Consider the following 72,089-nt stretch of genomic DNA (forward strand, 5'->3'; position numbering starts at 1 on the left):
GTGACCTTAATGAGAGAGACTGACTCCAGCTTAGCTTGCAAGAACTAAGAGACACTGTGTGGCCATGTGGCCTTAATGAGAGAGACTGACTCCAGCTTAGCTTGCAAGAACTAAGAGACACAGTGTGACCATGTGACCTTAATGAGAGAGACTGACTCAAGCTTAGCTTGCAAGAACTAAGAGACACTGTGTGGCCATGTGGCCTTAATGAGAGAGACTGACTCAAGCTTAGCTTGCAAGAACTAAGAGACACAGTGTGGCCATGTGGCCTTAATGAGAGACTCACTCCAGCTTAGCTTGCAAGAACTAAGAGACACAGTGTGGCCATGTGGCCTTAATGAGAGAGACTCACTCCAGCTTAGCTTGCAAGAACTAAGAGACACTGTGTGGCCATGTGGCCTTAATGAGAGAGACTCACTCCAGCTTAGCTTGCAAGAACTAAGAGACACTGTGTGGCCATGTGGCCTTAATGAGAGAGACTGACTCCAGCTTAGCTTGCAAGAACTAAGAGACACAGTGTGACCATGTGACCTTAATGAGAGAGACTGACTCAAGCTTAGCTTGCAAGAACTAAGAGACACTGTGTGGCCATGTGGCCTTAATGAGAGAGACTGACTCAAGCTTAGCTTGCAAGAACTAAGAGACACAGTGTGGCCATGTGGCCTTAATGAGAGACTCACTCCAGCTTAGCTTGCAAGAACTAAGATACACAGTGTGGCCATGTGGCCTTAATGAGAGAGACTCACTCCAGCTTAGCTTGCAAGAACTAAGAGACAGTGTGGCCATGTGGCCTTAATGAGAGAGACTCACTCCAGCTTCGCTTGCAAGAACTAAGAGACACTGTGTGGCCATGTGGCCTTAATGAGAAAGACTCACTCCAGCTTAGCTTGCAAGAACTAAGAGATTCAGTATGGCCATGTGGCCTTAATGAGAGAGACTGACTCCAACTTAACTTGCAAGAACTAAGATACACTGTGTGGCCATGTGGCCTTAATGAGAGAGACTCACTCCAGCTTAGCTTGCAAGAACTAAGAGACACAGTGTGGCCATGTGGCCTTAATGAGAGAGATTGACTCCAGCTTAGCTTGCAAGAACTAAGAGACACAGTGTGGCCATGTGGCCTTAATGAGAGAGACTGACTCCAGCTTAGCTTGCAAGAACTAAGAGACACAGTGTGACCATGTGACCTTAATGAGAGAGACTGACTCCAGCTTAGCTTGCAAGAACTAAGAGACACTGTGTGGCCATGTGGCCTTAATGAGAGAGACTGACTCCAGCTTAGCTTGCAAGAACTAAGAGACACTGTGTGGCCATGTGGCCTTAATGAGAGAGACTGACTCAAGCTTAGCTTGCAAGAACTAAGAGACACAGTGTGGCCATGTGGCCTTAATGAGAGACTCACTCCAGCTTAGCTTGCAAGAACTAAGAGACACAGTGTGGCCATGTGGCCTTAATGAGAGAGACTCACTCCAGCTTAGCTTGCAAGAACTAAGAGACACTGTGTGGCCATGTGGCCTTAATGAGAGAGACTCACTCCAGCTTAGCTTGCAAGAACTAAGAGACAGTGTGGCCATGTGGCAATAATGAGAGAGACTGACTCCAGCTTAGCTTGCAAGAACTAAGAGACACAGTGTGGCCATGTGGCCTTAATGAGAGAGACTGATTCCAGCTTAGCTTGCAAGAACTAAGAGACACAGTGTGGCCATGTGGCCTTAATGAGAGAGACTCACTCCAGCTTAGCTTGCAAGAACTAAGAGACACTGTGTGGCCATGTGGCCTTAATGAGAAAGACTCACTCCAGCTTAGCTTGCAAGAACTAAGAGATTCAGTATGGCCATGTGGCCTTAATGAGAGAGACTGACTCCAACTTAACTTGCAAGAACTAAGATACACTGTGTGGCCATGTGGCCTTAATGAGAGAGACTGACTCCAGCTTAGCTTGCAAGAACTAAGAGACACAGTGTGGCCATGTGGCCTTAATGAAAGAGATTGACTCCAGCTTAGCTTGCAAGAACTAAGAGACACAGTGTGGCCATGTGGCCTTAATGAGAGAGACTGACTCCAGCTTAGCTTGCAAGAACTAAGAGACACAGTGTGACCATGTGACCTTAATGAGAGAGACTGACTCCAGCTTAGCTTGCAAGAACTAAGAGACACTGTGTGGCCATGTGGCCTTAATGAGAGAGACTGACTCCAGCTTAGCTTGCAAGAACTAAGAGACACAGTGTGACCATGTGACCTTAATGAGAGAGACTGACTCAAGCTTAGCTTGCAAGAACTAAGAGACACTGTGTGGCCATGTGGCCTTAATGAGAGAGACTGACTCAAGCTTAGCTTGCAAGAACTAAGAGACACAGTGTGGCCATGTGGCCTTAATGAGAGACTCACTCCAGCTTAGCTTGCAAGAACTAAGAGACACAGTGTGGCCATGTGGCCTTAATGAGAGAGACTCACTCCAGCTTAGCTTGCAAGAACTAAGAGACACTGTGTGGCCATGTGGCCTTAATGAGAGAGACTCACTCCAGCTTAGCTTGCAAGAACTAAGAGACACAGTGTGGCCATGTGGCCTTAATGAGAGACTCACTCCAGCGTAGCTTGCAAGAACTAAGAGACAGTGTGGCCATGTGGCCTTAATGAGAGAGACTCACTCCAGCTTAGCTTGCAAGAACTATAAGACACTGTGTGGCCATGTGGCCTTAATGAGAAAGACTCACTCCAGCTTAGCTTGCAAGAACTAAGAGATTCAGTATGGCCATGTGGCCTTAATGAGAGAGACTGACTCCAACTTAACTTGCAAGAACTAAGATACACTGTGTGGCCATGTGGCCTTAATGAGACTCACTCCAGCTTAGCTTGCAAGAACTAAGAGACACAGTGTGGCCATGTGGCCTTAATGAGAGAGATTGACTCCAGCTTAGCTTGCAAGAACTAAGAGACACAGTGTGGCCATGTGGCCTTAATGAGAGAGACTGACTCCAGCTTAGCTTGCAAGAACTAAGAGACACAGTGTGACCATGTGACCTTAATGAGAGAGACTGACTCCAGCTTAGCTTGCAAGAACTAAGAGACACTGTGTGGCCATGTGGCCTTAATGAGAGAGACTGACTCCAGCTTAGCTTGCAAGAACTAAGAGACACAGTGTGACCATGTGACCTTAATGAGAGAGACTGACTCAAGCTTAGCTTGCAAGAACTAAGAGACACTGTGTGGCCATGTGGCCTTAATGAGAGAGACTGACTCAAGCTTAGCTTGCAAGAACTAAGAGACACAGTGTGGCCATGTGGCCTTAATGAGAGACTCACTCCAGCTTAGCTTGCAAGAACTAAGAGACACAGTGTGGCCATGTGGCCTTAATGAGAGAGACTCACTCCAGCTTAGCTTGCAAGAACTAAGAGACACTGTGTGGCCATGTGGCCTGAATGAGAGAGACTCACTCCAGCTTAGCTTGCAAGAACTAAGAGACACTGTGTGGCCATGTGGCCTTAATGAGAGAGACTGACTCCAGCTTAGCTTGCAAGAACTAAGAGACACAGTGTGACCATGTGACCTTAATGAGAGAGACTGACTCAAGCTTAGCTTGCAAGAACTAAGAGACACTGTGTGGCCATGTGGCCTTAATGAGAGAGACTGACTCCAGCTTAGCTTGCAAGAACTAAGAGACACAGTGTGACCATGTGACCTTAATGAGAGAGACTGACTCAAGCTTAGCTTGCAAGAACTAAGAGACACTGTGTGGCCATGTGGCCTTAATGAGAGAGACTGACTCAAGCTTAGCTTGCAAGAACTAAGAGACACAGTGTGGCCATGTGGCCTTAATGAGAGACTCACTCCAGCTTAGCTTGCAAGAACTAAGAGACACAGTGTGGCCATGTGGCCTTAATGAGAGAGACTCACTCCAGCTTAGCTTGCAAGAACTAAGAGACACTGTGTGGCCATGTGGCCTTAATGAGAGAGACTCACTCCAGCTTAGCTTGCAAGAACTAAGAGACAGTGTGGCCATGTGGCAATAATGAGAGAGACTGACTCCAGCTTAGCTTGCAAGAACTAAGAGACACAGTGTGGCCATGTGGCCTTAATGAGAGAGACTGATTCCAGCTTAGCTTGCAAGAACTAAGAGATACAGTGTGGCCATGTGGCCTTAATGAGAGAGACTCACTCCAGCTTAGCTTGCAAGAACTAAGAGACACTGTGTGGCCATGTGGCCTTAATGAGAAAGACTCACTCCAGCTTAGCTTGCAAGAACTAAGAGATTCAGTATGGCCATGTGGCCTTAATGAGAGAGACTGACTCCAACTTAACTTGCAAGAACTAAGATACACTGTGTGGCCATGTGGCCTTAATGAGAGAGACTGACTCCAGCTTAGCTTGCAAGAACTAAGAGACACAGTGTGGCCATGTGGCCTTAATGAGAGAGACTCACTCCAGCTTAGCTTGCAAGAACTAAGAGACACTGTGTGGCCATGTGGCCTTAATGAGAGAGACTCACTCCAGCTTAGCTTGCAAGAACTAAGAGACAGTGTGGCCATGTGGCAATAATGAGAGAGACTGACTCCAGCTTAGCTTGCAAGAACTAAGAGACACAGTGTGGCCATGTGGCCTTAATGAGAGAGACTGATTCCAGCTTAGCTTGCAAGAACTAAGAGACACAGTGTGGCCATGTGGCCTTAATGAGAGAGACTCACTCCAGCTTAGCTTGCAAGAACTAAGAGACACTGTGTGGCCATGTGGCCTTAATGAGAAAGACTCACTCCAGCTTAGCTTGCAAGAACTAAGAGATTCAGTATGGCCATGTGGCCTTAATGAGAGAGACTGACTCCAACTTAACTTGCAAGAACTAAGATACACTGTGTGGCCATGTGGCCTTAATGAGAGAGACTGACTCCAGCTTAGCTTGCAAGAACTAAGAGACACAGTGTGGCCATGTGGCCTTAATGAGAGAGATTGACTCCAGCTTAGCTTGCAAGAACTAAGAGACACAGTGTGGCCATGTGGCCTTAATGAGAGAGACTGACTCCAGCTTAGCTTGCAAGAACTAAGAGACACAGTGTGACCATGTGACCTTAATGAGAGAGACTGACTCCAGCTTAGCTTGCAAGAACTAAGAGACACAGTGTGACCATGTGACCTTAATGAGAGAGACTGACTCAAGCTTAGCTTGCAAGAACTAAGAGACACTGTGTGGCCATGTGGCCTTAATGAGAGAGACTGACTCAAGCTTAGCTTGCAAGAACTAAGAGACACAGTGTGGCCATGTGGCCTTAATGAGAGACTCACTCCAGCTTAGCTTGCAAGAACTAAGAGACACAGTGTGGCCATGTGGCCTTAATGAGAGAGACTCACTCCAGCTTAGCTTGCAAGAACTAAGAGACACTGTGTGGCCATGTGGCCTTAATGAGAGAGACTCACTCCAGCTTAGCTTGCAAGAACTAAGAGACAGTGTGGCCATGTGGCAATAATGAGAGAGACTGACTCCAGCTTAGCTTGCAAGAACTAAGAGACACAGTGTGGCCATGTGGCCTTAATGAGAGAGACTGATTCCAGCTTAGCTTGCAAGAACTAAGAGACACAGTGTGGCCATGTGGCCTTAATGAGAGAGACTCACTCCAGCTTAGCTTGCAAGAACTAAGAGACACTGTGTGGCCATGTGGCCTTAATGAGAAAGACTCACTCCAGCTTAGCTTGCAAGAACTAAGAGATTCAGTATGGCCATGTGGCCTTAATGAGAGAGACTGACTCCAACTTAACTTGCAAGAACTAAGATACACTGTGTGGCCATGTGGCCTTAATGAGAGAGACTGACTCCAGCTTAGCTTGCAAGAACTAAGAGACACAGTGTGGCCATGTGGCCTTAATGAAAGAGATTGACTCCAGCTTAGCTTGCAAGAACTAAGAGACACAGTGTGGCCATGTGGCCTTAATGAGAGAGACTGACTCCAGCTTAGCTTGCAAGAACTAAGAGACACAGTGTGACCATGTGACCTTAATGAGAGAGACTGACTCCAGCTTAGCTTGCAAGAACTAAGAGACACTGTGTGGCCATGTGGCCTTAATGAGAGAGACTGACTCCAGCTTAGCTTGCAAGAACTAAGAGACACAGTGTGACCATGTGACCTTAATGAGAGAGACTGACTCAAGCTTAGCTTGCAAGAACTAAGAGACACTGTGTGGCCATGTGGCCTTAATGAGAGAGACTGACTCAAGCTTAGCTTGCAAGAACTAAGAGACACAGTGTGGCCATGTGGCCTTAATGAGAGACTCACTCCAGCTTAGCTTGCAAGAACTAAGAGACACAGTGTGGCCATGTGGCCTTAATGAGAGAGACTCACTCCAGCTTAGCTTGCAAGAACTAAGAGACACTGTGTGGCCATGTGGCCTTAATGAGAGAGACTCACTCCAGCTTAGCTTGCAAGAACTAAGAGACACTGTGTGGCCATGTGGCCTTAATGAGAGAGACTGACTCCAGCTTAGCTTGCAAGAACTAAGAGACACAGTGTGACCATATGACCTTAATGAGAGAGACTGACTCAAGCTTAGCTTGCAAGAACTAAGAGACACTGTGTGGCCATGTGGCCTTAATGAGAGAGACTGACTCAAGCTTAGCTTGCAAGAACTAAGAGACACAGTGTGGCCATGTGGCCTTAATGAGAGACTCACTCCAGCTTAGCTTGCAAGAACTAAGAGACACAGTGTGGCCATGTGGCCTTAATGAGAGAGACTCACTCCAGCTTAGCTTGCAAGAACTAAGAGACACTGTGTGGCCATGTGGCCTTAATGAGAGAGACTCACTCCAGCTTAGCTTGCAAGAACTAAGAGACACAGTGTGGCCATGTGGCCTTAATGAGAGACTCACTCCAGCGTAGCTTGCAAGAACTAAGAGACAGTGTGGCCATGTGGCCTTAATGAGAGAGACTCACTCCAGCTTCACTTGCAAGAACTAAGAGACACTGTGTGGCCATGTGGCCTTAATGAGAAAGACTCACTCCAGCTTAGCTTGCAAGAACTAAGAGATTCAGTATGGCCATGTGGCCTTAATGAGAGAGACTGACTCCAACTTAACTTGCAAGAACTAAGATACACTGTGTGGCCATGTGGCCTTAATGAGAGAGACTCACTCCAGCTTAGCTTGCAAGAACTAAGAGACACAGTGTGGCCATGTGGCCTTAATGAGAGAGATTGACTCCAGCTTAGCTTGCAAGAACTAAGAGACACAGTGTGGCCATGTGGCCTTAATGAGAGAGACTGACTCCAGCTTAGCTTGCAAGAACTAAGAGACACAGTGTGACCATGTGACCTTAATGAGAGAGACTGACTCCAGCTTAGCTTGCAAGAACTAAGAGACACTGTGTGGCCATGTGGCCTTAATGAGAGAGACTGACTCCAGCTTAGCTTGCAAGAACTAAGAGACACAGTGTGACCATGTGACCTTAATGAGAGAGACTGACTCAAGCTTAGCTTGCAAGAACTAAGAGACACTGTGTGGCCATGTGGCCTTAATGAGAGAGACTGACTCAAGCTTAGCTTGCAAGAACTAAGAGACACAGTGTGGCCATGTGGCCTTAATGAGAGACTCACTCCAGCTTAGCTTGCAAGAACTAAGAGACACTGTGTGGCCATGTGGCCTTAATGAGAGAGACTCACTCCAGCTTAGCTTGCAAGAACTAAGAGACAGTGTGGCCATGTGGCAATAATGAGAGAGACTGACTCCAGCTTAGCTTGCAAGAACTAAGAGACACAGTGTGGCCATGTGGCCTTAATGAGAGAGACTCACTCCAGCTTAGCTTGCAAGAACTAAGAGACACTGTGTGGCCATGTGGCCTTAATGAGAAAGACTCACTCCAGCTTAGCTTGCAAGAACTAAGAGATTCAGTATGGCCATGTGGCCTTAATGAGAGAGACTGACTCCAACTTAACTTGCAAGAACTAAGATACACTGTGTGGCCATGTGGCCTTAATGAGAGAGACTGACTCCAGCTTAGCTTGCAAGAACTAAGAGACACAGTGTGGCCATGTGGCCTTAATGAGAGAGATTGACTCCAGCTTAGCTTGCAAGAACTAAGAGACACAGTGTGGCCATGTGGCCTTAATGAGAGAGACTGACTCCAGCTTAGCTTGCAAGAACTAAGAGACACAGTGTGACCATGTGACCTTAATGAGAGAGACTGACTCCAGCTTAGCTTGCAAGAACTAAGAGACACAGTGTGACCATGTGACCTTAATGAGAGAGACTGACTCAAGCTTAGCTTGCAAGAACTAAGAGACACTGTGTGGCCATGTGGCCTTAATGAGAGAGACTGACTCAAGCTTAGCTTGCAAGAACTAAGAGACACTGTGTGGCCATGTGGCCTTAATGAGAGAGACTGACTCAAGCTTAGCTTGCAAGAACTAAGAGACACAGTGTGGCCATGTGGCCTTAATGAGAGACTCACTCCAGCTTAGCTTCCAAGAACTAAGAGACACAGTGTGGCCATGTGGCCTTAATGAGAGAGACTCACTCCAGCTTAGCTTGCAAGAACTAAGAGACACTGTGTGGCCATGTGGCCTTAATGAGAGAGACTCACTCCAGCTTAGCTTGCAAGAACTAAGAGACAGTGTGGCCATGTGGCAATAATGAGAGAGACTGACTCCAGCTTAGCTTGCAAGAACTAAGAGACACAGTGTGGCCATGTGGCCTTAATGAGAGAGACTGATTCCAGCTTAGCTTGCAAGAACTAAGAGACACAGTGTGGCCATGTGGCCTTAATGAGAGAGACTCACTCCAGCTTAGCTTGCAAGAACTAAGAGACACTGTGTGGCCATGTGGCCTTAATGAGAAAGACTCACTCCAGCTTAGCTTGCAAGAACTAAGAGATTCAGTATGGCCATGTGGCCTTAATGAGAGAGACTGACTCCAACTTAACTTGCAAGAACTAAGATACACTGTGTGGCCATGTGGCCTTAATGAGAGAGACTGACTCCAGCTTAGCTTGCAAGAACTAAGAGACACAGTGTGGCCATGTGGCCTTAATGAGAGAGATTGACTCCAGCTTAGCTTGCAAGAACTAAGAGACACAGTGTGGCCATGTGGCCTTAATGAGAGAGACTGACTCCAGCTTAGCTTGCAAGAACTAAGAGACACAGTGTGACCATGTGACCTTAATGAGAGAGACTGACTCCAGCTTAGCTTGCAAGAACTAAGAGACACAGTGTGACCATGTGACCTTAATGAGAGAGACTGACTCAAGCTTAGCTTGCAAGAACTAAGAGACACTGTGTGGCCATGTGGCCTTAATGAGAGAGACTGACTCAAGCTTAGCTTGCAAGAACTAAGAGACACAGTGTGGCCATGTGGCCTTAATGAGAGAGACTCACTCCAGCTTAGCTTGCAAGAACTAAGAGACACAGTGTGGCCATGTGGCCTTAATGAAAGAGATTGACTCCAGCTTAGCTTGCAAGACCTAAGAGACACAGTGTGGCCATGAGGCAATAATGAGAGAGACTGACTCCAGCTTAGCTTGCAAGAACTAAGAGACACAGTGTGACCATGTGACCTTAATGAGAGAGACTCACTCCAGCTTAGCTTGCAAGAACTAAGAGACACTGTGTGGCCATGTGGCCTTAATGAGAAAGACTCACTCCAGCTTAGCTTGCAAGAACTAAGAGATTCAGTATGGCCATGTGGCCTTAATGAGAGAGACTGACTCCAACTTAACTTGCAAGAACTAAGATACACTGTGTGGCCATGTGGCCTTAATGAGAGAGACTGACTCCAGCTTAGCTTGCAAGAACTAAGAGACACAGTGTGGCCATGTGGCCTTAATGAGAGAGACTCACTCCAGCTTAGCTTGCAAGAACTAAGAGACACTGTGTGGCCATGTGGCCTTAATGAGAGAGACTCACTCCAGCTTAGCTTGCAAGAACTAAGAGACAGTGTGGCCATGTGGCAATAATGAGAGAGACTGACTCCAGCTTAGCTTGCAAGAACTAAGAGACACAGTGTGGCCATGTGGCCTTAATGAGAGAGACTGATTCCAGCTTAGCTTGCAAGAACTAAGAGACACAGTGTGGCCATGTGGCCTTAATGAGAGAGACTCACTCCAGCTTAGCTTGCAAGAACTAAGAGACACTGTGTGGCCATGTGGCCTTAATGAGAAAGACTCACTCCAGCTTAGCTTGCAAGAACTAAGAGATTCAGTATGGCCATGTGGCCTTAATGAGAGAGACTGATTCCAGCTTAGCTTGCAAGAACTAAGAGACACAGTGTGGCCATGTGGCCTTAATGAGAGAGACTCACTCCAGCTTAGCTTGCAAGAACTAAGAGACACTGTGTGGCCATGTGGCCTTAATGAGAAAGACTCACTCCAGCTTAGCTTGCAAGAACTAAGAGATTCAGTATGGCCATGTGGCCTTAATGAGAGAGACTGACTCCAACTTAACTTGCAAGAACTAAGATACACTGTGTGGCCATGTGGCCTTAATGAGAGAGACTGACTCCAGCTTAGCTTGCAAGAACTAAGAGACACAGTGTGGCCATGTGGCCTTAATGAGAGAGATTGACTCCAGCTTAGCTTGCAAGAACTAAGAGACACAGTGTGGCCATGTGGCCTTAATGAGAGAGACTGACTCCAGCTTAGCTTGCAAGAACTAAGAGACACAGTGTGACCATGTGACCTTAATGAGAGAGACTGACTCCAGCTTAGCTTGCAAGAACTAAGAGACACAGTGTGACCATGTGACCTTAATGAGAGAGACTGACTCAAGCTTAGCTTGCAAGAACTAAGAGACACTGTGTGGCCATGTGGCCTTAATGAGAGAGACTGACTCAAGCTTAGCTTGCAAGAACTAAGAGACACAGTGTGGCCATGTGGCCTTAATGAGAGAGACTCACTCCAGCTTAGCTTGCAAGAACTAAGAGACACAGTGTGGCCATGTGGCCTTAATGAAAGAGATTGACTCCAGCTTAGCTTGCAAGACCTAAGAGACACAGTGTGGCCATGAGGCAATAATGAGAGAGACTGACTCCAGCTTAGCTTGCAAGAACTAAGAGACACAGTGTGACCATGTGACCTTAATGAGAGAGACTCACTCCAGCTTAGCTTGCAAGAACTAAGAGACACTGTGTGGCCATGTGGCCTTAATGAGAAAGACTCACTCCAGCTTAGCTTGCAAGAACTAAGAGATTCAGTATGGCCATGTGGCCTTAATGAGAGAGACTGACTCCAACTTAACTTGCAAGAACTAAGATACACTGTGTGGCCATGTGGCCTTAATGAGAGAGACTGACTCCAGCTTAGCTTGCAAGAACTAAGAGACACAGTGTGGCCATGTGGCCTTAATGAGAGAGACTCACTCCAGCTTAGCTTGCAAGAACTAAGAGACACTGTGTGGCCATGTGGCCTTAATGAGAGAGACTCACTCCAGCTTAGCTTGCAAGAACTAAGAGACAGTGTGGCCATGTGGCAATAATGAGAGAGACTGACTCCAGCTTAGCTTGCAAGAACTAAGAGACACAGTGTGGCCATGTGGCCTTAATGAGAGAGACTGATTCCAGCTTAGCTTGCAAGAACTAAGAGACACAGTGTGGCCATGTGGCCTTAATGAGAGAGACTCACTCCAGCTTAGCTTGCAAGAACTAAGAGACACTGTGTGGCCATGTGGCCTTAATGAGAAAGACTCACTCCAGCTTAGCTTGCAAGAACTAAGAGATTCAGTATGGCCATGTGGCCTTAATGAGAGAGACTGACTCCAACTTAACTTGCAAGAACTAAGATACACTGTGTGGCCATGTGGCCTTAATAAGAGAGACTGACTCCAGCTTAGCTTGCAAGAACTAAGAGACACAGTGTGGCCATGTGGCCTTAATGAGAGAGATTGACTCCAGCTTAGCTTGCAAGAACTAAGAGACACAGTGTGGCCATGTGGCCTTAATGAGAGAGACTGACTCCAGCTTAGCTTGCAAGAACTAAGAGACACAGTGTGACCATGTGACCTTAATGAGAGAGACTGACTCCAGCTTAGCTTGCAAGAACTAAGAGACACAGTGTGACCATGTGACCTTAATGAGAGAGACTGACTCAAGCTTAGCTTGCAAGAACTAAGAGACACTGTGTGGCCATGTGGCCTTAATGAGAGAGACTGACTCAAGCTTAGCTTGCAAGAACTAAGAGACACAGTGTGGCCATGTGGCCTTAATGAGAGACTCACTCCAGCTTAGCTTGCAAGAACTAAGAGACACAGTGTGGCCATGTGGCCTTAATGAGAGAGACTCACTCCAGCTTAGCTTGCAAGAACTAAGAGACACTGTGTGGCCATGTGGCCTTAATGAGAGAGACTCACTCCAGCTTAGCTTGCAAGAACTAAGAGACAGTGTGGCCATGTGGCAATAATGAGAGAGACTGACTCCAGCTTAGCTTGCAAGAACTAAGAGACACAGTGTGGCCATGTGGCCTTAATGAGAGAGACTGATTCCAGCTTAGCTTGCAAGAACTAAGAGACACAGTGTGGCCATGTGGCCTTAATGAGAGAGACTCACTCCAGCTTAGCTTGCAAGAACTAAGAGACACTGTGTGGCCATGTGGCCTTAATGAGAAAGACTCACTCCAGCTTAGCTTGCAAGAACTAAGAGATTCAGTATGGACATGTGGCCTTAATGAGAGAGACTGACTCCAACTTAACTTGCAAGAACTAAGATACACTGTGTGGCCATGTGGCCTTAATGAGAGAGACTCACTCCAGCTTAGCTTGCAAGAACTAAGAGACACAGTGTGGCCATGTGGCCTTAATGAAAGAGATTGACTCCAGCTTAGCTTGCAAGACCTAAGAGACACAGTGTGGCCATGTGGCCTTAATGAGAGAGACTGACTCCAGCTTAGCTTGCAAGAACTAAGAGACACAGTGTGACCATGTGACCTTAATGAGAGAGACTGACTCCAGCTTAGCTTGCAAGAACTAAGAGACACTGTGTGGCCATGTGGCCTTAATGAGAGAGACTGACTCCAGCTTAGCTTGCAAGAACTAAGAGACACAGTGTGACCATGTGACCTTAATGAGAGAGACTGACTCAAGCTTAGCTTGCAAGAACTAAGAGACACTGTGTGGCCATGTGGCCTTAATGAGAGAGACTGACTCAAGCTTAGCTTGCAAGAACTAAGAGACACAGTGTGGCCATGTGGCCTTAATGAGAGACTCACTCCAGCTTAGCTTGCAAGAACTAAGAGACACAGTGTGGCCATGTGGCCTTAATGAGAGAGACTCACTCCAGCTTAGCTTGCAAGAACTAAGAGACACTGTGTGGCCATGTGGCCTTAATGAGAGAGACTCACTCCAGCTTAGCTTGCAAGAACTAAGAGACACAGTGTGGCCATGTGGCCTTAATGAGAGACTCACTCCAGCGTAGCTTGCAAGAACTAAGAGACAGTGTGGCCATGTGGCCTTAATGAGAGAGACTCACTCCAGCTTAGCTTGCAAGAACTATAAGACACTGTGTGGCCATGTGGCCTTAATGAGAAAGACTCACTCCAGCTTAGCTTGCAAGAACTAAGAGATTCAGTATGGCCATGTGGCCTTAATGAGAGAGACTGACTCCAACTTAACTTGCAAGAACTAAGATACACTGTGTGGCCATGTGGCCTTAATGAGAGAGACTCACTCCAGCTTAGCTTGCAAGAACTAAGAGACACAGTGTGGCCATGTGGCCTTAATGAGAGAGATTGACTCCAGCTTAGCTTGCAAGAACTAAGAGACACAGTGTGGCCATGTGGCCTTAATGAGAGAGACTGACTCCAGCTTAGCTTGCAAGAACTAAGAGACACAGTGTGACCATGTGACCTTAATGAGAGAGACTGACTCCAGCTTAGCTTGCAAGAACTAAGAGACACTGTGTGGCCATGTGGCCTTAATGAGAGAGACTGACTCCAGCTTAGCTTGCAAGAACTAAGAGACACAGTGTGACCATGTGACCTTAATGAGAGAGACTGACTCAAGCTTAGCTTGCAAGAACTAAGAGACACTGTGTGGCCATGTGGCCTTAATGAGAGAGACTGACTCAAGCTTAGCTTGCAAGAACTAAGAGACACAGTGTGGCCATGTGGCCTTAATGAGAGACTCACTCCAGCTTAGCTTGCAAGAACTAAGAGACACAGTGTGGCCATGTGGCCTTAATGAGAGAGACTCACTCCAGCTTAGCTTGCAAGAACTAAGAGACACTGTGTGGCCATGTGGCCTTAATGAGAGAGACTCACTCCAGCTTAGCTTGCAAGAACTAAGAGACACTGTGTGGCCATGTGGCCTTAATGAGAGAGACTGACTCCAGCTTAGCTTGCAAGAACTAAGAGACACAGTGTGACCATGTGACCTTAATGAGAGAGACTGACTCAAGCTTAGCTTGCAAGAACTAAGAGACACTGTGTGGCCATGTGGCCTTAATGAGAGAGACTGACTCAAGCTTAGCTTGCAAGAACTAAGAGACACAGTGTGGCCATGTGGCCTTAATGAGAGACTCACTCCAGCTTAGCTTGCAAGAACTAAGATACACAGTGTGGCCATGTGGCCTTAATGAGAGAGACTCACTCCAGCTTAGCTTGCAAGAACTAAGAGACAGTGTGGCCATGTGGCCTTAATGAGAGAGACTCACTCCAGCTTCGCTTGCAAGAACTAAGAGACACTGTGTGGCCATGTGGCCTTAATGAGAAAGACTCACTCCAGCTTAGCTTGCAAGAACTAAGAGATTCAGTATGGCCATGTGGCCTTAATGAGAGAGACTGACTCCAACTTAACTTGCAAGAACTAAGATACACTGTGTGGCGATGTGGCCTTAATGAGAGAGACTCACTCCAGCTTAGCTTGCAAGAACTAAGAGACACAGTGTGGCCATGTGGCCTTAATGAGAGAGATTGACTCCAGCTTAGCTTGCAAGAACTAAGAGACACAGTGTGGCCATGTGGCCTTAATGAGAGAGACTGACTCCAGCTTAGCTTGCAAGAACTAAGAGACACAGTGTGACCATGTGACCTTAATGAGAGAGACTGACTCCAGCTTAGCTTGCAAGAACTAAGAGACACTGTGTGGCCATGTGGCCTTAATGAGAGAGACTGACTCCAGCTTAGCTTGCAAGAACTAAGAGACACTGTGTGGCCATGTGGCCTTAATGAGAGAGACTGACTCAAGCTTAGCTTGCAAGAACTAAGAGACACAGTGTGGCCATGTGGCCTTAATGAGAGACTCACTCCAGCTTAGCTTGCAAGAACTAAGAGACACAGTGTGGCCATGTGGCCTTAATGAGAGAGACTCACTCCAGCTTAGCTTGCAAGAACTAAGAGACACTGTGTGGCCATGTGGCCTTAATGAGAGAGACTCACTCCAGCTTAGCTTGCAAGAACTAAGAGACAGTGTGGCCATGTGGCAATAATGAGAGAGACTGACTCCAGCTTAGCTTGCAAGAACTAAGAGACACAGTGTGGCCATGTGGCCTTAATGAGAGAGACTGATTCCAGCTTAGCTTGCAAGAACTAAGAGACACAGTGTGGCCATGTGGCCTTAATGAGAGAGACTCACTCCAGCTTAGCTTGCAAGAACTAAGAGACACTGTGTGGCCATGTGGCCTTAATGAGAAAGACTCACTCCAGCTTAGCTTGCAAGAACTAAGAGATTCAGTATGGCCATGTGGCCTTAATGAGAGAGACTGACTCCAACTTAACTTGCAAGAACTAAGATACACTGTGTGGCCATGTGGCCTTAATGAGAGAGACTGACTCCAGCTTAGCTTGCAAGAACTAAGAGACACAGTGTGGCCATGTGGCCTTAATGAAAGAGATTGACTCCAGCTTAGCTTGCAAGAACTAAGAGACACAGTTTGGCCATGTGGCCTTAATGAGAGAGACTGACTCCAGCTTAGCTTGCAAGAACTAAGAGACACAGTGTGACCATGTGACCTTAATGAGAGAGACTGACTCCAGCTTAGCTTGCAAGAACTAAGAGACACTGTGTGGCCATGTGGCCTTAATGAGAGAGACTGACTCCAGCTTAGCTTGCAAGAACTAAGAGACACAGTGTGACCATGTGACCTTAATGAGAGAGACTGACTCAAGCTTAGCTTGCAAGAACTAAGAGACACTGTGTGGCCATGTGGCCTTAATGAGAGAGACTGACTCAAGCTTAGCTTGCAAGAACTAAGAGACACAGTGTGGCCATGTGGCCTTAATGAGAGACTCACTCCAGCTTAGCTTGCAAGAACTAAGAGACACAGTGTGGCCATGTGGCCTTAATGAGAGAGACTCACTCCAGCTTAGCTTGCAAGAACTAAGAGACACTGTGTGGCCATGTGGCCTTAATGAGAGAGACTCACTCCAGCTTAGCTTGCAAGAACTAAGAGACACAGTGTGGCCATGTGGCCTTAATGAGAGACTCACTCCAGCGTAGCTTGCAAGAACTAAGAGACAGTGTGGCCATGTGGCCTTAATGAGAGAGACTCACTCCAGCTTAGCTTGCAAGAACTATAAGACACTGTGTGGCCATGTGGCCTTAATGAGAAAGACTCACTCCAGCTTAGCTTGCAAGAACTAAGAGATTCAGTATGGCCATGTGGCCTTAATGAGAGAGACTGACTCCAACTTAACTTGCAAGAACTAAGATACACTGTGTGGCCATGTGGCCTTAATGAGACTCACTCCAGCTTAGCTTGCAAGAACTAAGAGACACAGTGTGGCCATGTGGCCTTAATGAGAGAGATTGACTCCAGCTTAGCTTGCAAGAACTAAGAGACACAGTGTGGCCATGTGGCCTTAATGAGAGAGACTGACTCCAGCTTAGCTTGCAAGAACTAAGAGACACAGTGTGACCATGTGACCTTAATGAGAGACTGACTCCAGCTTAGCTTGCAAGAACTAAGAGACACTGTGTGGCCATGTGGCCTTAATGAGAGAGACTGACTCCAGCTTAGCTTGCAAGAACTAAGAGACACAGTGTGACCATGTGACCTTAATGAGAGAGACTGACTCAAGCTTAGCTTGCAAGAACTAAGAGACACTGTGTGGCCATGTGGCCTTAATGAGAGAGACTGACTCAAGCTTAGCTTGCAAGAACTAAGAGACACAGTGTGGCCATGTGGCCTTAATGAGAGACTCACTCCAGCTTAGCTTGCAAGAACTAAGAGACACAGTGTGGCCATGTGGCCTTAATGAGAGAGACTCACTCCAGCTTAGCTTGCAAGAACTAAGAGACACTGTGTGGCCATGTGGCCTGAATGAGAGAGACTCACTCCAGCTTAGCTTGCAAGAACTAAGAGACACTGTGTGGCCATGTGGCCTTAATGAGAGAGACTGACTCCAGCTTAGCTTGCAAGAACTAAGAGACACAGTGTGACCATGTGACCTTAATGAGAGAGACTGACTCAAGCTTAGCTTGCAAGAACTAAGAGACACTGTGTGGCCATGTGGCCTTAATGAGAGAGACTGACTCCAGCTTAGCTTGCAAGAACTAAGAGACACAGTGTGACCATGTGACCTTAATGAGAGAGACTGACTCAAGCTTAGCTTGCAAGAACTAAGAGACACTGTGTGGCCATGTGGCCTTAATGAGAGAGACTGACTCAAGCTTAGCTTGCAAGAACTAAGAGACACAGTGTGGCCATGTGGCCTTAATGAGAGACTCACTCCAGCTTAGCTTGCAAGAACTAAGAGACACAGTGTGGCCATGTGGCCTTAATGAGAGAGACTCACTCCAGCTTAGCTTGCAAGAACTAAGAGACACTGTGTGGCCATGTGGCCTTAATGAGAGAGACTCACTCCAGCTTAGCTTGCAAGAACTAAGAGACAGTGTGGCCATGTGGCAATAATGAGAGAGACTGACTCCAGCTTAGCTTGCAAGAACTAAGAGACACAGTGTGGCCATGTGGCCTTAATGAGAGAGACTGATTCCAGCTTAGCTTGCAAGAACTAAGAGATACAGTGTGGCCATGTGGCCTTAATGAGAGAGACTCACTCCAGCTTAGCTTGCAAGAACTAAGAGACACTGTGTGGCCATGTGGCCTTAATGAGAAAGACTCACTCCAGCTTAGCTTGCAAGAACTAAGAGATTCAGTATGGCCATGTGGCCTTAATGAGAGAGACTGACTCCAACTTAACTTGCAAGAACTAAGATACACTGTGTGGCCATGTGGCCTTAATGAGAGAGACTGACTCCAGCTTAGCTTGCAAGAACTAAGAGACACAGTGTGGCCATGTGGCCTTAATGAGAGAGACTCACTCCAGCTTAGCTTGCAAGAACTAAGAGACACTGTGTGGCCATGTGGCCTTAATGAGAGAGACTCACTCCAGCTTAGCTTGCAAGAACTAAGAGACAGTGTGGCCATGTGGCAATAATGAGAGAGACTGACTCCAGCTTAGCTTGCAAGAACTAAGAGACACAGTGTGGCCATGTGGCCTTAATGAGAGAGACTGATTCCAGCTTAGCTTGCAAGAACTAAGAGACACAGTGTGGCCATGTGGCCTTAATGAGAGAGACTCACTCCAGCTTAGCTTGCAAGAACTAAGAGACACTGTGTGGCCATGTGGCCTTAATGAGAAAGACTCACTCCAGCTTAGCTTGCAAGAACTAAGAGATTCAGTATGGCCATGTGGCCTTAATGAGAGAGACTGACTCCAACTTAACTTGCAAGAACTAAGATACACTGTGTGGCCATGTGGCCTTAATGAGAGAGACTGACTCCAGCTTAGCTTGCAAGAACTAAGAGACACAGTGTGGCCATGTGGCCTTAATGAGAGAGATTGACTCCAGCTTAGCTTGCAAGAACTAAGAGACACAGTGTGGCCATGTGGCCTTAATGAGAGAGACTGACTCCAGCTTAGCTTGCAAGAACTAAGAGACACAGTGTGACCATGTGACCTTAATGAGAGAGACTGACTCCAGCTTAGCTTGCAAGAACTAAGAGACACAGTGTGACCATGTGACCTTAATGAGAGAGACTGACTCAAGCTTAGCTTGCAAGAACTAAGAGACACTGTGTGGCCATGTGGCCTTAATGAGAGAGACTGACTCAAGCTTAGCTTGCAAGAACTAAGAGACACAGTGTGGCCATGTGGCCTTAATGAGAGACTCACTCCAGCTTAGCTTGCAAGAACTAAGAGACACAGTGTGGCCATGTGGCCTTAATGAGAGAGACTCACTCCAGCTTAGCTTGCAAGAACTAAGAGACACTGTGTGGCCATGTGGCCTTAATGAGAGAGACTCACTCCAGCTTAGCTTGCAAGAACTAAGAGACAGTGTGGCCATGTGGCAATAATGAGAGAGACTGACTCCAGCTTAGCTTGCAAGAACTAAGAGACACAGTGTGGCCATGTGGCCTTAATGAGAGAGACTGATTCCAGCTTAGCTTGCAAGAACTAAGAGACACAGTGTGGCCATGTGGCCTTAATGAGAGAGACTCACTCCAGCTTAGCTTGCAAGAACTAAGAGACACTGTGTGGCCATGTGGCCTTAATGAGAAAGACTCACTCCAGCTTAGCTTGCAAGAACTAAGAGATTCAGTATGGCCATGTGGCCTTAATGAGAGAGACTGACTCCAACTTAACTTGCAAGAACTAAGATACACTGTGTGGCCATGTGGCCTTAATGAGAGAGACTGACTCCAGCTTAGCTTGCAAGAACTAAGAGACACAGTGTGGCCATGTGGCCTTAATGAAAGAGATTGACTCCAGCTTAGCTTGCAAGAACTAAGAGACACAGTGTGGCCATGTGGCCTTAATGAGAGAGACTGACTCCAGCTTAGCTTGCAAGAACTAAGAGACACAGTGTGACCATGTGACCTTAATGAGAGAGACTGACTCCAGCTTAGCTTGCAAGAACTAAGAGACACTGTGTGGCCATGTGGCCTTAATGAGAGAGACTGACTCCAGCTTAGCTTGCAAGAACTAAGAGACACAGTGTGACCATGTGACCTTAATGAGAGAGACTGACTCAAGCTTAGCTTGCAAGAACTAAGAGACACTGTGTGGCCATGTGGCCTTAATGAGAGAGACTGACTCAAGCTTAGCTTGCAAGAACTAAGAGACACAGTGTGGCCATGTGGCCTTAATGAGAGACTCACTCCAGCTTAGCTTGCAAGAACTAAGAGACACAGTGTGGCCATGTGGCCTTAATGAGAGAGACTCACTCCAGCTTAGCTTGCAAGAACTAAGAGACACTGTGTGGCCATGTGGCCTTAATGAGAGAGACTCACTCCAGCTTAGCTTGCAAGAACTAAGAGACACTGTGTGGCCATGTGGCCTTAATGAGAGAGACTGACTCCAGCTTAGCTTGCAAGAACTAAGAGACACAGTGTGACCATGTGACCTTAATGAGAGAGACTGACTCAAGCTTAGCTTGCAAGAACTAAGAGACACTGTGTGGCCATGTGGCCTTAATGAGAGAGACTGACTCAAGCTTAGCTTGCAAGAACTAAGAGACACAGTGTGGCCATGTGGCCTTAATGAGAGACTCACTCCAGCTTAGCTTGCAAGAACTAAGAGACACAGTGTGGCCATGTGGCCTTAATGAGAGAGACTCACTCCAGCTTAGCTTGCAAGAACTAAGAGACACTGTGTGGCCATGTGGCCTTAATGAGAGAGACTCACTCCAGCTTAGCTTGCAAGAACTAAGAGACACAGTGTGGCCATGTGGCCTTAATGAGAGACTCACTCCAGCGTAGCTTGCAAGAACTAAGAGACAGTGTGGCCATGTGGCCTTAATGAGAGAGACTCACTCCAGCTTCACTTGCAAGAACTAAGAGACACTGTGTGGCCATGTGGCCTTAATGAGAAAGACTCACTCCAGCTTAGCTTGCAAGAACTAAGAGATTCAGTATGGCCATGTGGCCTTAATGAGAGAGACTGACTCCAACTTAACTTGCAAGAACTAAGATACACTGTGTGGCCATGTGGCCTTAATGAGAGAGACTGACTCCAGCTTAGCTTGCAAGAACTAAGAGACACAGTGTGGCCATGTGGCCTTAATGAGAGAGATTGACTCCAGCTTAGCTTGCAAGAACTAAGAGACACAGTGTGGCCATGTGGCCTTAATGAGAGAGACTGACTCCAGCTTAGCTTGCAAGAACTAAGAGACACAGTGTGACCATGTGACCTTAATGAGAGAGACTGACTCCAGCTTAGCTTGCAAGAACTAAGAGACACAGTGTGACCATGTGACCTTAATGAGAGAGACTGACTCAAGCTTAGCTTGCAAGAACTAAGAGACACTGTGTGGCCATGTGGCCTTAATGAGAGAGACTGACTCAAGCTTAGCTTGCAAGAACTAAGAGACACTGTGTGGCCATGTGGCCTTAATGAGAGAGACTGACTCAAGCTTAGCTTGCAAGAACTAAGAGACACAGTGTGGCCATGTGGCCTTAATGAGAGACTCACTCCAGCTTAGCTTGCAAGAACTAAGAGACACAGTGTGGCCATGTGGCCTTAATGAGAGAGACTCACTCCAGCTTAGCTTGCAAGAACTAAGAGACACTGTGTGGCCATGTGGCCTTAATGAGAGAGACTCACTCCAGCTTAGCTTGCAAGAACTAAGAGACAGTGTGGCCATGTGGCAATAATGAGAGAGACTGACTCCAGCTTAGCTTGCAAGAACTAAGAGACACAGTGTGGCCATGTGGCCTTAATGAGAGAGACTGATTCCAGCTTAGCTTGCAAGAACTAAGATACACAGTGTGGCCATGTGGCCTTAATGAGAGAGACTCACTTCAGCTTAGCTTGCAAGAACTAAGAGACACTGTGTGGCCATGTGGCCTTAATGAGAAAGACTCACTCCAGCTTAGCTTGCAAGAACTAAGAGATTCAGTATGGCCATGTGGTCTTAATGAGAGAGACTGACTCCAACTTAACTTGCAAGAACTAAGATACACTGTGTGGCCATGTGGCCTTAATGAGAGAGACTGACTCCAGCTTAGCTTGCAAGAACTAAGAGACACAGTGTGGCCATGTGGCCTTAATGAGAGAGATTGACTTCAGCTTAGCTTGCAAGAACTAAGAGACACAGTGTGGCCATGTGGCCTTAATGAGAGAGACTGACTCCAGCTTAGCTTGCAAGAACTAAGAGACACAGTGTGACCATGTGACCTTAATGAGAGAGACTGACTCAAGCTTAGCTTGCAAGAACTAAGAGACAGTGTGGCCATGTGGCCTTAATGAGAGAGACTGACTCAAGCTTAGCTTGCAAGAACTAAGAGACACAGTGTGGCCATGTGGCCTTAATGAGAGACTCACTCCAGCTTAGCTTGCAAGAACTAAGAGACACAGTGTGGCCATGTGGCCTTAATGAGAGAGACTCAATCCAGCTTAGCTTGCAAGAACTAAGAGACACTGTGTGGCCATGTGGCCTTAATGAGAGAGACTCACTCCAGCTTAGCTTGCAAGAACTAAGAGACTCAGTGTGGCCATGTGGCAATAATGAGAGAGACTGACTCCAGCTTAGCTTGCAAGAACTAAGAGACACAGTGTGGCCATGTGGCCTTAATGAGAGAGACTGATTCCAGCTTAGCTTGCAAGAACTAAGATACACAGTGTGGCCATGTGGCCTTAATGAGAGAGACTCACTTCAGCTTAGCTTGCAAGAACTAAGAGACACTGTGTGGCCATGTGGCCTTAATGAGAAAGACTCACTCCAGCTTAGCTTGCAAGAACTAAGAGATTCAGTATGGCCATGTGGCCTTAATGAGAGAGACTGACTCCAACTTAACTTGCAAGAACTAAGATACACTGTGTGGCCATGTGGCCTTAATGAGAGAGACTGACTCCAGCTTAGCTTGCAAGAACTAAGAGACACAGTGTGGCCATGTGGCCTTAATGAGAGAGATTGACTCCAGCTTAGCTTGCAAGAACTAAGAGACACAGTGTGGCCATGTGGCCTTAATGAGAGAGACTGACTCCAGCTTAGCTTGCAAGAACTAAGAGACACAGTGTGACCATGTGACCTTAATGAGAGAGACTGACTCAAGCTTAGCTTGCAAGAACTAAGAGACACTGTGTGGCCATGTGGCCTTAATGAGAGAGACTGACTCAAGCTTAGCTTGCAAGAACTAAGAGACACAGTGTGGCCATGTGGCCTTAATGAGAGACTCACTCCAGCTTAGCTTGCAAGAACTAAGAGACACAGTGTGGCCATGTGGCCTTAATGAGAGAGACTCACTCCAGCTTAGCTTGCAAGAACTAAGAGACACTGTGTGGCCATGTGGCCTTAATGAGAGAGACTCACTCCAGCTTAGCTTGCAAGAACTAAGAGACAGTGTGGCCATGTGGCAATAATGAGAGAGACTGACTCCAGCTTAGCTTGCAAGAACTAAGAGACACAGTGTGGCCATGTGGCCTTAATGAGAGAGACTGATTCCAGCTTAGCTTGCAAGAACTAAGATACACAGTGTGGCCATGTGGCCTTAATGAGAGAGACTCACTTCAGCTTAGCTTGCAAGAACTAAGAGACACTGTGTGGCCATGTGGCCTTAATGAGAAAGACTCACTCCAGCTTAGCTTGCAAGAACTAAGAGATTCAGTATGGCCATGTGGCCTTAATGAGAGAGACTGACTCCAACTTAACTTGCAAGAACTAAGATACACTGTGTGGCCATGTGGCCTTAATGAGAGAGACTGACTCCAGCTTAGCTTGCAAGAACTAAGAGACACAGTGTGGCCATGTGGCCTTAATGAGAGAGATTGACTCCAGCTTAGCTTGCAAGAACTAAGAGACACAGTGTGGCCATGTGGCCTTAATGAGAGAGACTGACTCCAGCTTAGCTTGCAAGAACTAAGAGACACAGTGTGACCATGTGACCTTAATGAGAGAGACTGACTCCAGCTTAGCTTGCAAGAACTAAGAGACACAGTGTGACCATGTGACCTTAATGAGAGAGACTGACTCAAGCTTAGCTTGCAAGAACTAAGAGACACTGTGTGGCCATGTGGCCTTAATGAGAGAGACTCACTCCAGCTTAGCTTGCAAGAACTAAGAGACAGTGTGGCCATGTGGCAATAATGAGAGAGACTGATTCCAGCTTAGCTTGCAAGAACTAAGAGACACAGTGTGGCCATGTGGCCTTAATGAGAGAGACTGATTCCAGCTTAGCTTGCAAGAACTAAGAGACACAGTGTGGCCATGTGGCCTTAATGAGAGAGACTCACTCCAGCTTAGCTTGCAAGAACTAAGAGACACTGTGTGGCCATGTGGCCTTAATGAGAAAGACTCACTCCAGCTTAGCTTGCAAGAACTAAGAGATTCAGTATGGCCATGTGGCCTTAATGAGAGACTGACTCCAACTTAACTTGCAAGAACTAAGATACACTGTGTGGCCATGTGGCCTTAATGAGAGAGACTGACTCCAGCTTAGCTTGCAAGAACTAAGAGACACAGTGTGGCCATGTGGCCTTAATGAGAGAGATTGACTCCAGCTTAGCTTGCAAGAACTAAGAGACACAGTGTGGCCATGTGGCCTTAATGAGAGAGACTGACTCCAGCTTAGCTTGCAAGAACTAAGAGACACAGTGTGGCCATGTGGCCTTAATGAGAGAGACTGATTCCAGCTTAGCTTGCAAGAACTAAGAGATACAGTGTGGCCATGTGGCCTTAATGAGAGAGACTCACTCCAGCTTAGCTTGCAAGAACTAAGAGACACTGTGTGGCCATGTGGCCTTAATGAGAAAGACTCACTCCAGCTTAGCTTGCAAGAACTAAGAGATTCAGTATGGCCATGTGGCCTTAATGAGAGAGACTGACTCCAACTTAACTTGCAAGAACTAAGATACACTGTGTGGCCATGTGGCCTTAATGAGAGAGACTGACTCCAGCTTAGCTTGCAAGAACTAAGAGACACAGTGTGGCCATGTGGCCTTAATGAGAGAGACTCACTCCAGCTTAGCTTGCAAGAACTAAGAGACACTGTGTGGCCATGTGGCCTTAATGAGAGAGACTCACTCCAGCTTAGCTTGCAAGAACTAAGAGACAGTGTGGCCATGTGGCAATAATGAGAGAGACTGACTCCAGCTTAGCTTGCAAGAACTAAGAGACACAGTGTGGCCATGTGGCCTTAATGAGAGAGACTGATTCCAGCTTAGCTTGCAAGAACTAAGAGACACAGTGTGGCCATGTGGCCTTAATGAGAGAGACTCACTCCAGCTTAGCTTGCAAGAACTAAGAGACAGTGTGGCCATGTGGCAATAATGAGAGAGACTGATTCCAGCTTAGCTTGCAAGAACTAAGAGACACAGTGTGGCCATGTGGCCTTAATGAGAGAGACTGATTCCAGCTTAGCTTGCAAGAACTAAGAGACACAGTGTGGCCATGTGGCCTTAATGAGAGAGACTCACTCCAGCTTAGCTTGCAAGAACTAAGAGACACTGTGTGGCCATGTGGCCTTAATGAGAAAGACTCACTCCAGCTTAGCTTGCAAGAACTAAGAGATTCAGTATGGCCATGTGGCCTTAATGAGAGACTGACTCCAACTTAACTTGCAAGAACTAAGATACACTGTGTGGCCATGTGGCCTTAATGAGAGAGACTGACTCCAGCTTAGCTTGCAAGAACTAAGAGACACAGTGTGGCCATGTGGCCTTAATGAGAGAGATTGACTCCAGCTTAGCTTGCAAGAACTAAGAGACACAGTGTGGCCATGTGGCCTTAATGAGAGAGACTGACTCCAGCTTAGCTTGCAAGAACTAAGAGACACAGTGTGGCCATGTGGCCTTAATGAGAGAGACTGATTCCAGCTTAGCTTGCAAGAACTAAGAGATACAGTGTGGCCATGTGGCCTTAATGAGAGAGACTCACTCCAGCTTAGCTTGCAAGAACTAAGAGACACTGTGTGGCCATGTGGCCTTAATGAGAAAGACTCACTCCAGCTTAGCTTGCAAGAACTAAGAGATTCAGTATGGCCATGTGGCCTTAATGAGAGAGACTGACTCCAACTTAACTTGCAAGAACTAAGATACACTGTGTGGCCATGTGGCCTTAATGAGAGAGACTGACTCCAGCTTAGCTTGCAAGAACTAAGAGACACAGTGTGGCCATGTGGCCTTAATGAGAGAGACTCACTCCAGCTTAGCTTGCAAGAACTAAGAGACACTGTGTGGCCATGTGGCCTTAATGAGAGAGACTCACTCCAGCTTAGCTTGCAAGAACTAAGAGACAGTGTGGCCATGTGGCAATAATGAGAGAGACTGACTCCAGCTTAGCTTGCAAGAACTAAGAGACACAGTGTGGCCATGTGGCCTTAATGAGAGAGACTGATTCCAGCTTAGCTTGCAAGAACTAAGAGACACAGTGTGGCCATGTGGCCTTAATGAGAGAGACTCACTCCAGCTTAGCTTGCAAGAACTAAGAGACACTGTGTGGCCATGTGGCCTTAATGAGAAAGACTCACTCCAGCTTAGCTTGCAAGAACTAAGAGATTCAGTATGGCCATGTGGCCTTAATGAGAGAGACTGACTCCAACTTAACTTGCAAGAACTAAGATACACTGTGTGGCCATGTGGCCTTAATGAGAGAGACTGACTCCAGCTTAGCTTGCAAGAACTAAGAGACACAGTGTGGCCATGTGGCCTTAATGAGAGAGATTGACTCCAGCTTAGCTTGCAAGAACTAAGAGACACAGTGTGGCCATGTGGCCTTAATGAGAGAGACTGACTCCAGCTTAGCTTGCAAGAACTAAGAGACACAGTGTGACCATGTGACCTTAATGAGAGAGACTGACTCCAGCTTAGCTTGCAAGAACTAAGAGACACAGTGTGACCATGTGACCTTAATGAGAGAGACTGACTCAAGCTTAGCTTGCAAGAACTAAGAGACACTGTGTGGCCATGTGGCCTTAATGAGAGAGACTGACTCAAGCTTAGCTTGCAAGAACTAAGAGACACAGTGTGGCCATGTGGCCTTAATGAGAGACTCACTCCAGCTTAGCTTGCAAGAACTAAGAGACACAGTGTGGCCATGTGGCCTTAATGAGAGAGACTCACTCCAGCTTAGCTTGCAAGAACTAAGAGACACTGTGTGGCCATGTGGCCTTAATGAGAGAGACTCACTCCAGCTTAGCTTGCAAGAACTAAGAGACAGTGTGGCCATGTGGCAATAATGAGAGAGACTGACTCCAGCTTAGCTTGCAAGAACTAAGAGACACAGTGTGGCCATGTGGCCTTAATGAGAGAGACTGATTCCAGCTTAGCTTGCAAGAACTAAGAGACACAGTGTGGCCATGTGGCCTTAATGAGAGAGACTCACTCCAGCTTAGCTTGCAAGAACTAAGAGACACTGTGTGGCCATGTGGCCTTAATGAGAAAGACTCACTCCAGCTTAGCTTGCAAGAACTAAGAGATTCAGTATGGCCATGTGGCCTTAATGAGAGAGACTGACTCCAACTTAACTTGCAAGAACTAAGATACACTGTGTGGCCATGTGGCCTTAATGAGAGAGACTGACTCCAGCTTAGCTTGCAAGAACTAAGAGACACAGTGTGGCCATGTGGCCTTAATGAAAGAGATTGACTCCAGCTTAGCTTGCAAGAACTAAGAGACACAGTGTGGCCATGTGGCCTTAATGAGAGAGACTGACTCCAGCTTAGCTTGCAAGAACTAAGAGACACAGTGTGACCATGTGACCTTAATGAGAGAGACTGACTCCAGCTTAGCTTGCAAGAACTAAGAGACACTGTGTGGCCATGTGGCCTTAATGAGAGAGACTGACTCCAGCTTAGCTTGCAAGAACTAAGAGACACAGTGTGACCATGTGACCTTAATGAGAGAGACTGACTCAAGCTTAGCTTGCAAGAACTAAGAGACACTGTGTGGCCATGTGGCCTTAATGAGAGAGACTGACTCAAGCTTAGCTTGCAAGAACTAAGAGACACAGTGTGGCCATGTGGCCTTAATGAGAGACTCACTCCAGCTTAGCTTGCAAGAACTAAGAGACACAGTGTGGCCATGTGGCCTTAATGAGAGAGACTCACTCCAGCTTAGCTTGCAAGAACTAAGAGACACTGTGTGGCCATGTGGCCTTAATGAGAGAGACTCACTCCAGCTTAGCTTGCAAGAACTAAGAGACACTGTGTGGCCATGTGGCCTTAATGAGAGAGACTGACTCCAGCTTAGCTTGCAAGAACTAAGAGACACAGTGTGGCCATGTGGCCTTAATGAGAGAGACTGATTCCAGCTTAGCTTGCAAGAACTAAGAGACACAGTGTGGCCATGTGGCCTTAATGAGAGAGACTCACTCCAGCTTAGCTTGCAAGAACTAAGAGACACTGTGTGGCCATGTGGCCTTAATGAGAAAGACTCACTCCAGCTTAGCTTGCAAGAACTAAGAGATTCAGTATGGCCATGTGGCCTTAATGAGAGAGACTGACTCCAACTTAACTTGCAAGAACTAAGATACACTGTGTGGCCATGTGGCCTTAATGAGAGAGACTGACTCCAGCTTAGCTTGCAAGAACTAAGAGACACAGTGTGGCCATGTGGCCTTAATGAAAGAGATTGACTCCAGCTTAGCTTGCAAGAACTAAGAGACACAGTGTGGCCATGTGGCCTTAATGAGAGAGACTGACTCCAGCTTAGCTTGCAAGAACTAAGAGACACAGTGTGACCATGTGACCTTAATGAGAGAGACTGACTCCAGCTTAGCTTGCAAGAACTAAGAGACACTGTGTGGCCATGTGGCCTTAATGAGAGAGACTGACTCCAGCTTAGCTTGCAAGAACTAAGAGACACAGTGTGACCATGTGACCTTAATGAGAGAGACTGACTCAAGCTTAGCTTGCAAGAACTAAGAGACACTGTGTGGCCATGTGGCCTTAATGAGAGAGACTGACTCAAGCTTAGCTTGCAAGAACTAAGAGACACAGTGTGGCCATGTGGCCTTAATGAGAGACTCACTCCAGCTTAGCTTGCAAGAACTAAGAGACACAGTGTGGCCATGTGGCCTTAATGAGAGAGACTCACTCCAGCTTAGCTTGCAAGAACTAAGAGACACTGTGTGGCCATGTGGCCTTAATGAGAGAGACTCACTCCAGCTTAGCTTGCAAGAACTAAGAGACACTGTGTGGCCATGTGGCCTTAATGAGAGAGACTGACTCCAGCTTAGCTTGCAAGAACTAAGAGACACAGTGTGACCATGTGACCTTAATGAGAGAGACTGACTCAAGCTTAGCTTGCAAGAACTAAGATACACTGTGTGGCCATGTGGCCTTAATGAGAGAGACTGACTCAAGCTTAGCTTGCAAGAACTAAGAGACACAGTGTGGCCATGTGGCCTTAATGAGAGACTCACTCCAGCTTAGCTTGCAAGAACTAAGAGACACAGTGTGGCCATGTGGCCTTAATGAGAGAGACTCACTCCAGCTTAGCTTGCAAGAACTAAGAGACACTGTGTGGCCATGTGGCCTTAATGAGAGAGACTCACTCCAGCTTAGCTTGCAAGAACTAAGAGACACAGTGTGGCCATGTGGCCTTAATGAGAGACTCACTCCAGCGTAGCTTGCAAGAACTAAGAGACAGTGTGGCCATGTGGCCTTAATGAGAGAGACTCACTCTAGCTTCACTTGCAAGAACTAAGAGACACTGTGTGGCCATGTGGCCTTAATGAGAAAGACTCACTCCAGCTTAGCTTGCAAGAACTAAGAGATTCAGTATGGCCATGTGGCCTTAATGAGAGAGACTGACTCCAACTTAACTTGCAAGAACTAAGATACACTGTGTGGCCATGTGGCCTTAATGAGAGAGACTCACTCCAGCTTAGCTTGCAAGAACTAAGAGACACAGTGTGGCCATGTGGCCTTAATGAGAGAGATTGACTCCAGCTTAGCTTGCAAGAACTAAGAGACAGTGTGGCCATGTGGCAATAATGAGAGAGACTGACTCCAGCTTAGCTTGCAAGAACTAAGAGACACAGTGTGGCCATGTGGCCTTAATGAGAGAGACTGACTCCAGCTTAGCTTGCAAGAACTAAGAGACACAGTGTGACCATGTGACCTTAATGAGAGAGACTGACTCCAGCTTAGCTTGCAAGAACTAAGAGACACTGTGTGGCCATGTGGCCTTAATGAGAGAGACTGACTCCAGCTTAGCTTGCAAGAACTAAGAGACACAGTGTGACCATGTGACCTTAATGAGAGAGACTGACTCAAGCTTAGCTTGCAAGAACTAAGAGACACTGTGTGGCCATGTGGCCTTAATGAGAGAGACTGACTCAAGCTTAGCTTGCAAGAACTAAGAGACACAGTGTGGCCATGTGGCCTTAATGAGAGACTCACTCCAGCTTAGCTTGCAAGAACTAAGAGACACAGTGTGGCCATGTGGCCTTAATGAGAGAGACTCACTCCAGCTTAGCTTGCAAGAACTAAGAGACACTGTGTGGCCATGTGGCCTTAATGAGAGAGACTCACTCCAGCTTAGCTTGCAAGAACTAAGAGACACTGTGTGGCCATGTGGCCTTAATGAGAGAGACTGACTCCAGCTTAGCTTGCAAGAACTAAGAGACACAGTGTGACCATGTGACCTTAATGAGAGAGACTGACTCAAGCTTAGCTTGCAAGAACTAAGAGACACTGTGTGGCCATGTGGCCTTAATGAGAGAGACTGACTCAAGCTTAGCTTGCAAGAACTAAGAGACACAGTGTGGCCATGTGGCCTTAATGAGAGACTCACTCCAGCTTAGCTTGCAAGAACTAAGAGACACAGTGTGGCCATGTGGCCTTAATGAGAGAGACTCACTCCAGCTTAGCTTGCAAGAACTAAGAGACACTGTGTGGCCATGTGGCCTTAATGAGAGAGACTCACTCCAGCTTAGCTTGCAAGAACTAAGAGACACAGTGTGGCCATGTGGCCTTAATGAGAGACTCACTCCAGCGTAGCTTGCAAGAACTAAGAGACAGTGTGGCCATGTGGCCTTAATGAGAGAGACTCACTCCAGCTTCACTTGCAAGAACTAAGAGACACTGTGTGGCCATGTGGCCTTAATGAGAAAGACTCACTCCAGCTTAGCTTGCAAGAACTAAGAGATTCAGTATGGCCATGTGGCCTTAATGAGAGAGACTGACTCCAACTTAACTTGCAAGAACTAAGATACACTGTGTGGCCATGTGGCCTTAATGAGAGAGACTCACTCCAGCTTAGCTTGCAAGAACTAAGAGACACAGTGTGGCCATGTGGCCTTAATGAGAGAGATTGACTCCAGCTTAGCTTGCAAGAACTAAGAGACACAGTGTGGCCATGTGGCCTTAATGAGAGAGACTGACTCCAGCTTAGCTTGCAAGAACTAAGAGACACAGTGTGACCATGTGACCTTAATGAGAGAGACTGACTCCAGCTTAGCTTGCAAGAACTAAGAGACACTGTGTGGCCATGTGGCCTTAATGAGAGAGACTGACTCCAGCTTAGCTTGCAAGAACTAAGAGACACAGTGTGACCATGTGACCTTAATGAGAGAGACTGACTCAAGCTTAGCTTGCAAGAACTAAGAGACACTGTGTGGCCATGTGGCCTTAATGAGAGAGACTGACTCAAGCTTAGCTTGCAAGAACTAAGAGACACAGTGTGGCCATGTGGCCTTAATGAGAGACTCACTCCAGCTTAGCTTGCAAGAACTAAGAGACACAGTGTGGCCATGTGGCCTTAATGAGAGAGACTCACTCCAGCTTAGCTTGCAAGAACTAAGAGACACTGTGTGGCCATGTGGCCTTAATGAGAGAGACTCACTCCAGCTTAGCTTGCAAGAACTAAGAGACAGTGTGGCCATGTGGCAATAATGAGAGAGACTGACTCCAGCTTAGATTGCAAGAACTAAGAGACACAGTGTGGCCATGTGGCCTTAATGAGAGAGACTCACTCCAGCTTAGCTTGCAAGAACTAAGAGACACTGTGTGGCCATGTGGCCTTAATGAGAAAGACTCACTCCAGCTTAGCTTGCAAGAACTAAGAGATTCAGTATGGCCATGTGGCCTTAATGAGAGAGACTGACTCCAACTTAACTTGCAAGAACTAAGATACACTGTGTGGCCATGTGGCCTTAATGAGAGAGACTGACTCCAGCTTAGCTTGCAAGAACTAAGAGACACAGTGTGGCCATGTGGCCTTAATGAGAGAGATTGACTCCAGCTTAGCTTGCAAGAACTAAGAGACACAGTGTGGCCATGTGGCCTTAATGAGAGAGACTGACTCCAGCTTAGCTTGCAAGAACTAAGAGACACAGTGTGACCATGTGACCTTAATGAGAGAGACTGACTCCAGCTTAGCTTGCAAGAACTAAGAGACACAGTGTGACCATGTGACCTTAATGAGAGAGACTGACTCAAGCTTAGCTTGCAAGAACTAAGAGACACTGTGTGGCCATGTGGCCTTAATGAGAGAGACTGACTCAAGCTTAGCTTGCAAGAACTAAGAGACACTGTGTGGCCATGTGGCCTTAATGAGAGAGACTGACTCAAGCTTAGCTTGCAAGAACTAAGAGACACAGTGTGGCCATGTGGCCTTAATGAGAGACTCACTCCAGCTTAGCTTGCAAGAACTAAGAGACACAGTGTGGCCATGTGGCCTTAATGAGAGAGACTCACTCCAGCTTAGCTTGCAAGAACTAAGAGACACTGTGTGGCCATGTGGCCTTAATGAGAGAGACTCACTCCAGCTTAGCTTGCAAGAACTAAGAGACAGTGTGGCCATGTGGCAATAATGAGAGAGACTGACTCCAGCTTAGCTTGCAAGAACTAAGAGACACAGTGTGGCCATGTGGCCTTAATGAGAGAGACTGATTCCAGCTTAGCTTGCAAGAACTAAGATACACAGTGTGGCCATGTGGCCTTAATGAGAGAGACTCACTTCAGCTTAGCTTGCAAGAACTAAGAGACACTGTGTGGCCATGTGGCCTTAATGAGAAAGACTCACTCCAGCTTAGCTTGCAAGAACTAAGAGATTCAGTATGGCCATGTGGCCTTAATGAGAGAGACTGACTCCAACTTAACTTGCAAGAACTAAGATACACTGTGTGGCCATGTGGCCTTAATGAGAGAGACTGACTCCAGCTTAGCTTGCAAGAACTAAGAGACACAGTGTGGCCATGTGGCCTTAATGAGAGAGATTGACTCCAGCTTAGCTTGCAAGAACTAAGAGACACAGTGTGGCCATGTGGCCTTAATGAGAGAGACTGACTCCAGCTTAGCTTGCAAGAACTAAGAGACACAGTGTGACCATGTGACCTTAATGAGAGAGACTGACTCAAGCTTAGCTTGCAAGAACTAAGAGACAGTGTGGCCATGTGGCCTTAATGAGAGAGACTGACTCAAGCTTAGCTTGCAAGAACTAAGAGACACAGTGTGGCCATGTGGCCTTAATGAGAGACTCACTCCAGCTTAGCTTGCAAGAACTAAGAGACACAGTGTGGCCATGTGGCCTTAATGAGAGAGACTCAATCCAGCTTAGCTTGCAAGAACTAAGAGACACTGTGTGGCCATGTGGCCTTAATGAGAGAGACTCACTCCAGCTTAGCTTGCAAGAACTAAGAGACAGTGTGGCCATGTGGCAATAATGAGAGAGACTGACTCCAGCTTAGCTTGCAAGAACTAAGAGACACAGTGTGGCCATGTGGCCTTAATGAGAGAGACTGATTCCAGCTTAGCTTGCAAGAACTAAGATACACAGTGTGGCCATGTGGCCTTAATGAGAGAGACTCACTTCAGCTTAGCTTGCAAGAACTAAGAGACACTGTGTGGCCATGTGGCCTTAATGAGAAAGACTCACTCCAGCTTAGCTTGCAAGAACTAAGAGATTCAGTATGGCCATGTGGCCTTAATGAGAGAGACTGACTCCAACTTAACTTGCAAGAACTAAGATACACTGTGTGGCCATGTGGCCTTAATGAGAGAGACTGACTCCAGCTTAGCTTGCAAGAACTAAGAGACACAGTGTGGCCATGTGGCCTTAATGAGAGAGATTGACTCCAGCTTAGCTTGCAAGAACTAAGAGACACAGTGTGGCCATGTGGCCTTAATGAGAGAGACTGACTCCAGCTTAGCTTGCAAGAACTAAGAGACACAGTGTGACCATGTGACCTTAATGAGAGAGACTGACTCAAGCTTAGCTTGCAAGAACTAAGAGACACTGTGTGGCCATGTGGCCTTAATGAGAGAGACTGACTCAAGCTTAGCTTGCAAGAACTAAGAGACACAGTGTGGCCATGTGGCCTTAATGAGAGACTCACTCCAGCTTAGCTTGCAAGAACTAAGAGACACAGTGTGGCCATGTGGCCTTAATGAGAGAGACTCACTCCAGCTTAGCTTGCAAGAACTAAGAGACACTGTGTGGCCATGTGGCCTTAATGAGAGAGACTCACTCCAGCTTAGCTTGCAAGAACTAAGAGACAGTGTGGCCATGTGGCAATAATGAGAGAGACTGACTCCAGCTTAGCTTGCAAGAACTAAGAGACACAGTGTGGCCATGTGGCCTTAATGAGAGAGACTGATTCCAGCTTAGCTTGCAAGAACTAAGATACACAGTGTGGCCATGTGGCCTTAATGAGAGAGACTCACTTCAGCTTAGCTTGCAAGAACTAAGAGACACTGTGTGGCCATGTGGCCTTAATGAGAAAGACTCACTCCAGCTTAGCTTGCAAGAACTAAGAGATTCAGTATGGCCATGTGGCCTTAATGAGAGAGACTGACTCCAACTTAACTTGCAAGAACTAAGATACACTGTGTGGCCATGTGGCCTTAATGAGAGAGACTGACTCCAGCTTAGCTTGCAAGAACTAAGAGACACAGTGTGGCCATGTGGCCTTAATGAGAGAGATTGACTCCAGCTTAGCTTGCAAGAACTAAGAGACACAGTGTGGCCATGTGGCCTTAATGAGAGAGACTGACTCCAGCTTAGCTTGCAAGAACTAAGAGACACAGTGTGACCATGTGACCTTAATGAGAGAGACTGACTCCAGCTTAGCTTGCAAGAACTAAGAGACACAGTGTGACCATGTGACCTTAATGAGAGAGACTGACTCAAGCTTAGCTTGCAAGAACTAAGAGACACTGTGTGGCCATGTGGCCTTAATGAGAGAGACTCACTCCAGCTTAGCTTGCAAGAACTAAGAGACAGTGTGGCCATGTGGCAATAATGAGAGAGACTGATTCCAGCTTAGCTTGCAAGAACTAAGAGACACAGTGTGGCCATGTGGCCTTAATGAGAGAGACTGATTCCAGCTTAGCTTGCAAGAACTAAGAGACACAGTGTGGCCATGTGGCCTTAATGAGAGAGACTCACTCCAGCTTAGCTTGCAAGAACTAAGAGACACAGTGTGGCCATGTGGCCTTAATGAGAGAGACTCACTCCAGCTTAGCTTGCAAGAACTAAGAGACACTGTGTGGCCATGTGGCCTTAATGAGAGAGACTGACTCAAGCTTAGCTTGCAAGAACTAAGAGACACAGTGTGGCCATGTGGCCTTAATGAGAGACTCACTCCAGCTTAGCTTGCAAGAACTAAGAGACACAGTGTGGCCATGTGGCCTTAATGAGAGAGACTCACTCCAGCTTAGCTTGCAAGAACTAAGATACACAGTGTGGCCATGTGGCCTTAATGAGAGAGACTCACTTCAGCTTAGCTTGCAAGAACTAAGAGACACTGTGTGGCCATGTGGCCTTAATGAGAAAGACTCACTCCAGCTTAGCTTGCAAGAACTAAGAGATTCAGTATGGCCATGTGGCCTTAATGAGAGAGACTGACTCCAACTTAACTTGCAAGAACTAAGATACACTGTGTGGCCATGTGGCCTTAATGAGAGAGACTGACTCCAGCTTAGCTTGCAAGAACTAAGAGACACAGTGTGGCCATGTGGCCTTAATGAGAGAGATTGACTCCAGCTTAGCTTGCAAGAACTAAGAGACACAGTGTGGCCATGTGGCCTTAATGAGAGAGACTGACTCCAGCTTAGCTTGCAAGAACTAAGAGACACAGTGTGACCATGTGACCTTAATGAGAGAGACTGACTCAAGCTTAGCTTGCAAGAACTAAGAGACAGTGTGGCCATGTGGCCTTAATGAGAGAGACTGACTCAAGCTTAGCTTGCAAGAACTAAGAGACACAGTGTGGCCATGTGGCCTTAATGAGAGACTCACTCCAGCTTAGCTTGCAAGAACTAAGAGACACAGTGTGGCCATGTGGCCTTAATGAGAGAGACTCAATCCAGTTTAGCTTGCAAGAACTAAGAGACACTGTGTGGCCATGTGGCCTTAATGAGAGAGACTCACTCCAGCTTAGCTTGCAAGAACTAAGAGACAGTGTGGCCATGTGGCAATAATGAGAGAGACTGACTCCAGCTTAGCTTGCAAGAACTAAGAGACACAGTGTGGCCATGTGGCCTTAATGAGAGAGACTGATTCCAGCTTAGCTTGCAAGAACTAAGATACACAGTGTGGCCATGTGGCCTTAATGAGAGAGACTCACTTCAGCTTAGCTTGCAAGAACTAAGAGACACTGTGTGGCCATGTGGCCTTAATGAGAAAGACTCACTCCAGCTTAGCTTGCAAGAACTAAGAGATTCAGTATGGCCATGTGGCCTTAATGAGAGAGACTGACTCCAACTTAACTTGCAAGAACTAAGATACACTGTGTGGCCATGTGGCCTTAATGAGAGAGACTGACTCCAGCTTAGCTTGCAAGAACTAAGAGACACAGTGTGGCCATGTGGCCTTAATGAGAGAGATTGACTCCAGCTTAGCTTGCAAGAACTAAGAGACACAGTGTGGCCATGTGGCCTTAATGAGAGAGACTGACTCCAGCTTAGCTTGCAAGAACTAAGAGACAGTGTGACCATGTGACCTTAATGAGAGAGACTGACTCAAGCTTAGCTTGCAAGAACTAAGATACACTGTGTGGCCATGTGGCCTTAATGAGAGAGACTGACTCCAGCTTAGCTTGCAAGAACTAAGAGACACAGTGTGACCATGTGACCTTAATGAGAGAGACTGACTCAAGCTTAGCTTGCAAGAACTAAGAGACACTGTGTGGCCATGTGGCCTTAATGAGAGAGACTCACTCCAGCTTAGCTTGCAAGAACTAAGAGACAGTGTGGCCATGTGGCAATAATGAGAGAGACTGATTCCAGCTTAGCTTGCAAGAACTAAGAGACACAGTGTGGCCATGTGGCCTTAATGAGAGAGACTGATTCCAGCTTAGCTTGCAAGAACTAAGAGACACAGTGTGGCCATGTGGCCTTAATGAGAGAGACTCACTCCAGCTTAGCTTGCAAGAACTAAGAGACACAGTGTGGCCATGTGGCCTTAATGAGAGAGACTCACTCCAGCTTAGCTTGCAAGAACTAAGAGACACTGTGTGGCCATGTGGCCTTAATGAGAGAGACTGACTCAAGCTTAGCTTGCAAGAACTAAGAGACACAGTGTGGCCATGTGGCCTTAATGAGAGACTCACTCCAGCTTAGCTTGCAAGAACTAAGAGACACAGTGTGGCCATGTGGCCTTAATGAGAGAGACTCACTCCAGCTTAGCTTGCAAGAACTAAGAGACACTGTGTGGCCATGTGGCCTTAATGAGAGAGACTCACTCCAGCTTAGCTTGCAAGAACTAAGAGACAGTGTGGCCATGTGGCAATAATGAGAGAGACTGACTCCAGCTTAGCTTGCAAGAACTAAGAGACACAGTGTGGCCATGTGGCCTTAATGAGAGAGACTGATTCCAGCTTAGCTTGCAAGAACTAAGATACACAGTGTGGCCATGTGGCCTTAATGAGAGAGACTCACTTCAGCTTAGCTTGCAAGAACTAAGAGACACTGTGTGGCCATGTGGCCTTAATGAGAAAGACTCACTCCAGCTTAGCTTGCAAGAACTAAGAGATTCAGTATGGCCATGTGGCCTTAATGAGAGAGACTGACTCCAACTTAACTTGCAAGAACTAAGATACACTGTGTGGCCATGTGGCCTTAATGAGAGAGACTGACTCCAGCTTAGCTTGCAAGAACTAAGAGACACAGTGTGGCCATGTGGCCTTAATGAGAGAGATTGACTCCAGCTTAGCTTGCAAGAACTAAGAGACACAGTGTGGCCATGTGGCCTTAATGAGAGAGACTGACTCCAGCTTAGCTTGCAAGAACTAAGAGACACAGTGTGACCATGTGACCTTAATGAGAGAGACTGACTCAAGCTTAGCTTGCAAGAACTAAGAGACAGTGTGGCCATGTGGCCTTAATGAGAGAGACTGACTCAAGCTTAGCTTGCAAGAACTAAGAGACACAGTGTGGCCATGTGGCCTTAATGAGAGACTCACTCCAGCTTAGCTTGCAAGAACTAAGAGACACAGTGTGGCCATGTGGCCTTAATGAGAGAGACTCAATCCAGCTTAGCTTGCAAGAACTAAGAGACACTGTGTGGCCATGTGGCCTTAATGAGAGAGACTCACTCCAGCTTAGCTTGCAAGAACTAAGAGACAGTGTGGCCATGTGGCAATAATGAGAGAGACTGACTCCAGCTTAGCTTGCAAGAACTAAGAGACACAGTGTGGCCATGTGGCCTTAATGAGAGAGACTGATTCCAGCTTAGCTTGCAAGAACTAAGATACACAGTGTGGCCATGTGGCCTTAATGAGAGAGACTCACTTCAGCTTAGCTTGCAAGAACTAAGAGACACTGTGTGGCCATGTGGCCTTAATGAGAAAGACTCACTCCAGCTTAGCTTGCAAGAACTAAGAGATTCAGTATGGCCATGTGGCCTTAATGAGAGAGACTGACTCCAACTTAACTTGCAAGAACTAAGATACACTGTGTGGCCATGTGGCCTTAATGAGAGAGACTGACTCCAGCTTAGCTTGCAAGAACTAAGAGACACAGTGTGGCCATGTGGCCTTAATGAGAGAGATTGACTCCAGCTTAGCTTGCAAGAACTAAGAGACACAGTGTGGCCATGTGGCCTTAATGAGAGAGACTGACTCCAGCTTAGCTTGCAAGAACTAAGAGACACAGTGTGACCATGTGACCTTAATGAGAGAGACTGACTCAAGCTTAGCTTGCAAGAACTAAGAGACACTGTGTGGCCATGTGGCCTTAATGAGAGAGACTGACTCAAGCTTAGCTTGCAAGAACTAAGAGACACAGTGTGGCCATGTGGCCTTAATGAGAGACTCACTCCAGCTTAGCTTGCAAGAACTAAGAGACACAGTGTGGCCATGTGGCCTTAATGAGAGAGACTCACTCCAGCTTAGCTTGCAAGAACTAAGAGACACTGTGTGGCCATGTGGCCTTAATGAGAGAGACTCACTCCAGCTTAGCTTGCAAGAACTAAGAGACAGTGTGGCCATGTGGCAATAATGAGAGAGACTGACTCCAGCTTAGCTTGCAAGAACTAAGAGACACAGTGTGGCCATGTGGCCTTAATGAGAGAGACTGATTCCAGCTTAGCTTGCAAGAACTAAGATACACAGTGTGGCCATGTGGCCTTAATGAGAGAGACTCACTTCAGCTTAGCTTGCAAGAACTAAGAGACACTGTGTGGCCATGTGGCCTTAATGAGAAAGACTCACTCCAGCTTAGCTTGCAAGAACTAAGAGATTCAGTATGGCCATGTGGCCTTAATGAGAGAGACTGACTCCAACTTAACTTGCAAGAACTAAGATACACTGTGTGGCCATGTGGCCTTAATGAGAGAGACTGACTCCAGCTTAGCTTGCAAGAACTAAGAGACACAGTGTGGCCATGTGGCCTTAATGAGAGAGATTGACTCCAGCTTAGCTTGCAAGAACTAAGAGACACAGTGTGGCCATGTGGCCTTAATGAGAGAGACTGACTCCAGCTTAGCTTGCAAGAACTAAGAGACACAGTGTGACCATGTGACCTTAATGAGAGAGACTGACTCCAGCTTAGCTTGCAAGAACTAAGAGACACAGTGTGACCATGTGACCTTAATGAGAGAGACTGACTCAAGCTTAGCTTGCAAGAACTAAGAGACACTGTGTGGCCATGTGGCCTTAATGAGAGAGACTCACTCCAGCTTAGCTTGCAAGAACTAAGAGACAGTGTGGCCATGTGGCAATAATGAGAGAGACTGATTCCAGCTTAGCTTGCAAGAACTAAGAGACACAGTGTGGCCATGTGGCCTTAATGAGAGAGACTGATTCCAGCTTAGCTTGCAAGAACTAAGAGACACAGTGTGGCCATGTGGCCTTAATGAGAGAGACTCACTCCAGCTTAGCTTGCAAGAACTAAGAGACACTGTGTGGCCATGTGGCCTTAATGAGAAAGACTCACTCCAGCTTAGCTTGCAAGAACTAAGAGATTCAGTATGGCCATGTGGCCTTAATGAGAGACTGACTCCAACTTAACTTGCAAGAACTAAGATACACTGTGTGGCCATGTGGCCTTAATGAGAGAGACTGACTCCAGCTTAGCTTGCAAGAACTAAGATACACAGTGTGGCCATGTGGCCTTAATGAGAGAGACTCACTTCAGCTTAGCTTGCAAGAACTAAGAGACACTGTGTGGCCATGTGGCCTTAATGAGAAAGACTCACTCCAGCTTAGCTTGCAAGAACTAAGAGATTCAGTATGGCCATGTGGCCTTAATGAGAGAGACTGACTCCAACTTAACTTGCAAGAACTAAGATACACTGTGTGGCCATGTGGCCTTAATGAGAGAGACTGACTCCAGCTTAGCTTGCAAGAACTAAGAGACACAGTGTGGCCATGTGGCCTTAATGAGAGAGATTGACTCCAGCTTAGCTTGCAAGAACTAAGAGACACAGTGTGGCCATGTGGCCTTAATGAGAGAGACTGACTCCAGCTTAGCTTGCAAGAACTAAGAGACACAGTGTGACCATGTGACCTTAATGAGAGAGACTGACTCCAGCTTAGCTTGCAAGAACTAAGAGACACAGTGTGACCATGTGACCTTAATGAGAGAGACTGACTCAAGCTTAGCTTGCAAGAACTAAGAGACACTGTGTGGCCATGTGGCCTTAATGAGAGAGACTCACTCCAGCTTAGCTTGCAAGAACTAAGAGACAGTGTGGCCATGTGGCAATAATGAGAGAGACTGATTCCAGCTTAGCTTGCAAGAACTAAGAGACACAGTGTGGCCATGTGGCCTTAATGAGAGAGACTGATTCCAGCTTAGCTTGCAAGAACTAAGAGACACAGTGTGGCCATGTGGCCTTAATGAGAGAGACTCACTCCAGCTTAGCTTGCAAGAACTAAGAGACACTGTGTGGCCATGTGGCCTTAATGAGAAAGACTCACTCCAGCTTAGCTTGCAAGAACTAAGAGATTCAGTATGGCCATGTGGCCTTAATGAGAGACTGACTCCAACTTAACTTGCAAGAACTAAGATACACTGTGTGGCCATGTGGCCTTAATGAGAGAGACTGACTCCAGCTTAGCTTGCAAGAACTAAGAGACACAGTGTGGCCATGTGGCCTTAATGAGAGAGATTGACTCCAGCTTAGCTTGCAAGAACTAAGAGACACAGTGTGGCCATGTGGCCTTAATGAGAGAGACTGACTCCAGCTTAGCTTGCAAGAACTAAGAGACACAGTGTGGCCATGTGGCCTTAATGAGAGAGACTGATTCCAGCTTAGCTTGCAAGAACTAAGAGATACAGTGTGGCCATGTGGCCTTAATGAGAGAGACTCACTCCAGCTTAGCTTGCAAGAACTAAGAGACACTGTGTGGCCATGTGGCCTTAATGAGAAAGACTCACTCCAGCTTAGCTTGCAAGAACTAAGAGATTCAGTATGGCCATGTGGCCTTAATGAGAGAGACTGACTCCAACTTAACTTGCAAGAACTAAGATACACTGTGTGGCCATGTGGCCTTAATGAGAGAGACTGACTCCAGCTTAGCTTGCAAGAACTAAGAGACACAGTGTGGCCATGTGGCCTTAATGAGAGAGACTCACTCCAGCTTAGCTTGCAAGAACTAAGAGACACTGTGTGGCCATGTGGCCTTAATGAGAGAGACTCACTCCAGCTTAGCTTGCAAGAACTAAGAGACAGTGTGGCCATGTGGCAATAATGAGAGAGACTGACTCCAGCTTAGCTTGCAAGAACTAAGAGACACAGTGTGGCCATGTGGCCTTAATGAGAGAGACTGATTCCAGCTTAGCTTGCAAGAACTAAGAGACACAGTGTGGCCATGTGGCCTTAATGAGAGAGACTCACTCCAGCTTAGCTTGCAAGAACTAAGAGACACTGTGTGGCCATGTGGCCTTAATGAGAAAGACTCACTCCAGCTTAGCTTGCAAGAACTAAGAGATTCAGTATGGCCATGTGGCCTTAATGAGAGAGACTGACTCCAACTTAACTTGCAAGAACTAAGATACACTGTGTGGCCATGTGGCCTTAATGAGAGAGACTGACTCCAGCTTAGCTTGCAAGAACTAAGAGACACAGTGTGGCCATGTGGCCTTAATGAGAGAGATTGACTCCAGCTTAGCTTGCAAGAACTAAGAGACACAGTGTGGCCATGTGGCCTTAATGAGAGAGACTGACTCCAGCTTAGCTTGCAAGAACTAAGAGACACAGTGTGACCATGTGACCTTAATGAGAGAGACTGACTCCAGCTTAGCTTGCAAGAACTAAGAGACACAGTGTGACCATGTGACCTTAATGAGAGAGACTGACTCAAGCTTAGCTTGCAAGAACTAAGAGACACTGTGTGGCCATGTGGCCTTAATGAGAGAGACTGACTCAAGCTTAGCTTGCAAGAACTAAGAGACACAGTGTGGCCATGTGGCCTTAATGAGAGACTCACTCCAGCTTAGCTTGCAAGAACTAAGAGACACAGTGTGGCCATGTGGCCTTAATGAGAGAGACTCACTCCAGCTTAGCTTGCAAGAACTAAGAGACACTGTGTGGCCATGTGGCCTTAATGAGAGAGACTCACTCCAGCTTAGCTTGCAAGAACTAAGAGACAGTGTGGCCATGTGGCAATAATGAGAGAGACTGACTCCAGCTTAGCTTGCAAGAACTAAGAGACACAGTGTGGCCATGTGGCCTTAATGAGAGAGACTGATTCCAGCTTAGCTTGCAAGAACTAAGAGACACAGTGTGGCCATGTGGCCTTAATGAGAGAGACTCACTCCAGCTTAGCTTGCAAGAACTAAGAGACACTGTGTGGCCATGTGGCCTTAATGAGAAAGACTCACTCCAGCTTAGCTTGCAAGAACTAAGAGATTCAGTATGGCCATGTGGCCTTAATGAGAGAGACTGACTCCAACTTAACTTGCAAGAACTAAGATACACTGTGTGGCCATGTGGCCTTAATGAGAGAGACTGACTCCAGCTTAGCTTGCAAGAACTAAGAGACACAGTGTGGCCATGTGGCCTTAATGAAAGAGATTGACTCCAGCTTAGCTTGCAAGAACTAAGAGACACAGTGTGGCCATGTGGCCTTAATGAGAGAGACTGACTCCAGCTTAGCTTGCAAGAACTAAGAGACACAGTGTGACCATGTGACCTTAATGAGAGAGACTGACTCCAGCTTAGCTTGCAAGAACTAAGAGACACTGTGTGGCCATGTGGCCTTAATGAGAGAGACTGACTCCAGCTTAGCTTGCAAGAACTAAGAGACACAGTGTGACCATGTGACCTTAATGAGAGAGACTGACTCAAGCTTAGCTTGCAAGAACTAAGAGACACTGTGTGGCCATGTGGCCTTAATGAGAGAGACTGACTCAAGCTTAGCTTGCAAGAACTAAGAGACACAGTGTGGCCATGTGGCCTTAATGAGAGACTCACTCCAGCTTAGCTTGCAAGAACTAAGAGACACAGTGTGGCCATGTGGCCTTAATGAGAGAGACTCACTCCAGCTTAGCTTGCAAGAACTAAGAGACACTGTGTGGCCATGTGGCCTTAATGAGAGAGACTCACTCCAGCTTAGCTTGCAAGAACTAAGAGACACTGTGTGGCCATGTGGCCTTAATGAGAGAGACTGACTCCAGCTTAGCTTGCAAGAACTAAGAGACACAGTGTGACCATGTGACCTTAATGAGAGAGACTGACTCAAGCTTAGCTTGCAAGAACTAAGAGACACTGTGTGGCCATGTGGCCTTAATGAGAGAGACTGACTCAAGCTTAGCTTGCAAGAACTAAGAGACACAGTGTGGCCATGTGGCCTTAATGAGAGACTCACTCCAGCTTAGCTTGCAAGAACTAAGAGACACAGTGTGGCCATGTGGCCTTAATGAGAGAGACTCACTCCAGCTTAGCTTGCAAGAACTAAGAGACACTGTGTGGCCATGTGGCCTTAATGAGAGAGACTCACTCCAGCTTAGCTTGCAAGAACTAAGAGACACAGTGTGGCCATGTGGCCTTAATGAGAGACTCACTCCAGCGTAGCTTGCAAGAACTAAGAGACAGTGTGGCCATGTGGCCTTAATGAGAGAGACTCACTCCAGCTTCACTTGCAAGAACTAAGAGACACTGTGTGGCCATGTGGCCTTAATGAGAAAGACTCACTCCAGCTTAGCTTGCAAGAACTAAGAGATTCAGTATGGCCATGTGGCCTTAATGAGAGAGACTGACTCCAACTTAACTTGCAAGAACTAAGATACACTGTGTGGCCATGTGGCCTTAATAAGAGAGACTCACTCCAGCTTAGCTTGCAAGAACTAAGAGACACAGTGTGGCCATGTGGCCTTAATGAGAGAGATTGACTCCAGCTTAGCTTGCAAGAACTAAGAGACAGTGTGGCCATGTGGCAATAATGAGAGAGACTGACTCCAGCTTAGCTTGCAAGAACTAAGAGACACAGTGTGGCCATGTGGCCTTAATGAGAGAGACTGATTCCAGCTTAGCTTGCAAGAACTAAGATACACAGTGTGGCCATGTGGCCTTAATGAGAGAGACTCACTTCAGCTTAGCTTGCAAGAACTAAGAGACACTGTGTGGCCATGTGGCCTTAATGAGAAAGACTCACTCCAGCTTAGCTTGCAAGAACTAAGAGATTCAGTATGGCCATGTGGCCTTAATGAGAGAGACTGACTCCAACTTAACTTGCAAGAACTAAGATACACTGTGTGGCCATGTGGCCTTAATGAGAGAGACTGACTCCAGCTTAGCTTGCAAGAACTAAGAGACACAGTGTGGCCATGTGGCCTTAATGAGAGAGATTGACTCCAGCTTAGCTTGCAAGAACTAAGAGACACAGTGTGGCCATGTGGCCTTAATGAGAGAGACTGACTCCAGCTTAGCTTGCAAGAACTAAGAGACACAGTGTGACCATGTGACCTTAATGAGAGAGACTGACTCCAGCTTAGCTTGCAAGAACTAAGAGACACAGTGTGACCATGTGACCTTAATGAGAGAGACTGACTCAAGCTTAGCTTGCAAGAACTAAGAGACACTGTGTGGCCATGTGGCCTTAATGAGAGAGACTCACTCCAGCTTAGCTTGCAAGAACTAAGAGACAGTGTGGCCATGTGGCAATAATGAGAGAGACTGATTCCAGCTTAGCTTGCAAGAACTAAGAGACACAGTGTGGCCATGTGGCCTTAATGAGAGAGACTGATTCCAGCTTAGCTTGCAAGAACTAAGAGACACAGTGTGGCCATGTGGCCTTAATGAGAGAGACTCACTCCAGCTTAGCTTGCAAGAACTAAGAGACACTGTGTGGCCATGTGGCCTTAATGAGAAAGACTCACTCCAGCTTAGCTTGCAAGAACTAAGAGATTCAGTATGGCCATGTGGCCTTAATGAGAGACTGACTCCAACTTAACTTGCAAGAACTAAGATACACTGTGTGGCCATGTGGCCTTAATGAGAGAGACTGACTCCAGCTTAGCTTGCAAGAACTAAGAGACACAGTGTGGCCATGTGGCCTTAATGAGAGAGATTGACTCCAGCTTAGCTTGCAAGAACTAAGAGACACAGTGTGGCCATGTGGCCTTAATGAGAGAGACTGACTCCAGCTTAGCTTGCAAGAACTAAGAGACACAGTGTGACCATGTGACCTTAATGAGAGAGACTGACTCCAGCTTAGCTTGCAAGAACTAAGAGACACTGTGTGGCCATGTGGCCTTAATGAGAGAGACTGACTCCAGCTTAGCTTGCAAGAACTAAGAGACACAGTGTGACCATGTGACCTTAATGAGAGAGACTGACTCCAGCTTAGCTTGCAAGAACTAAGAGACACAGTGTGGCCATGTGGCCTTAATGAGAGAGACTGATTCCAGCTTAGCTTGCAAGAACTAAGAGACACAGTGTGGCCATGTGGCCTTAATGAGAGAGACTCACTCCAGCTTAGCTTGCAAGAACTAAGAGACACTGTGTGGCCATGTGGCCTTAATGAGAAAGACTCACTCCAGCTTAGCTTGCAAGAACTAAGAGATTCAGTATGGCCATGTGGCCTTAATGAGAGAGACTGACTCCAACTTAACTTGCAAGAACTAAGATACACTGTGTGGCCATGTGGCCTTAATGAGAGAGACTGACTCCAGCTTAGCTTGCAAGAACTAAGAGACACAGTGTGGCCATGTGGCCTTAATGAGAGAGATTGACTCCAGCTTAGCTTGCAATAACTAAGAGACACAGTGTGGCCATGTGGCCTTAATGAGAGAGACTGACTCCAGCTTAGCTTGCAAGAACTAAGAGACACAGTGTGACCATGTGACCTTAATGAGAGAGACTGACTCCAGCTTAGCTTGCAAGAACTAAGAGACACAGTGTGACCATGTGACCTTAATGAGAGAGACTGACTCAAGCTTAGCTTGCAAGAACTAAGAGACACTGTGTGGCCATGTGGCCTTAATGAGAGAGACTGACTCAAGCTTAGCTTGCAAGAACTAAGAGACACTGTGTGGCCATGTGGCCTTAATGAGAGAGACTGACTCAAGCTTAGCTTGCAAGAACTAAGAGACACAGTGTGGCCATGTGGCCTTAATGAGAGACTCACTCCAGCTTAGCTTGCAAGAACTAAGAGACACAGTGTGGCCATGTGGCCTTAATGAGAGAGACTCACTCCAGCTTAGCTTGCAAGAACTAAGAGACACTGTGTGGCCATGTGGCCTTAATGAGAGAGACTCACTCCAGCTTAGCTTGCAAGAACTAAGAGACAGTGTGGCCATGTGGCAATAATGAGAGAGACTGACTCCAGCTTAGCTTGCAAGAACTAAGAGACACAGTGTGGCCATGTGGCCTTAATGAGAGAGACTGATTCCAGCTTAGCTTGCAAGAACTAAGAGACACAGTGTGGCCATGTGGCCTTAATGAGAGAGACTCACTCCAGCTTAGCTTGCAAGAACTAAGAGACACTGTGTGGCCATGTGGCCTTAATGAGAAAGACTCACTCCAGCTTAGCTTGCAAGAACTAAGAGATTCAGTATGGCCATGTGGCCTTAATGAGAGAGACTGACTCCAACTTAACTTGCAAGAACTAAGATACACTGTGTGGCCATGTGGCCTTAATGAGAGAGACTGACTCCAGCTTAGCTTGCAAGAACTAAGAGACACAGTGTGGCCATGTGGCCTTAATGAAAGAGATTGACTCCAGCTTAGCTTGCAAGAACTAAGAGACACAGTGTGGCCATGTGGCCTTAATGAGAGAGACTGACTCCAGCTTAGCTTGCAAGAACTAAGAGACACAGTGTGACCATGTGACCTTAATGAGAGAGACTGACTCCAGCTTAGCTTGCAAGAACTAAGAGACACTGTGTGGCCATGTGGCCTTAATGAGAGAGACTGACTCCAGCTTAGCTTGCAAGAACTAAGAGACACAGTGTGACCATGTGACCTTAATGAGAGAGACTGACTCAAGCTTAGCTTGCAAGAACTAAGAGACACTGTGTGGCCATGTGGCCTTAATGAGAGAGACTGACTCAAGCTTAGCTTGCAAGAACTAAGAGACACAGTGTGGCCATGTGGCCTTAATGAGAGACTCACTCCAGCTTAGCTTGCAAGAACTAAGAGACACAGTGTGGCCATGTGGCCTTAATGAGAGAGACTCACTCCAGCTTAGCTTGCAAGAACTAAGAGACACTGTGTGGCCATGTGGCCTTAATGAGAGAGACTCACTCCAGCTTAGCTTGCAAGAACTAAGAGACACTGTGTGGCCATGTGGCCTTAATGAGAGAGACTGACTCCAGCTTAGCTTGCAAGAACTAAGAGACACAGTGTGACCATGTGACCTTAATGAGAGAGACTGACTCAAGCTTAGCTTGCAAGAACTAAGAGACACTGTGTGGCCATGTGGCCTTAATGAGAGAGACTGACTCAAGCTTAGCTTGCAAGAACTAAGAGACACAGTGTGGCCATGTGGCCTTAATGAGAGACTCACTCCAGCTTAGCTTGCAAGAACTAAGAGACACAGTGTGGCCATGTGGCCTTAATGAGAGAGACTCACTCCAGCTTAGCTTGCAAGAACTAAGAGACACTGTGTGGCCATGTGGCCTTAATGAGAGAGACTCACTCCAGCTTAGCTTGCAAGAACTAAGAGACACAGTGTGGCCATGTGGCCTTAATGAGAGACTCACTCCAGCGTAGCTTGCAAGAACTAAGAGACAGTGTGGCCATGTGGCCTTAATGAGAGAGACTCACTCCAGCTTCACTTGCAAGAACTAAGAGACACTGTGTGGCCATGTGGCCTTAATGAGAAAGACTCACTCCAGCTTAGCTTGCAAGAACTAAGAGATTCAGTATGGCCATGTGGCCTTAATGAGAGAGACTGACTCCAACTTAACTTGCAAGAACTAAGATACACTGTGTGGCCATGTGGCCTTAATAAGAGAGACTCACTCCAGCTTAGCTTGCAAGAACTAAGAGACACAGTGTGGCCATGTGGCCTTAATGAGAGAGATTGACTCCAGCTTAGCTTGCAAGAACTAAGAGACAGTGTGGCCATGTGGCAATAATGAGAGAGACTGACTCCAGCTTAGCTTGCAAGAACTAAGAGACACAGTGTGGCCATGTGGCCTTAATGAGAGAGACTGATTCCAGCTTAGCTTGCAAGAACTAAGATACACAGTGTGGCCATGTGGCCTTAATGAGAGAGACTCACTTCAGCTTAGCTTGCAAGAACTAAGAGACACTGTGTGGCCATGTGGCCTTAATGAGAAAGACTCACTCCAGCTTAGCTTGCAAGAACTAAGAGATTCAGTATGGCCATGTGGCCTTAATGAGAGAGACTGACTCCAACTTAACTTGCAAGAACTAAGATACACTGTGTGGCCATGTGGCCTTAATGAGAGAGACTGACTCCAGCTTAGCTTGCAAGAACTAAGAGACACAGTGTGGCCATGTGGCCTTAATGAGAGAGATTGACTCCAGCTTAGCTTGCAAGAACTAAGAGACACAGTGTGGCCATGTGGCCTTAATGAGAGAGACTGACTCCAGCTTAGCTTGCAAGAACTAAGAGACACAGTGTGACCATGTGACCTTAATGAGAGAGACTGACTCCAGCTTAGCTTGCAAGAACTAAGAGACACAGTGTGACCATGTGACCTTAATGAGAGAGACTGACTCAAGCTTAGCTTGCAAGAACTAAGAGACACTGTGTGGCCATGTGGCCTTAATGAGAGAGACTCACTCCAGCTTAGCTTGCAAGAACTAAGAGACAGTGTGGCCATGTGGCAATAATGAGAGAGACTGATTCCAGCTTAGCTTGCAAGAACTAAGAGACACAGTGTGGCCATGTGGCCTTAATGAGAGAGACTGATTCCAGCTTAGCTTGCAAGAACTAAGAGACACAGTGTGGCCATGTGGCCTTAATGAGAGAGACTCACTCCAGCTTAGCTTGCAAGAACTAAGAGACACTGTGTGGCCATGTGGCCTTAATGAGAAAGACTCACTCCAGCTTAGCTTGCAAGAACTAAGAGATTCAGTATGGCCATGTGGCCTTAATGAGAGACTGACTCCAACTTAACTTGCAAGAACTAAGATACACTGTGTGGCCATGTGGCCTTAATGAGAGAGACTGACTCCAGCTTAGCTTGCAAGAACTAAGAGACACAGTGTGGCCATGTGGCCTTAATGAGAGAGATTGACTCCAGCTTAGCTTGCAAGAACTAAGAGACACAGTGTGGCCATGTGGCCTTAATGAGAGAGACTGACTCCAGCTTAGCTTGCAAGAACTAAGAGACACAGTGTGACCATGTGACCTTAATGAGAGAGACTGACTCCAGCTTAGCTTGCAAGAACTAAGAGACACTGTGTGGCCATGTGGCCTTAATGAGAGAGACTGACTCCAGCTTAGCTTGCAAGAACTAAGAGACACAGTGTGACCATGTGACCTTAATGAGAGAGACTGACTCCAGCTTAGCTTGCAAGAACTAAGAGACACAGTGTGGCCATGTGGCCTTAATGAGAGAGACTGATTCCAGCTTAGCTTGCAAGAACTAAGAGACACAGTGTGGCCATGTGGCCTTAATGAGAGAGACTCACTCCAGCTTAGCTTGCAAGAACTAAGAGACACTGTGTGGCCATGTGGCCTTAATGAGAAAGACTCACTCCAGCTTAGCTTGCAAGAACTAAGAGATTCAGTATGGCCATGTGGCCTTAATGAGAGAGACTGACTCCAACTTAACTTGCAAGAACTAAGATACACTGTGTGGCCATGTGGCCTTAATGAGAGAGACTGACTCCAGCTTAGCTTGCAAGAACTAAGAGACACAGTGTGGCCATGTGGCCTTAATGAGAGAGATTGACTCCAGCTTAGCTTGCAATAACTAAGAGACACAGTGTGGCCATGTGGCCTTAATGAGAGAGACTGACTCCAGCTTAGCTTGCAAGAACTAAGAGACACAGTGTGACCATGTGACCTTAATGAGAGAGACTGACTCCAGCTTAGCTTGCAAGAACTAAGAGACACAGTGTGACCATGTGACCTTAATGAGAGAGACTGACTCAAGCTTAGCTTGCAAGAACTAAGAGACACTGTGTGGCCATGTGGCCTTAATGAGAGAGACTGACTCAAGCTTAGCTTGCAAGAACTAAGAGACACTGTGTGGCCATGTGGCCTTAATGAGAGAGACTGACTCAAGCTTAGCTTGCAAGAACTAAGAGACACAGTGTGGCCATGTGGCCTTAATGAGAGACTCACTCCAGCTTAGCTTGCAAGAACTAAGAGACACAGTGTGGCCATGTGGCCTTAATGAGAGAGACTCACTCCAGCTTAGCTTGCAAGAACTAAGAGACACTGTGTGGCCATGTGGCCTTAATGAGAGAGACTCACTCCAGCTTAGCTTGCAAGAACTAAGAGACAGTGTGGCCATGTGGCAATAATGAGAGAGACTGACTCCAGCTTAGCTTGCAAGAACTAAGAGACACAGTGTGGCCATGTGGCCTTAATGAGAGAGACTGATTCCAGCTTAGCTTGCAAGAACTAAGATACACAGTGTGGCCATGTGGCCTTAATGAGAGAGACTCACTTCAGCTTAGCTTGCAAGAACTAAGAGACACTGTGTGGCCATGTGGCCTTAATGAGAAAGACTCACTCCAGCTTAGCTTGCAAGAACTAAGAGATTCAGTATGGCCATGTGGCCTTAATGAGAGAGACTGACTCCAACTTAACTTGCAAGAACTAAGATACACTGTGTGGCCATGTGGCCTTAATGAGAGAGACTGACTCCAGCTTAGCTTGCAAGAACTAAGAGACACAGTGTGGCCATGTGGCCTTAATGAGAGAGATTGACTCCAGCTTAGCTTGCAAGAACTAAGAGACACAGTGTGGCCATGTGGCCTTAATGAGAGAGACTGACTCCAGCTTAGCTTGCAAGAACTAAGAGACACTGTGTGGCCATGTGGCCTTAATGAGAGAGACTCACTCCAGCTTAGCTTGCAAGAACTAAGAGACACTGTGTGGCCATGTGGCCTTAATGAGAGAGACTCACTCCAGCTTAGCTTGCAAGAACTAAGAGACAGTGTGGCCATGTGGCAATAATGAGAGAGACTGACTCCAGCTTAGCTTGCAAGAACTAAGAGACACAGTGTGGCCATGTGGCCTTAATGAGAGAGACTGATTCCAGCTTAGCTTGCAAGAACTAAGATACACAGTGTGGCCATGTGGCCTTAATGAGAGAGACTCACTTCAGCTTAGCTTGCAAGAACTAAGAGACACTGTGTGGCCATGTGGCCTTAATGAGAAAGACTCACTCCAGCTTAGCTTGCAAGAACTAAGAGATTCAGTATGGCCATGTGGCCTTAATGAGAGAGACTGACTCCAACTTAACTTGTAAGAACTAAGATACACTGTGTGGCCATGTGGCCTTAATGAGAGAGACTGACTCCAGCTTAGCTTGCAAGAACTAAGAGACACAGTGTGGCCATGTGGCCTTAATGAGAGAGATTGACTCCAGCTTAGCTTGCAAGAACTAAGAGACACAGTGTGGCCATGTGGCCTTAATGAGAGAGACTGACTCCAGCTTAGCTTGCAAGAACTAAGAGACACAGTGTGACCATGTGACCTTAATGAGAGAGACTGACTCAAGCTTAGCTTGCAAGAACTAAGAGACACTGTGTGGCCATGTGGCCTTAATGAGAGAGACTGACTCCAGCTTAGCTTGCAAGAACTAAGAGACACTGTGTGGCCATGTGGCCTTAATGAGAAAGACTCACTCCAGCTTAGCTTGCAAGAACTAAGAGATTCAGTATGGCCATGTGGCCTTAATGAGAGAGACTGACTCCAACTTAACTTGCAAGAACTAAGATACACTGTGTGGCCATGTGGCCTTAATGAGAGAGACTGACTCCAGCTTAGCTTGCAAGAACTAAGAGACACAGTGTGGCCATGTGGCCTTAATGAGAGAGATTGACTCCAGCTTAGCTTGCAAGAACTAAGAGACACAGTGTGGCCATGTGGCCTTAATGAGAGAGACTGACTCCAGCTTAGCTTGCAAGAACTAAGAGACACAGTGTGACCATGTGACCTTAATGAGAGAGACTGACTCAAGCTTAGCTTGCAAGAACTAAGAGACACTGTGTGGCCATGTGGCCTTAATGAGAGAGACTGACTCAAGCTTAGCTTGCAAGAACTAAGAGACACAGTGTGGCCATGTGGCCTTAATGAGAGACTCACTCCAGCTTAGCTTGCAAGAACTAAGAGACACAGTGTGGCCATGTGGCCTTAATGAGAGAGACTCACTCCAGCTTAGCTTGCAAGAACTAAGAGACACTGTGTGGCCATGTGGCCTTAATGAGAGAGACTCACTCCAGCTTAGCTTGCAAGAACTAAGAGACAGTGTGGCCATGTGGCAATAATGAGAGAGACTGACTCCAGCTTAGCTTGCAAGAACTAAGAGACACAGTGTGGCCATGTGGCCTTAATGAGAGAGACTGATTCCAGCTTAGTTTGCAAGAACTAAGATACACAGTGTGGCCATGTGGCCTTAATGAGAGAGACTCACTCCAGCTTAGCTTGCAAGAACTAAGAGACACTGTGTGGCCATGTGGCCTTAATGAGAAAGACTCACTCCAGCTTAGCTTGCAAGAACTAAGAGATTCAGTATGGCCATGTGGCCTTAATGAGAGACTGACTCCAACTTAACTTGCAAGAACTAAGATACACTGTGTGGCCATGTGGCCTTAATGAGAGAGACTGACTCCAGCTTAGCTTGCAAGAACTAAGAGACACAGTGTGGCCATGTGGCCTTAATGAGAGAGATTAACTCCAGCTTAGCTTGCAAGAACTAAGAGACACAGTGTGGCCATGTGGCCTTAATGAGAGAGACTGACTCCAGCTTAGCTTGCAAGAACTAAGAGACACAGTGTGACCATGTGACCTTAATGAGAGAGACTGACTCCAGCTTAGCTTGCAAGAACTAAGAGACACTGTGTGGCCATGTGGCCTTAATGAGAGAGACTGACTCCAGCTTAGCTTGCAAGAACTAAGAGACACAGTGTGACCATGTGACCTTAATGAGAGAGACTGACTCAAGCTTAGCTTGCAAGAACTAAGAGACACTGTGTGGCCATGTGGCCTTAATGAGAGAGACTGACTCAAGCTTAGCTTGCAAGAACTAAGAGACACAGTGTGGCCATGTGGCCTTAATGAGAGACTCACTCCAGCTTAGCTTGCAAGAACTAAGAGACACAGTGTGGCCATGTGGCCTTAATGAGAGAGACTCACTCCAGCTTAGCTTGCAAGAACTAAGAGACACTGTGTGGCCATGTGGCCTTAATGAGAGAGACTCACTCCAGCTTAGCTTGCAAGAACTAAGAGACAGTGTGGCCATGTGGCAATAATGAGAGAGACTGACTCCAGCTTAGCTTGCAAGAACTAAGAGACACAGTGTGGCCATGTGGCCTTAATGAGAGAGACTGATTCCAGCTTAGCTTGCAAGAACTAAGAGACACAGTGTGGCCATGTGGCCTTAATGAGAGAGACTCACTCCAGCTTAGCTTGCAAGAACTAAGAGACACTGTGTGGCCATGTGGCCTTAATGAGAAAGACTCACTCCAGCTTAGCTTGCAAGAACTAAGAGATTCAGTATGGCCATGTGGCCTTAATGAGAGAGACTGACTCCAACTTAACTTGCAAGAACTAAGATACACTGTGTGGCCATGTGGCCTTAATGAGAGAGACTGACTCCAGCTTAGCTTGCAAGAACTAAGAGACACAGTGTGGCCATGTGGCCTTAATGAGAGAGATTGACTCCAGCTTAGCTTGCAATAACTAAGAGACACAGTGTGGCCATGTGGCCTTAATGAGAGAGACTGACTCCAGCTTAGCTTGCAAGAACTAAGAGACACAGTGTGACCATGTGACCTTAATGAGAGAGACTGACTCCAGCTTAGCTTACAAGAACTAAGAGACACAGTGTGACCATGTGACCTTAATGAGAGAGACTGACTCAAGCTTAGCTTGCAAGAACTAAGAGACACTGTGTGGCCATGTGGCCTTAATGAGAGAGACTGACTCAAGCTTAGCTTGCAAGAACTAAGAGACACTGTGTGGCCATGTGGCCTTAATGAGAGAGACTGACTCAAGCTTAGCTTGCAAGAACTAAGAGACACAGTGTGGCCATGTGGCCTTAATGAGAGACTCACTCCAGCTTAGCTTGCAAGAACTAAGAGACACAGTGTGGCCATGTGGCCTTAATGAGAGAGACTCACTCCAGCTTAGCTTGCAAGAACTAAGAGACACTGTGTGGCCATGTGGCCTTAATGAGAGAGACTCACTCCAGCTTAGCTTGCAAGAACTAAGAGACAGTGTGGCCATGTGGCAATAATGAGAGAGACTGACTCCAGCTTAGCTTGCAAGAACTAAGAGACACAGTGTGGCCATGTGGCCTTAATGAGAGAGACTGATTCCAGCTTAGCTTGCAAGAACTAAGATACACAGTGTGGCCATGTGGCCTTAATGAGAGAGACTCACTTCAGCTTAGCTTGCAAGAACTAAGAGACACTGTGTGGCCATGTGGCCTTAATGAGAAAGACTCACTCCAGCTTAGCTTGCAAGAACTAAGAGATTCAGTATGGCCATGTGGCCTTAATGAGAGAGACTGACTCCAACTTAACTTGCAAGAACTAAGATACACTGTGTGGCCATGTGGCCTTAATAAGAGAGACTCACTCCAGCTTAGCTTGCAAGAACTAAGAGACACAGTGTGGCCATGTGGCCTTAATGAGAGAGATTGACTCCAGCTTAGCTTGCAAGAACTAAGAGACAGTGTGGCCATGTGGCAATAATGAGAGAGACTGACTCCAGCTTAGCTTGCAAGAACTAAGAGACACAGTGTGGCCATGTGGCCTTAATGAGAGAGACTGATTCCAGCTTAGCTTGCAAGAACTAAGATACACAGTGTGGCCATGTGGCCTTAATGAGAGAGACTCACTTCAGCTTAGCTTGCAAGAACTAAGAGACACTGTGTGGCCATGTGGCCTTAATGAGAAAGACTCACTCCAGCTTAGCTTGCAAGAACTAAGAGATTCAGTATGGCCATGTGGCCTTAATGAGAGAGACTGACTCCAACTTAACTTGCAAGAACTAAGATACACTGTGTGGCCATGTGGCCTTAATGAGAGAGACTGACTCCAGCTTAGCTTGCAAGAACTAAGAGACACAGTGTGGCCATGTGGCCTTAATGAGAGAGATTGACTCCAGCTTAGCTTGCAAGAACTAAGAGACACAGTGTGGCCATGTGGCCTTAATGAGAGAGACTGACTCCAGCTTAGCTTGCAAGAACTAAGAGACACAGTGTGACCATGTGACCTTAATGAGAGAGACTGACTCCAGCTTAGCTTGCAAGAACTAAGAGACACAGTGTGACCATGTGACCTTAATGAGAGAGACTGACTCAAGCTTAGCTTGCAAGAACTAAGAGACACTGTGTGGCCATGTGGCCTTAATGAGAGAGACTCACTCCAGCTTAGCTTGCAAGAACTAAGAGACAGTGTGGCCATGTGGCAATAATGAGAGAGACTGATTCCAGCTTAGCTTGCAAGAACTAAGAGACACAGTGTGGCCATGTGGCCTTAATGAGAGAGACTGATTCCAGCTTAGCTTGCAAGAACTAAGAGACACAGTGTGGCCATGTGGCCTTAATGAGAGAGACTCACTCCAGCTTAGCTTGCAAGAACTAAGAGACACTGTGTGGCCATGTGGCCTTAATGAGAAAGACTCACTCCAGCTTAGCTTGCAAGAACTAAGAGATTCAGTATGGCCATGTGGCCTTAATGAGAGACTGACTCCAACTTAACTTGCAAGAACTAAGATACACTGTGTGGCCATGTGGCCTTAATGAGAGAGACTGACTCCAGCTTAGCTTGCAAGAACTAAGAGACACAGTGTGGCCATGTGGCCTTAATGAGAGAGATTGACTCCAGCTTAGCTTGCAAGAACTAAGAGACACAGTGTGGCCATGTGGCCTTAATGAGAGAGACTGACTCCAGCTTAGCTTGCAAGAACTAAGAGACACAGTGTGACCATGTGACCTTAATGAGAGAGACTGACTCCAGCTTAGCTTGCAAGAACTAAGAGACACTGTGTGGCCATGTGGCCTTAATGAGAGAGACTGACTCCAGCTTAGCTTGCAAGAACTAAGAGACACAGTGTGACCATGTGACCTTAATGAGAGAGACTGACTCCAGCTTAGCTTGCAAGAACTAAGAGACACAGTGTGGCCATGTGGCCTTAATGAGAGAGACTGATTCCAGCTTAGCTTGCAAGAACTAAGAGACACAGTGTGGCCATGTGGCCTTAATGAGAGAGACTCACTCCAGCTTAGCTTGCAAGAACTAAGAGACACTGTGTGGCCATGTGGCCTTAATGAGAAAGACTCACTCCAGCTTAGCTTGCAAGAACTAAGAGATTCAGTATGGCCATGTGGCCTTAATGAGAGAGACTGACTCCAACTTAACTTGCAAGAACTAAGATACACTGTGTGGCCATGTGGCCTTAATGAGAGAGACTGACTCCAGCTTAGCTTGCAAGAACTAAGAGACACAGTGTGGCCATGTGGCCTTAATGAGAGAGATTGACTCCAGCTTAGCTTGCAATAACTAAGAGACACAGTGTGGCCATGTGGCCTTAATGAGAGAGACTGACTCCAGCTTAGCTTGCAAGAACTAAGAGACACAGTGTGACCATGTGACCTTAATGAGAGAGACTGACTCCAGCTTAGCTTGCAAGAACTAAGAGACACAGTGTGACCATGTGACCTTAATGAGAGAGACTGACTCAAGCTTAGCTTGCAAGAACTAAGAGACACTGTGTGGCCATGTGGCCTTAATGAGAGAGACTGACTCAAGCTTAGCTTGCAAGAACTAAGAGACACTGTGTGGCCATGTGGCCTTAATGAGAGAGACTGACTCAAGCTTAGCTTGCAAGAACTAAGAGACACAGTGTGGCCATGTGGCCTTAATGAGAGACTCACTCCAGCTTAGCTTGCAAGAACTAAGAGACACAGTGTGGCCATGTGGCCTTAATGAGAGAGACTCACTCCAGCTTAGCTTGCAAGAACTAAGAGACACTGTGTGGCCATGTGGCCTTAATGAGAGAGACTCACTCCAGCTTAGCTTGCAAGAACTAAGAGACAGTGTGGCCATGTGGCAATAATGAGAGAGACTGACTCCAGCTTAGCTTGCAAGAACTAAGAGACACAGTGTGGCCATGTGGCCTTAATGAGAGAGACTGATTCCAGCTTAGCTTGCAAGAACTAAGAGACACAGTGTGGCCATGTGGCCTTAATGAGAGAGACTCACTCCAGCTTAGCTTGCAAGAACTAAGAGACACTGTGTGGCCATGTGGCCTTAATGAGAAAGACTCACTCCAGCTTAGCTTGCAAGAACTAAGAGATTCAGTATGGCCATGTGGCCTTAATGAGAGAGACTGACTCCAACTTAACTTGCAAGAACTAAGATACACTGTGTGGCCATGTGGCCTTAATGAGAGAGACTGACTCCAGCTTAGCTTGCAAGAACTAAGAGACACAGTGTGGCCATGTGGCCTTAATGAAAGAGATTGACTCCAGCTTAGCTTGCAAGAACTAAGAGACACAGTGTGGCCATGTGGCCTTAATGAGAGAGACTGACTCCAGCTTAGCTTGCAAGAACTAAGAGACACAGTGTGACCATGTGACCTTAATGAGAGAGACTGACTCCAGCTTAGCTTGCAAGAACTAAGAGACACTGTGTGGCCATGTGGCCTTAATGAGAGAGACTGACTCCAGCTTAGCTTGCAAGAACTAAGAGACACAGTGTGACCATGTGACCTTAATGAGAGAGACTGACTCAAGCTTAGCTTGCAAGAACTAAGAGACACTGTGTGGCCATGTGGCCTTAATGAGAGAGACTGACTCAAGCTTAGCTTGCAAGAACTAAGAGACACAGTGTGGCCATGTGGCCTTAATGAGAGACTCACTCCAGCTTAGCTTGCAAGAACTAAGAGACACAGTGTGGCCATGTGGCCTTAATGAGAGAGACTCACTCCAGCTTAGCTTGCAAGAACTAAGAGACACTGTGTGGCCATGTGGCCTTAATGAGAGAGACTCACTCCAGCTTAGCTTGCAAGAACTAAGAGACACTGTGTGGCCATGTGGCCTTAATGAGAGAGACTGACTCCAGCTTAGCTTGCAAGAACTAAGAGACACAGTGTGACCATGTGACCTTAATGAGAGAGACTGACTCAAGCTTAGCTTGCAAGAACTAAGAGACACTGTGTGGCCATGTGGCCTTAATGAGAGAGACTGACTCAAGCTTAGCTTGCAAGAACTAAGAGACACAGTGTGGCCATGTGGCCTTAATGAGAGACTCACTCCAGCTTAGCTTGCAAGAACTAAGAGACACAGTGTGGCCATGTGGCCTTAATGAGAGAGACTCACTCCAGCTTAGCTTGCAAGAACTAAGAGACACTGTGTGGCCATGTGGCCTTAATGAGAGAGACTCACTCCAGCTTAGCTTGCAAGAACTAAGAGACACAGTGTGGCCATGTGGCCTTAATGAGAGACTCACTCCAGCGTAGCTTGCAAGAACTAAGAGACAGTGTGGCCATGTGGCCTTAATGAGAGAGACTCACTCCAGCTTCACTTGCAAGAACTAAGAGACACTGTGTGGCCATGTGGCCTTAATGAGAAAGACTCACTCCAGCTTAGCTTGCAAGAACTAAGAGATTCAGTATGGCCATGTGGCCTTAATGAGAGAGACTGACTCCAACTTAACTTGCAAGAACTAAGATACACTGTGTGGCCATGTGGCCTTAATAAGAGAGACTCACTCCAGCTTAGCTTGCAAGAACTAAGAGACACAGTGTGGCCATGTGGCCTTAATGAGAGAGATTGACTCCAGCTTAGCTTGCAAGAACTAAGAGACAGTGTGGCCATGTGGCAATAATGAGAGAGACTGACTCCAGCTTAGCTTGCAAGAACTAAGAGACACAGTGTGGCCATGTGGCCTTAATGAGAGAGACTGATTCCAGCTTAGCTTGCAAGAACTAAGATACACAGTGTGGCCATGTGGCCTTAATGAGAGAGACTCACTTCAGCTTAGCTTGCAAGAACTAAGAGACACTGTGTGGCCATGTGGCCTTAATGAGAAAGACTCACTCCAGCTTAGCTTGCAAGAACTAAGAGATTCAGTATGGCCATGTGGCCTTAATGAGAGAGACTGACTCCAACTTAACTTGCAAGAACTAAGATACACTGTGTGGCCATGTGGCCTTAATGAGAGAGACTGACTCCAGCTTAGCTTGCAAGAACTAAGAGACACAGTGTGGCCATGTGGCCTTAATGAGAGAGATTGACTCCAGCTTAGCTTGCAAGAACTAAGAGACACAGTGTGGCCATGTGGCCTTAATGAGAGAGACTGACTCCAGCTTAGCTTGCAAGAACTAAGAGACACAGTGTGACCATGTGACCTTAATGAGAGAGACTGACTCCAGCTTAGCTTGCAAGAACTAAGAGACACAGTGTGACCATGTGACCTTAATGAGAGAGACTGACTCAAGCTTAGCTTGCAAGAACTAAGAGACACTGTGTGGCCATGTGGCCTTAATGAGAGAGACTCACTCCAGCTTAGCTTGCAAGAACTAAGAGACAGTGTGGCCATGTGGCAATAATGAGAGAGACTGATTCCAGCTTAGCTTGCAAGAACTAAGAGACACAGTGTGGCCATGTGGCCTTAATGAGAGAGACTGATTCCAGCTTAGCTTGCAAGAACTAAGAGACACAGTGTGGCCATGTGGCCTTAATGAGAGAGACTCACTCCAGCTTAGCTTGCAAGAACTAAGAGACACTGTGTGGCCATGTGGCCTTAATGAGAAAGACTCACTCCAGCTTAGCTTGCAAGAACTAAGAGATTCAGTATGGCCATGTGGCCTTAATGAGAGACTGACTCCAACTTAACTTGCAAGAACTAAGATACACTGTGTGGCCATGTGGCCTTAATGAGAGAGACTGACTCCAGCTTAGCTTGCAAGAACTAAGAGACACAGTGTGGCCATGTGGCCTTAATGAGAGAGATTGACTCCAGCTTAGCTTGCAAGAACTAAGAGACACAGTGTGGCCATGTGGCCTTAATGAGAGAGACTGACTCCAGCTTAGCTTGCAAGAACTAAGAGACACAGTGTGACCATGTGACCTTAATGAGAGAGACTGACTCCAGCTTAGCTTGCAAGAACTAAGAGACACTGTGTGGCCATGTGGCCTTAATGAGAGAGACTGACTCCAGCTTAGCTTGCAAGAACTAAGAGACACAGTGTGACCATGTGACCTTAATGAGAGAGACTGACTCCAGCTTAGCTTGCAAGAACTAAGAGACACAGTGTGGCCATGTGGCCTTAATGAGAGAGACTGATTCCAGCTTAGCTTGCAAGAACTAAGAGACACAGTGTGGCCATGTGGCCTTAATGAGAGAGACTCACTCCAGCTTAGCTTGCAAGAACTAAGAGACACTGTGTGGCCATGTGGCCTTAATGAGAAAGACTCACTCCAGCTTAGCTTGCAAGAACTAAGAGATTCAGTATGGCCATGTGGCCTTAATGAGAGAGACTGACTCCAACTTAACTTGCAAGAACTAAGATACACTGTGTGGCCATGTGGCCTTAATGAGAGAGACTGACTCCAGCTTAGCTTGCAAGAACTAAGAGACACAGTGTGGCCATGTGGCCTTAATGAGAGAGATTGACTCCAGCTTAGCTTGCAATAACTAAGAGACACAGTGTGGCCATGTGGCCTTAATGAGAGAGACTGACTCCAGCTTAGCTTGCAAGAACTAAGAGACCCAGTGTGACCATGTGACCTTAATGAGAGAGACTGACTCCAGCTTAGCTTGCAAGAACTAAGAGACACAGTGTGACCATGTGACCTTAATGAGAGAGACTGACTCAAGCTTAGCTTGCAAGAACTAAGAGACACTGTGTGGCCATGTGGCCTTAATGAGAGAGACTGACTCAAGCTTAGCTTGCAAGAACTAAGAGACACTGTGTGGCCATGTGGCCTTAATGAGAGAGACTGACTCAAGCTTAGCTTGCAAGAACTAAGAGACACAGTGTGGCCATGTGGCCTTAATGAGAGACTCACTCCAGCTTAGCTTGCAAGAACTAAGAGACACAGTGTGGCCATGTGGCCTTAATGAGAGAGACTCACTCCAGCTTAGCTTGCAAGAACTAAGAGACACTGTGTGGCCATGTGGCCTTAATGAGAGAGACTCACTCCAGCTTAGCTTGCAAGAACTAAGAGACAGTGTGGCCATGTGGCAATAATGAGAGAGACTGACTCCAGCTTAGCTTGCAAGAACTAAGAGACACAGTGTGGCCATGTGGCCTTAATGAGAGAGACTGATTCCAGCTTAGCTTGCAAGAACTAAGATACACAGTGTGGCCATGTGGCCTTAATGAGAGAGACTCACTTCAGCTTAGCTTGCAAGAACTAAGAGACACTGTGTGGCCATGTGGCCTTAATGAGAAAGACTCACTCCAGCTTAGCTTGCAAGAACTAAGAGATTCAGTATGGCCATGTGGCCTTAATGAGAGAGACTGACTCCAACTTAACTTGCAAGAACTAAGATACACTGTGTGGCCATGTGGCCTTAATGAGAGAGACTGACTCCAGCTTAGCTTGCAAGAACTAAGAGACACAGTGTGGCCATGTGGCCTTAATGAGAGAGATTGACTCCAGCTTAGCTTGCAAGAACTAAGAGACACAGTGTGGCCATGTGGCCTTAATGAGAGAGACTGACTCCAGCTTAGCTTGCAAGAACTAAGAGACACTGTGTGGCCATGTGGCCTTAATGAGAGAGACTCACTCCAGCTTAGCTTGCAAGAACTAAGAGACACTGTGTGGCCATGTGGCCTTAATGAGAGAGACTCACTCCAGCTTAGCTTGCAAGAACTAAGAGACAGTGTGGCCATGTGGCAATAATGAGAGAGACTGACTCCAGCTTAGCTTGCAAGAACTAAGAGACACAGTGTGGCCATGTGGCCTTAATGAGAGAGACTGATTCCAGCTTAGCTTGCAAGAACTAAGATACACAGTGTGGCCATGTGGCCTTAATGAGAGAGACTCACTTCAGCTTAGCTTGCAAGAACTAAGAGACACTGTGTGGCCATGTGGCCTTAATGAGAAAGACTCACTCCAGCTTAGCTTGCAAGAACTAAGAGATTCAGTATGGCCATGTGGCCTTAATGAGAGAGACTGACTCCAACTTAACTTGTAAGAACTAAGATACACTGTGTGGCCATGTGGCCTTAATGAGAGAGACTGACTCCAGCTTAGCTTGCAAGAACTAAGAGACACAGTGTGGCCATGTGGCCTTAATGAGAGAGATTGACTCCAGCTTAGCTTGCAAGAACTAAGAGACACAGTGTGGCCATGTGGCCTTAATGAGAGAGACTGACTCCAGCTTAGCTTGCAAGAACTAAGAGACACAGTGTGACCATGTGACCTTAATGAGAGAGACTGACTCAAGCTTAGCTTGCAAGAACTAAGAGACACTGTGTGGCCATGTGGCCTTAATGAGAGAGACTGACTCCAGCTTAGCTTGCAAGAACTAAGAGACACTGTGTGGCCATGTGGCCTTAATGAGAAAGACTCACTCCAGCTTAGCTTGCAAGAACTAAGAGATTCAGTATGGCCATGTGGCCTTAATGAGAGAGACTGACTCCAACTTAACTTGCAAGAACTAAGATACACTGTGTGGCCATGTGGCCTTAATGAGAGAGACTGACTCCAGCTTAGCTTGCAAGAACTAAGAGACACAGTGTGGCCATGTGGCCTTAATGAGAGAGATTGACTCCAGCTTAGCTTGCAAGAACTAAGAGACACAGTGTGGCCATGTGGCCTTAATGAGAGAGACTGACTCCAGCTTAGCTTGCAAGAACTAAGAGACACAGTGTGACCATGTGACCTTAATGAGAGAGACTGACTCAAGCTTAGCTTGCAAGAACTAAGAGACACTGTGTGGCCATGTGGCCTTAATGAGAGAGACTGACTCAAGCTTAGCTTGCAAGAACTAAGAGACACAGTGTGGCCATGTGGCCTTAATGAGAGACTCACTCCAGCTTAGCTTGCAAGAACTAAGAGACACAGTGTGGCCATGTGGCCTTAATGAGAGAGACTCACTCCAGCTTAGCTTGCAAGAACTAAGAGACACTGTGTGGCCATGTGGCCTTAATGAGAGAGACTCACTCCAGCTTAGCTTGCAAGAACTAAGAGACAGTGTGGCCATGTGGCAATAATGAGAGAGACTGACTCCAGCTTAGCTTGCAAGAACTAAGAGACACAGTGTGGCCATGTGGCCTTAATGAGAGAGACTGATTCCAGCTTAGTTTGCAAGAACTAAGATACACAGTGTGGCCATGTGGCCTTAATGAGAGAGACTCACTCCAGCTTAGCTTGCAAGAACTAAGAGACACTGTGTGGCCATGTGGCCTTAATGAGAAAGACTCACTCCAGCTTAGCTTGCAAGAACTAAGAGATTCAGTATGGCCATGTGGCCTTAATGAGAGACTGACTCCAACTTAACTTGCAAGAACTAAGATACACTGTGTGGCCATGTGGCCTTAATGAGAGAGACTGACTCCAGCTTAGCTTGCAAGAACTAAGAGACACAGTGTGGCCATGTGGCCTTAATGAGAGAGATTAACTCCAGCTTAGCTTGCAAGAACTAAGAGACACAGTGTGGCCATGTGGCCTTAATGAGAGAGACTGACTCCAGCTTAGCTTGCAAGAACTAAGAGACACAGTGTGACCATGTGACCTTAATGAGAGAGACTGACTCCAGCTTAGCTTGCAAGAACTAAGAGACACTGTGTGGCCATGTGGCCTTAATGAGAGAGACTGACTCCAGCTTAGCTTGCAAGAACTAAGAGACACAGTGTGACCATGTGACCTTAATGAGAGAGACTGACTCAAGCTTAGCTTGCAAGAACTAAGAGACACTGTGTGGCCATGTGGCCTTAATGAGAGAGACTGACTCAAGCTTAGCTTGCAAGAACTAAGAGACACAGTGTGGCCATGTGGCCTTAATGAGAGACTCACTCCAGCTTAGCTTGCAAGAACTAAGAGACACAGTGTGGCCATGTGGCCTTAATGAGAGAGACTCACTCCAGCTTAGCTTGCAAGAACTAAGAGACACTGTGTGGCCATGTGGCCTTAATGAGAGAGACTCACTCCAGCTTAGCTTGCAAGAACTAAGAGACAGTGTGGCCATGTGGCAATAATGAGAGAGACTGACTCCAGCTTAGCTTGCAAGAACTAAGAGACACAGTGTGGCCATGTGGCCTTAATGAGAGAGACTGATTCCAGCTTAGCTTGCAAGAACTAAGAGACACAGTGTGGCCATGTGGCCTTAATGAGAGAGACTCACTCCAGCTTAGCTTGCAAGAACTAAGAGACACTGTGTGGCCATGTGGCCTTAATGAGAAAGACTCACTCCAGCTTAGCTTGCAAGAACTAAGAGATTCAGTATGGCCATGTGGCCTTAATGAGAGAGACTGACTCCAACTTAACTTGCAAGAACTAAGATACACTGTGTGGCCATGTGGCCTTAATGAGAGAGACTGACTCCAGCTTAGCTTGCAAGAACTAAGAGACACAGTGTGGCCATGTGGCCTTAATGAGAGAGATTGACTCCAGCTTAGCTTGCAATAACTAAGAGACACAGTGTGGCCATGTGGCCTTAATGAGAGAGACTGACTCCAGCTTAGCTTGCAAGAACTAAGAGACACAGTGTGACCATGTGACCTTAATGAGAGAGACTGACTCCAGCTTAGCTTACAAGAACTAAGAGACACAGTGTGACCATGTGACCTTAATGAGAGAGACTGACTCAAGCTTAGCTTGCAAGAACTAAGAGACACTGTGTGGCCATGTGGCCTTAATGAGAGAGACTGACTCAAGCTTAGCTTGCAAGAACTAAGAGACACTGTGTGGCCATGTGGCCTTAATGAGAGAGACTGACTCAAGCTTAGCTTGCAAGAACTAAGAGACACAGTGTGGCCATGTGGCCTTAATGAGAGACTCACTCCAGCTTAGCTTGCAAGAACTAAGAGACACAGTGTGGCCATGTGGCCTTAATGAGAGAGACTCACTCCAGCTTAGCTTGCAAGAACTAAGAGACACTGTGTGGCCATGTGGCCTTAATGAGAGAGACTCACTCCAGCTTAGCTTGCAAGAACTAAGAGACAGTGTGGCCATGTGGCAATAATGAGAGAGACTGACTCCAGCTTAGCTTGCAAGAACTAAGAGACACAGTGTGGCCATGTGGCCTTAATGAGAGAGACTGATTCCAGCTTAGCTTGCAAGAACTAAGATACACAGTGTGGCCATGTGGCCTTAATGAGAGAGACTCACTTCAGCTTAGCTTGCAAGAACTAAGAGACACTGTGTGGCCATGTGGCCTTAATGAGAAAGACTCACTCCAGCTTAGCTTGCAAGAACTAAGAGATTCAGTATGGCCATGTGGCCTTAATGAGAGAGACTGACTCCAACTTAACTTGCAAGAACTAAGATACACTGTGTGGCCATGTGGCCTTAATGAGAGAGACTGACTCCAGCTTAGCTTGCAAGAACTAAGAGACACAGTGTGGCCATGTGGCCTTAATGAGAGAGATTGACTCCAGCTTAGCTTGCAAGAACTAAGAGACACAGTGTGGCCATGTGGCCTTAATGAGAGAGACTGACTCCAGCTTAGCTTGCAAGAACTAAGAGACACAGTGTGACCATGTGACCTTAATGAGAGAGACTGACTCCAGCTTAGCTTGCAAGAACTAAGAGACACAGTGTGACCATGTGACCTTAATGAGAGAGACTGACTCAAGCTTAGCTTGCAAGAACTAAGAGACACTGTGTGGCCATGTGGCCTTAATGAGAGAGACTGACTCAAGCTTAGCTTGCAAGAACTAAGAGACACAGTGTGGCCATGTGGCCTTAATGAGAGACTCACTCCAGCTTAGCTTGCAAGAACTAAGAGACACAGTGTGGCCATGTGGCCTTAATGAGAGAGACTCACTCCAGCTTAGCTTGCAAGAACTAAGAGACACTGTGTGGCCATGTGGCCTTAATGAGAGAGACTCACTCCAGCTTAGCTTGCAAGAACTAAGAGACAGTGTGGCCATGTGGCAATAATGAGAGAGACTGACTCCAGCTTAGCTTGCAAGAACTAAGAGACACAGTGTGGCCATGTGGCCTTAATGAGAGAGACTGATTCCAGCTTAGCTTGCAAGAACTAAGATACACAGTGTGGCCATGTGGCCTTAATGAGAGAGACTCACTTCAGCTTAGCTTGCAAGAACTAAGAGACACTGTGTGGCCATGTGGCCTTAATGAGAAAGACTCACTCCAGCTTAGCTTGCAAGAACTAAGAGATTCAGTATGGCCATGTGGCCTTAATGAGAGAGACTGACTCCAACTTAACTTGCAAGAACTAAGATACACTGTGTGGCCATGTGGCCTTAATGAGAGAGACTGACTCCAGCTTAGCTTGCAAGAACTAAGAGACACAGTGTGGCCATGTGGCCTTAATGAGAGAGATTGACTCCAGCTTAGCTTGCAAGAACTAAGAGACACAGTGTGGCCATGTGGCCTTAATGAGAGAGACTGACTCCAGCTTAGCTTGCAAGAACTAAGAGACACAGTGTGACCATGTGACCTTAATGAGAGAGACTGACTCCAGCTTAGCTTGCAAGAACTAAGAGACACAGTGTGACCATGTGACCTTAATGAGAGAGACTGACTCAAGCTTAGCTTGCAAGAACTAAGAGACACTGTGTGGCCATGTGGCCTTAATGAGAGAGACTGACTCAAGCTTAGCTTGCAAGAACTAAGAGACACAGTGTGGCCATGTGGCCTTAATGAGAGACTTACTCCAGCTTAGCTTGCAAGAACTAAGAGACACAGTGTGGCCATGTGGCCTTAATGAGAGAGACTCACTTCAGCTTAGCTTGCAAGAACTAAGAGACACTGTGTGGCCATGTGGCCTTAATGAGAGAGACTCACTCCAGCTTAGCTTGCAAGAACTAAGAGACACAGTGTGGCCATGTGGCCTTAATGAGAGAGATTGACTCCAGCTTAGCTTGCAAGAACTAAGAGACACAGTGTGGCCATGTGGCCTTAATGAGAGAGACGGACTCCAGCTTAGCTTGCAAGAACTAAGAGACACAGTGTGACCATGTGACCTTAATGAGAGAGACTGACTCCAGCTTAGCTTGCAAGAACTAAGAGGCACTGTGTGGCCATGTGGCCTTAATGAGAGAGACTGACTCCAGCTTAGCTTGCAAGAACTAAGAGACACAGTGTGACCATGTGACCTTAATGAGAGAGACTGACTCAAGCTTAGCTTGCAAGAACTAAGAGACACTGTGTGGCCATGTGGCCTTAATGAGAGAGACTGACTCAAGCTTAGCTTGCAAGAACTAAGAGACACTGTGTGGCCATGTGGCCTTAATGAGAGAGACTCACTCCAGCTTAGCTTGCAAGAACTAAGAGACACAGTGTGGCCATGTGGCCTTAATGAGAGACTCACTCCAGCGTAGCTTGCAAGAACTAAGAGACAGTGTGGCCATGTGGCCTTAATGAGAGAGACTCACTCCAGCTTAGCTTGCAAGAACTAAGAGACACTGTGTGGCCATGTGGCCTTAATGAGAAAGACTCACTCCAGCTTAGCTTGCAAGAACTAAGAGATTCAGTATGGCCATGTGGCCTTAATGAGAGAGACTGACTCCAACTTAACTTGCAAAAACTAAGATACACTGTGTGGCCATGTGGCCTTAATGAGAGAGACTGACTCCAGCTTAGCGTGCAAGAACTAAGAGACACAGTGTGGCCATGTGGCCTTAATGAGAGAGATTGACTCCAGCTTAGCTTGCAAGAACTAAGAGACACAGTGTGGCCATGTGGCCTTAATGAGAGAGACTGACTCAAGCTTAGCTTGCAAGAACTAAGAGACACTGTGTGGCCATGTGGCCTTAATGAGAGAGACTGACTCAAGCTTAGCTTGCAAGAACTAAGAGACACAGTGTGGCCATGTGGCCTTAATGAGAGACTCACTCCAGCTTAGCTTGCAAGAACTAAGAGACACAGTGTGGCCATGTGGCCTTAATGAGAGAGACTCACTCCAGCTTAGCTTGCAAGAACTAAGAGACACTGTGTGGCCATGTGGCCTTAATGAGAGAGACTCACTCCAGCTTAGCTTGCAAGAACTAAGAGACAGTGTGGCCATGTGGCAATAATGAGAGAGACTGACTCCAGCTTAGCTTGCAAGAACTAAGAGACACAGTGTGGCCATGTGGCCTTAATGAGAGAGACTGATTCCAGCTTAGCTTGCAAGAACTAAGAGACACAGTGTGGCCATGTGGCCTTAATGAGAGAGACTCACTCCAGCTTAGCTTGCAAGAACTAAGAGACACTGTGTGGCCATGCGGCCTTAATGAGAAAGACTCACTCCAGCTTAGCTTGCAAGAACTAAGAGATTCAGTATGGCCATGTGGCCTTAATGAGAGAGACTGACTCCAACTTAACTTGCAAGAACTAAGATACACTGTGTGGCCATGTGGCCTTAATGAGAGAGACTGACTCCAGCTTAGCTTGCAAGAACTAAGAGACACAGTGTGGCCATGTGGCCTTAATGAGAGAGATTGACTCCAGCTTAGCTTGCAAGAACTAAGAGACACAGTGTGACCATGTGACCTTAATGAGAGAGACTGACTCCAGCTTAGCTTGCAAGAACTAAGAGACACAGTGTGACAATGTGACCTTAATGAGAGAGACTGACTCAAGCTTAGCTTGCAAGAACTAAGAGACACTGTGTGGCCATGTGGCCTTAATGAGAGAGACTGACTCAAGCTTAGCTTGCAAGAACTAAGAGACACAGTGTGGCCATGTGGCCTTAATGAGAGACTCACTCCAGCTTAGCTTGCAAGAACTAAGAGACACAGTGTGGCCATGTGGCCTTAATGAGAGAGACTCACTCCAGCTTAGCTTGCAAGAACTAAGAGACACTGTGTGGCCATGTGGCCTTAATGAGAGAGACTCACTCCAGCTTAGCTTGCAAGAACTAAGAGACACAGTGTGGCCATGTGGCCTTAATGAGAGAGACTCACTCCAGCTTAGCTTGCAAGAACTAAGAGACACAGTGTGGCCATGTGGCCTTAATGAGAGAGACTCACTCCAGCTTAGCTTGCAAGAACTAAGAGACACTGTGTGGCCATGTGGCCTTAATGAGAAAGACTCACTCCAGCTTAGCTTGCAAGAACTAAGAGATTCAGTATGGCCATGTGGCCTTAATGAGAGAGACTGACTCCAACTTAACTTGCAAGAACTAAGATACACTGTGTGGCCATGTGGCCTTAATGAGAGAGACTGACTCCAGCTTAGCTTGCAAGAACTAAGAGACACAGTGTGGCCATGTGGCCTTAATGAGAGAGATTGACTCCAGCTTAGCTTGCAAGAACTAAGAGACACAGTGTGGCCATGTGGCCTTAATGAGAGAGACTGACTCCAGCTTAGCTTGCAAGAACTAAGAGACACAGTGTGACCATGTGACCTTAATGAGAGAGACTGACTCCAGCTTAGCTTGCAAGAACTAAGAGACACTGTGTGGCCATGTGGCCTTAATGAGAGAGACTGACTCCAGCTTAGCTTGCAAGAACTAAGAGACACAGTGTGACCATGTGACCTTAATGAGAGAGACTGACTCAAGCTTAGCTTGCAAGAACTAAGAGACACTGTGTGGCCATGTGGCCTTAATGAGAGAGACTGACTCAAGCTTAGCTTGCAAGAACTAAGAGACACAGTGTGGCCATGTGGCCTTAATGAGAGACTCACTCCAGCTTAGCTTGCAAGAACTAAGAGACACAGTGTGGCCATGTGGCCTTAAGGAGAGAGACTCACTCCAGCTTAGCTTGCAAGAACTAAGAGACACTGTGTGGCCATGTGGCCTTAATGAGAGAGACTCACTCCAGCTTAGCTTGCAAGAACTAAGAGACAGAGTGTGGCCATGTGGCCTTAATGAGAGACTCACTCCAGCATAGCTTGCAAGAACTAAGAGACAGTGTGGCCATGTGGCCTTAATGAGAGAGACTGACTCCAGCTTAGCTTGCAAGAACTAAGAGACACAGTGTGGCCATGTGGCCTTAATGAGGGAGACTGACTCCAGCTTAGCTTGCAAGAACTAAGAGACACTGTGTGGCCATGTGGCCTTAATGAGAGAGACTGACTCAAGCTTAGCTTGAAAGAACTAAGAGACACAGTGTGGCCATGTGACCTTAATGAGAGAGACTGATTCCAGCTTAGCTTGCAAGAACTAAGAGACAGTGTGGCCATGTGGCCTTAATGAGAGAGACTGACTCCAGCTTAGCTTGCAAGAACTAATAGACACAGTGTGACCATGTGACCTTAATGAGAGAGACTGACTCCAGCTTAGCTTGCAAGAACTAAGATACACTGTGTGGCCATGTGGCCTTAATGAGAGAGACTGACTCAAGCTTAGCTTGAAAGAACTAAGAGAAACAGTGTGGCCATGTGGCCTTAATGAGACTCACTCCAGCTTAGCTTGCAAGAACTAAGAGACACAGTGTGGCCATGTGGCCTTAATGAGAGACTCACTCCAGCTTAGCTTGCAAGAACTAAGAGACACTGTGTGGCCATGTGGCGTTAATGAGAAAGACTCACTCCAGCTTAGCTTGCAAGAACTAAGAGACTCAGTGTGGCCATGTGGCCTTAATGAGAGAGACTGACTCCAACTTAACTTGCAAGAACTAAGAGACACTGTGTGGCCATGTGGCCTTAATGAGAGAGACTCACTCCAGCTTAGCTTGCAAGAACTAAGAGACACAGTGTGGCCATGTGGCCTTAATGAGAGACTCACTCCAGCTTAGCTTGCAAGAACTAAGAGACACAGTGTGGCCCTGTGGCCTTAATGAGAGAGACTCACTCCAGCTTAGCTTGCAAGAACAAAGAGACACTGTGTGGCCATGTGGCCTTAATGAGAGAGACTCACTCCAGCTTAGCTTGCAAGAACTAAGAGACACAGTGTGGCCATGTGGCCTTAATGAGAGACTCACTCCAGCTTAGCTTGCAAGAACTAAGAGACAGTGTGGCCATGTGGCCTTAATGAGAGAGACTGACTCCAGCTTAGCTTGCAAGAACTAAGAGACACAGTGTGGCCATGTGGCCTTAATGAGAGAGACTGACTCCAGCTTAGCTTGCAAGAACTAAGAGACACAGTGTGGCCATGTGGCCTTAATGAGAGAGACTGATTCCAGCT

Source organism: Petromyzon marinus, unplaced genomic scaffold, assembly GCF_048934315.1.
Source record: "Petromyzon marinus isolate PM22_M1 ecotype Great Lakes invasive population unplaced genomic scaffold, UKy_Petmar_22M1.pri1.0 PM_Scaffold_2, whole genome shotgun sequence".
Taxonomy (NCBI): domain Eukaryota; kingdom Metazoa; phylum Chordata; class Hyperoartia; order Petromyzontiformes; family Petromyzontidae; genus Petromyzon; species Petromyzon marinus.